The 72,089-nt window shown below is 31.9% G+C and overlaps 3 protein-coding genes and 2 pseudogenes across 3 annotated transcripts; 3 read left to right on the forward strand and 2 right to left on the reverse strand.

Annotated features, from left to right (window-relative positions):
* The first annotated feature begins 17,063 nt into the window (after positions 1 to 17,063).
* Positions 17,064 to 17,747, forward strand: LOC129322524 (uncharacterized). Its single transcript, XM_054968833.1, has 2 exons — positions 17,064 to 17,323; positions 17,358 to 17,747. The coding sequence occupies exons 1-2, from the start codon at positions 17,123 to 17,125 to the stop codon at positions 17,745 to 17,747; spliced, it is 591 nt and encodes a 196-aa protein (XP_054824808.1). The 5' UTR covers positions 17,064 to 17,122.
* An 86-nt stretch (positions 17,748 to 17,833) lies between these two features.
* LOC129322525 (pentatricopeptide repeat-containing protein At5g66520-like) lies at positions 17,834 to 19,412 on the forward strand (annotated as a pseudogene).
* A 2,720-nt stretch (positions 19,413 to 22,132) lies between these two features.
* Positions 22,133 to 25,920, reverse strand: LOC129322665 (LRR receptor-like serine/threonine-protein kinase GSO1; annotated as a pseudogene).
* A 6,640-nt stretch (positions 25,921 to 32,560) lies between these two features.
* LOC129284435 (probable inactive purple acid phosphatase 2) lies at positions 32,561 to 35,798 on the forward strand. Its single transcript, XM_054919922.1, has 2 exons — positions 32,561 to 33,412; positions 34,333 to 35,798. Exons 1-2 carry the CDS (start codon positions 32,729 to 32,731, stop codon positions 35,569 to 35,571), a joined length of 1,923 nt encoding a protein of 640 aa, XP_054775897.1. The 5' UTR covers positions 32,561 to 32,728; the 3' UTR covers positions 35,572 to 35,798.
* A 381-nt stretch (positions 35,799 to 36,179) lies between these two features.
* Positions 36,180 to 39,850, reverse strand: LOC129321203 (putative SNAP25 homologous protein SNAP30). Its single transcript, XM_054966887.1, has 6 exons — positions 39,647 to 39,850; positions 38,601 to 39,104; positions 38,146 to 38,239; positions 37,438 to 37,562; positions 37,254 to 37,351; positions 36,180 to 36,576 (listed from the first exon to the last, which is right to left on the reverse strand). Exons 2-6 carry the CDS (start codon positions 39,063 to 39,065, stop codon positions 36,477 to 36,479), a joined length of 882 nt encoding a protein of 293 aa, XP_054822862.1. The 5' UTR covers positions 39,066 to 39,104; positions 39,647 to 39,850; the 3' UTR covers positions 36,180 to 36,476.
* Positions 39,851 to 72,089: the final 32,239 nt, after the last annotated feature.

The raw sequence follows: 72,089 nt of genomic DNA on the forward strand, positions 1-72,089 counted from the left end.
CCCTTATCGAGTTCTGTTGCATCATAGCATTCATTTGCTCAAATAATTTCTTATTTTGTTCTTGTAACTAATGATATTGTTCTTGATAATGCTACTTATGCATATTTTGTTCTAATATTTGTTGTTGAAATACATTCATTTTCTCTTTCAACTTAGCAATGATACTCTTGTTTAAGCGTCTTTGACCCCTAAAATAAGTGGTTTAGATAACACCAAAACCAACCCCTCTGACATGACTAGGGACTTCTGGAGCATTTAATGCTCTGTTGAGGATGTCTTCACGGCTAAATTGTTGTGCTTCTTTAGGCCTTTCATGTGACAAAGTTTCCTATTATATATAGATCATAATAGATTATTTATAAAATGAAATCATAAAAATAAAATTTTAAACATGAACTAAATACTAATACATACACAAGTCTGCCAACTTGCCTCACACCTTCACCTTCAATTTCACCTTTTGAATTTAATCGTCCTTCGACCCATACTTCACGATATGTAAGTTGTTCACAATTTAAATTGTCTTTTTTTATCTACATATTAAAAACAATTAATTGAATTTATAAATCACTCAAACATATGTAATAGATGAATGTAATAATTATTGAATATAAAACATGTACTTTATCTTGTTCGATGAATGCGTATCCTTTTTTCCCCTTCTGAAGTGATGTTTTTGGCTTTCAGCTAGTTGATAATATCGCTTGCTTTTCACCTATTAAAATGAAAATTGAATTCATATTAATTTTATATAAGTAAAAATATATTTAATTGACAAAATCTAGAGTTATTTACCTTAAATTCTTCCATTATGTGCATTAGAACAAATTGATTCCATTCTTTTTGAGATATGATCCCATCATAAAGCTTCGGAGAGTGTTCAATGATATTTTCATTACTGTCTATTAAATACCACTTGTAAAGATCTACATAAAATTTTCTAAGAAGAACTCTGGCTTTTTAAGGACATATGTTTTATGAGTCTCATTAAGATCAAAACGAATCTGTAAGAAAGAAAATAATTTAAATCACACTAAGTGAAGAAATAAATAGTCAAAAAGATTAAATATTAATGAATTTTTTTTACCTCAACTTGTTCCCATATGAATCTTTTGTGCTCATTTGGTATTTTTCTCCAATCACTAAATGTAGTAGGCATATGGTTTTAAGCCATAGCTCCAATATAACTGACTAATTTTTCTCCATTTGGTTTTATTGGTTGACCCTTGATATTCCAACCAACTTGCAGCTTTATTCCCATGCTTCTATTTTTGATTAACTTGGCCATCACAATTTTACCACAATGAATATCTCGAAACATTTTCTCCTTTACTGCTTGAAGATTATCATCATTTGAACTAGTATGAGGCTCACCGTCACTATGGGAACTCATTTTCTTGCAAGTTGAAATCAATACATCAAAACATGCATAGTAAGAAAAATGAAAAAAAAATAAACTAAGTAACATGAGAAATCAAATTACTTTTTTGTTTTTTCTTTGTTTAATTTAAACTTGACAGGTTGACCTATAACCCATCTCTATAATCATCTCTCATGTACAAGTGCAAATTATTAATCCAAAATGTCTCCATCATGCCTTTTCTTCGACCTCCTCCTCTACTTCAGTCCTTCTTCATCCTATTTCCTTAGCTTGTTCTCTTTTGCGCTTTCAAACTCTTGAATGCTTTCTGCCTTTGCCTCAAACTTAACCTCTACTTCTCCTTTTGAATTGCTTCTATCTTTGAATTTGAATACCTTTACCTTTAATTTCATCACTCTCCCTCCCCTTTGATTCCTCAATTCTTCTTATATAGGCAGAGGAGGTTGGGATTTTCAAAATTCATGATGCTCCACCGTGTAATATCCTCCTCCTCCTAATCCCATAATTAAAACTAAATCCCAAATAGTTAGGTAATGGGATTATAATAATTAACAAAATACTAAGTTTTCAATGGTTAGCAAAATGGGGACCCCAAGTTTACAAAACTAAAATAATTTTTAAAGTTTTGCAATTAGACAAATTAGAGTTCACAAATATGTGAAAGCATGGGATCATTATATATATGAGTGCATTTGTTTAAGAATTTAAAATAAGAGAATTTCTAAAAAATTTTGAGGCGTGTGCCATGGCTCGTTGAACATGCATCGCGACGTGTTTGCCTCTATGATATGCACCACAGCTCATAGCACTAAGCACCACGGCATAATTACATGAATTTTGATAGCGAATTCTACTGTCAATTTGACAGTAATAGGGGAAACTTCTGACGTGCCCTAAATCTCTGTCCGAAGTTTGATTGACACAAACTAGGTGTCTATAGAAAGTTTTTTTTGAGCTTTAACTAATGGCATTGGTTTCAGACTCAAATTCTTTCTAAAATAAAAATTGGACACACCTTTCAAGACTTATACTTTTATAATAATTTACACAAAATCAAGTGTCCAAATCAAATACCACAGGCCAATAGCCACTGACACCAACATAACCACATACAAATCACTAAGACTAACTCGTGCAATACACTACATTACATGAAATACTCATAGATTAAATTTTCGCTGCTCAACCCCTTAATCTAAAAAACATACAAGGGAGAGTTTACCATAATTTTCATCAAGTTCTCCAAATCATCTCATAATATACTCTACTCTTACTTGCATTAGTATTTTGGCCCTATCACAATGACACATATTCATCAACTCACTCCCTAGGGCCCAAAATACACTTACAATTTACAATTAACATAATGCAAGTAAGGATCAAATGAGAATTTCTAATTGGCAATTGAAATTTTCATACACATATAAATACTCAAAAGAAAGAGGTCTACTACAATCGGATTGCAATCCTAAGCCTCTAAGTGTTCTCCTCTATCCATACCTCTTGAGCTATTCCCTGTAATATTGAAGATAATGGGGTGAGTACAACCACTCAGTAACCAAGGTCCGACTAACCCATACTAATGCATGTCAATTAGTTTAAATGCAAGTGAAAATTAATGACAATACTTTAACCTATGTAAAACATTTGAGAATAGATATTCACAATTCCACATACATAATAGCATTTACTTGAGAAACAATACTTTTTAGTATTTTTCATATAAAGAGAGTTGGTCACATAATTCATTGACAGACACTCAAAAGAAATTAAGACTCAACTCGTGATATCGTCATTAGGGACACAATATAGATAACCAGGTGCCCTTACTCACCATATGCACACACACCTCCCTTTCATCCTCTTTATTACTCTAATATAAAATCGTGGGTTATAACATAATAGGATAATCTATATTCTATGACTTCCCTAGCTTAAACACTTATGAGAGGATTATCAGGCCAAGGCACACCCAACTCATTTATGGAACACAGTTTGCCCCATTTCTCATACTATGGGGTGTCATCCACCCTACACTAGCTTCCACATTAAACCGATGGATAGCTAGTTAAGTTCGAGTTCCTCATTAAACTAATAGAACAGTCCCTCATTGAATAAGTGAGACAATATAGATATAATCAATTTGGCAAACCATCACACAAATAGGGCCTTACCACATGTATTGATATAATCAATTTGGCAAACCATCACACAAATAGGGCCTTACCACATGTATTTTATCATTCACTCTTCTTCCTTGGTGAACTCATGTCTCTCAAGATCATGCAATGCATATTTATGCAATAATTCACACTTTATACGATTCATAGAACTTCATATAATCAATTTCATTGAACTTCATCATTACACAAATCATTAGACTTCTTAAATACATTTTCATGGAACTTCAAACAAAATAAGTCATTGAACTCTAATTTCACAATCATTGTACTTCACACTTTCAAAATCATTGAGCTCCACTTTTACAATCATTGTACTTCACACTTTCAAAATCATTGAGCTCCACTTTTACAATCATTGTACTTCTCATAAACCAAGATTCATATTACTTCTCAAATCATAAATTATTGAACTCCAAAAAAAACATAATATGAAAATCCACCAATATTGTTCTCAAAAAAATTTCACATCTCAAGGCATAAAACTCACAAAATTAATCTAGTGAATTTTCTAGCAATTCAAGCCATACTTGCATTTCTTTTTAATTTACACATTTCACTGATCAATCATAAACCTATAAACTAATAAACACACAAAAGCATAAGATAGAATTTTTTCAGTTACCTCAAATCTTTGAAAGGTCAAATATTTTTACCCCTCAGTTACTCACTCCCAAAGCTTTCAAGAAGCTTGAATGGTGCCAATGGTAGTTACTCTACAAGTATTTACCATGCAAAACATCAATATCCATATTTAAACTATTTTTCACTAACACTTCATCATTTCTTAATACTTAAGATTTATTCTTGACTCATAAAAAAACCTATAAGGCTTCTTAGCTTCCTTTAACTCTCATTAATAATATTGAGCTCTTAAATGATCATTAATGAAACCACATTATTCCCAACCATTAAATTTATGAGAATTTCAAACATTTAATATCCTCCAACAACCAATTATCATAAAACCATAAATACAAAGTTTATTTAGCTCAATCTACTCCTATTAACTCTATTGAAATAAATGAGTTCGAACCCATAGCTTTTATAAACCAAAAATCACTATTATCAATCAAACCCTAACTTCTACCATCAAGAAAATGGAAGAAGAGAGAAAGATTTAAGTAAGGAAGCATACCTTTGGTGTTTATAAGCTCCAAATTACTTATATAAGTCAGTTTCTTCAAATCCTAACTCATCTCTTTCATCTCTCTCTCTCGGTTCCCTTTATTTTCTCTTCTCTTTTGCTTCAGTTTTGTGACTTAATATAGCAAAAATCTGACCATGCACCGTAGCGGATGCATAATGCACACAACACATGGCACAGAGAGACTCTTCTAAGCATGTTGTCAAGCATGCATCGTGGCTGTTGATCCACAAGCTGCGGTGCTTGACATAGAATAACTTTCTTTAGAAATTCTCCCTCTTCTATTTTTGGGTAACTCGATTCTCCTTCAGACCTGTGTTTAAAACTGAAATTAAGACCAAACACGCCCGTTAAGCCTCTCTGGCCATATACCTTACTAATACACTTAATTAGTCTATTTAAGCTTAGTTAATCTAATTTAAAATTGAGTATATTACACATCACCCATATACTTCTCCAGTCCCATACACCTTTATCTGTCGCTTCTTCTTTTTTTGTTGGATAGGTTGGCACCTAAGAGGGGATGAATTGAGTGACATTAAAAATTTCTTAAAAACTTAAAGTGTGAGAAAGATAGGAGGAATGAAAGAGGATATAGGGAACATAAGATTTATTCTAGTTTCGCCCAAAACTTGGCCTGCATCTAATCCTTAAGATCACACTTGAGATTTTCAACTAAACTCACAAGCTTCAATGGGTGCTTGTTACCACAGTATAACTTTCAAGACTTTACTTTTCTTGATTCAACAACAAACCTTACTACAACTAGTAAGTTGTTACAAATCACTTGAAAAACTCCTTTTTAAAATTTCAGTTGAATTATAAAAAATTTCATAAAAAAAACTCTTTTGAATGGTAGATAGATTACAAATAAAAGCTTATAAACTTATGAGAGCTTTTTCATAAACTTTTTCAAGAATCATAAATGAATGCTAAACTTTTATGCACAATTGAAAAATTTTTAGAATGCTCAAATAATGAATAGTTCACTTAAAGATCAGAATTCTTGTTCTAAACTTGAATCTTAATAGTTTTGAAAGTTAACAGACTATTGGAATAGTGTTTCTAGCTATTGGTAACATTTTTTACGTGCAACCAAGAGTTTCACGTGTGAAATGGAGCTATCTAAGTTCCAGACATGCATACGTGACAATTCAAGTATGAATCTCAAGGTGTCTCTATTGGAAATTGTGCCCTAAAGCCAATCATTGTATTATGCACATTATTATTTAGTGAATTTTTTTTTGTTACCATAATAATTGCATGTTCAATATGATAACTGTATCCTTAAACAAACCATAGTGATTGTCCTAAATATCCCTGGTTAGTCATCTTTGAGGGATCATAGATGAAACAAGACTAGTATGACTTTAATTAATTATAGAGATACAAATTAAAGTCATAGGCACTTGAAAGAGTATAAGGTGCTGAACCAACCCACTATGAGACAGTTACATGGTATAAGTCATAAGCTTATCTCATATGTAACTATATCACTAAGTTCTTTGACCTGAGATCATTATGAATTCCTACATGATGACCACTGAACTTTGACCTAGTCAACAGTCACCTTTGACTGAGTGATCATAAAGGCTATAATTGAGTTTAGTGATATTCATGCAGAGAAATATAAATAGTTAAGATAGAATTTTTCCCTCACATTAAGTGAGAGATATTACTGGGCTCCTTGATGTGTAAGACTGAGAAAATGTATGGCCATACTATAATGGAAAGGGTTTTTCCATTGCTACTATCAATCTTCTTAGAGATTGAGAAAGTAACGGTCAGGTAAAGGAGAATGACAATTTCATGTCTCATACTTGACCGAAATATCACGTGACAAAAGGAATGTGATATGGTTGCATGATAAGTTACATTAGACCATCGATCCCCATGTAAATTAAATAGTTGTAATGTCTTGCTAGAAGTCACTTATGACTTATGGGCTAATAGCATAATTAGCCTATTGCTAATTTTATATGAGCCTATAGGGTCACATACAAGAACAGCTCAACTCGAGCTATAATGTTCAAGTTCATTGAATCTAGAATATGTCTAGATTCAATGAATGTAATATAAGGTGAATGAATTATATATATATATATATATATGAATATTTATTTGATAAATATTTATATATTTACATGAAATATAAAATTTAAAATATAATTATATATATTTGAAATATATATATATATATATATATTCATATATGTGTATACATATATCAGAGATATATATATATATGATATATGTATATGATATATAAAATTAAATATAGAAAATAATATATATATATATATATATTCGTATATATAATATAATATGTATATGTGATATATATATATATATATATATATTATATTATGTTAGTTTTAAATTTAATTTTATATGATAGATTAAATTTAATAACTAACATGATATAAGAGAATATCAAGTTAGTTTTATAATTTAAATTTATAAGATAAATTCAAATTAGATATGATATTATGGATTAAATTTATAAGATAAATTTAATTAAATTTTAGTGGGCTTTTAAGTGAAAAACAAAAACTTTTATCTATATATTATATATAGATAGGGACATCCTTTATGAAGGATGCGAGAATTAGAAAAGTTCCAACGGCAAAAATATTTTGAGAGCGACGAAACACCCTATAGAAAGAAAAATTAACGTTCAAAGAAGAACGGACACTGAGAGCACTAGTACGCTATTCGAGTTAGAGAGCTGTTCATGTGGATACTGGTAGAGGGAGCAAATCTACATTGTCAGCTCCTGAGATCCAAACTCTAGAAGAGAACGTGTTGTCACGGATGATATTTCCGTGACCGTGTAAAGACCAAGATAATGAACGGTCCGCTGGTTAGCCTCGCACAATATGGGTAAAGGGGGCGACATTAGCATTGGGGGTGTTCTGCCTCAGTCTTCGGACTGTGTGCACAACTGGTCGGGGGCTAGTGCCGCCTCCCTGATGAGCCCATGGCAGGGCGAAACCAGTGTGATCCGTACGTGGTAAGGCTTGTCCTGAGGATTACGGGGTCCTCCAGGACGCCGCACGGGCGCTGTGTGCTGCGCCAGACTCTCAGCCCGTGACAGAGTGGTATCAGAGCAGGACGTACTTTACTGTTGTGTGCGCGTGGGGTCCCACGTTGGGACTGGTCGGCCTCGGCACCGCTCCAGAAAGGCCTCCGAGCAGGTGGGTCCAAAAGTGGGGACTCGGGCGGGAAGGTTAGCCGTTGTCGACTCCACTCCTGTTGGCTCGCGGGTGCGAGTGGGTCCAAAGAGTGCAGGACTCGGGTGGCCACTCAGCAAGTAAGCTGATGTGTTTGTGGCAGTACTGTACGTACGATCCTTGGGCGGAGTCGTTCTCCCCTAGCACGAGGGCGTGCTAGATTGGGTGTGGGAGAATGTCACGGATGATATTTCCGTGACCGTGTAAAGACCAAGATAATGAACGGTCCGCTGGTTAGCCTCGCACAATATGGGTAAAGGGGGCGACATTAGCATTGGGGTGTTCTGCCTCAGTCTTCGGACTGTGTGCACAACTGGTCGGGGGCTAGTGCCGCCTCCCTGATGAGCCCATGGCAGGGCGAAACCAGTGTGATCCGTACGTGGTAAGGCTTGTCCTGAGGATTACGGGGTCCTCCAAGACGCCGCACGGGCGCTGTGTGCTGCGCCAGACTCTCAGCCCGTGACAGTGTGCTAACTTTAAAGAATTAAAAGGTAACTCTTATATCCACTTTAACTTAAACGAATTCGTTCAGTCCATATCAGGATAGGGACTTTAAAATTTAATCTTTCACTGTGCCTCCCTATCCAACAGTCTCATGCATGTTTTAAAGGATAAGAATATGCAACCTATTATGTGTGACACTCAGGTTCTGAAGTATGAATTGGCTAGCCAAATGCCAAGCTCAATTTTGTGAGACAAATCACATGTGGAACTAACTTTATATCATGCATGAAATGGATGCTTCCAAAACCTAGACCATTTAGGAAGACAGATCACGCATGGAACAAAATAATACTCATGTGTGAAATGGCAAGTTGCAAAATTGAAATCATTTTATAAGTCATATTAGATGTGGGACCATTATGTGCCCAAGCAAGGAATGCATGATCAAAAAAATTTAAAACAAAGATGACAAATCACGCAAGAGTATAATGTTGAACCAGGCTTGAAATGGCTCAAGACTCAATTTGACCAAATGTGTTCAATAGAGTTGATGACATATCACGCATGGATACCTTCTGAATCACATGTGAAATGGCACTTTATAATATGCAATGGAACATAAGATGATAATTTAAGCATGCGTACCCAAGGGTAGCTTGCATGAAATAAAGCACAGAAGCAATGTCAAGGTATCACACGAACACTAGTGATAAATCACATATGAATCACTCCTTATTCAGGCATGAAATATTAATTGGTGTGCCTAACATGACAAATCATGCATGTAACTATATTAATTTACATGTGAATCATTAAACAGTAAGAAGCTCAACTTCTATGATCCAATACAAGCTAAAATGACATAATTTACAAGCTTGAATATACTAAGATGAGTCCTAGGATGCACAAATGAGATTTATGAGCAAAGATTTATGCATTCATTTCAAAGAAAATAATTTTTCATTAAGCTCTTAAAGTTTTCACATTAAATCTAAGAGAATTAAATAGCTTATCCTATAAATCTTCATCTTCTCTTGATTTTTCATGCTCTTGAGGTTGTCTTCATCCATGATTCTTTATATATTTGCACACTTAATAAACATCTCTTCTATTGGTTGTATAATAATCAAAACATATGCTCTAACACTTCTCTTTGCATTTTTCTATGCATAATCAATTTTGTATTGCTCTGTTTTTATATGCTTCACTTGCTTATTTTCTCTATCTCTTGGCCGTCTTTGCATCTTTCTTTGGACAAGGGCAAAAAAATTAGGGTAGAATGAAAACATGATACCAAAATATAATTTCACTCAAGAGCCTAGTATCAAAGAATGATATCAGAGCATGATTTCATTGAAACATGTACTTTCAATATCAAAGTTAAAAAAACTCATGTGGTTGAGTTTTTTCTTAATATGAAGTTGATAAATTTTTTTATCACCTACATGTACTACCTACATTTACAAAACTATTGCTTTTAATTTATAATTAGTGGTAAGAAATGTAGTATCAAAATTTGATTTCATCCAAGAACCTAGTATCAGCAAAAAGATATCAGAGTTTGATTTCATTTAAACATGTACCTTCAATCATGTGGTTTTTTTATATATATATGAATTACTAAATTTTTATTGATCTTAAAAAACCTTATCATTTTTAAATGGATTGACCTAATGCACAAAAGGATATGCATAGAGAAAAAAAATTATTTTTGCACATTGATCTAACTTATTGGCTTTTATTTTAGTTATCAAATTTTTTAATAATATAAAATACTTAAAATAAGACATTGTGAAAAATCTCATATGAAAAAAAAAACAAATAATTTCATATTACTCTTCAATTTTGATGTTTATGTAATTAAACAACCTATCAGCCTTTTAGCTAATGTGCTAAAAAGGCAAGGTTCTTTTTATTTTAATTTCTATTTGTTAGAAACATAACAAAGTATCATTTGTATCACACCAATTGAGGTAAAAAGAGAGACTTACACTAATTACTAGAGTAGAAATAAAAAATTCTATTCTGATAAAAACTTTAAATGAGAAACATGCCTATGATTTCTTTTAATAAAATGTCAAAGAAAATATAATGGTAAAAAAATGAAGTTTTAAAAAGTAAGTTAATTTCTAATAAAAAAATTTTATCACCTACATGTACTATATATATTTACAAAACAATCACTTTTAATTTATAATTAGTGGTAAAAAAATATGGTATGAAAATCTTATTTCATTCAAGAACCTGATATTAGAAAACGATATTAAAGCTTGATTTCATTGAAACATGTACCTTCAATCATGTGGTTTAGTTTTTATATTTATATATATATATATATATATATGACTTACTGAATTTTTATTGAGCTTAGAAATCCTTATCAATCTTAAATGGATTGACCTACAAAGATATACACAGAGAAAAAAAATTAATTTTGCACATTAATCCAACTTAATTATTGGCTTCTATTTTAGTTATCATATTTTTCATAATGTAAAATACTTAAAATAAGATATTGTGTAAATTTTGAATATAAAAAAAGAATAAATAATCTCATATTACTCTCCAAATTTGGTGTCTATGTAATTAAATAACCTATTAGCCTTTTAGCTAATATGCTAAAAAGGCAAGTTTATTTTTATTTTAATTTCTATTTGTTAGATTTTAAATTATATTCAGATAAAGACTTTAAACGAGAAATATCCCTATGACCTTTTTTAATAGAATATCAAAGAAAAATATAATGGTAAAATGCATGAAGTTTTAAAAAGTAAGATAAAAAATTCTTATCACTCACATGTACTATCTATATTTAGAAAAAATCAATTTTAATTTATAATTAATGGTGAGAAATGTGTTATCAAAATCCAATTTCACTCAAGAGCTTGGTATTAGAAAATGGTATTAGAGATTTATTTTATTAAAACATATACCTTCCATATATTAGAGCTTTATTTTATTAGAAAATGATTTAAAAATTTAGAGTTCAATAACTCCTTTGATTTGAAGTTCCATGAAAATATGTTTAAGAAGTTCAATGATTTGTGAAATGGTGGAGTTCAATGAGATTGGATTATGTAAAGTTCTATAAAATGTGTATAATGTGAATTTTTACATGAATATGCATTGCATGATCTTGAAAGTTGGAAGTTCATCTAGGAAGAGGAGTAGAGAATTAAATTCACGTGGTAGGGTTTCCATCCAAGTGATGGCTTGCCTGAATTGATTTTATTCATTATCCCACTTATTTAATAAGGAACTGTCCCATTAGTTCAACAAGAAACTTAAACCTAGTTAACTATTCACTGATTCAATGAAGAAGCTAGTTAGGGTGTATGACACCCTATAGTGTGAGAAATGAGGGAAACTTTGTTTTATAAATAAGTTGGATGTACCTTGGTCAGGTAATCCCTTGATAAGTGTTTAGGCTAGGGAAGTCATGGATTATAGACTATTTCATTGTGTTATAACCTACGGTTTCGTGTCAGAACAATAAGAAGGATATGAGGGAGGTGTGATTATGCATATAGTGAGCAAGGATACATGATTGTCTGTATTATGACCCTAATGAAAATATTCATAAATTGAGTTATAATTATTCCCGATTATGTGTGATTGTATTATGTGATAAACTTTCTGTGATGTGAAGATTGTTGAAAATTTTTATTTTCCAAGTAGGTACTATTATGCTTGGAAGTGTGAACATAAATTCTCAAATTTTTTACATGGTTTAAAGTATTGATATTATTTACCACTTACATTTAAACTAATTGATATGCATTAGTATGGCTTAGTCGTACATTAGTTATTGAGTAGTTGTACTCACCTCACTATCTTCAATATTACAGGAAATAGCTCGAGAAGCTCGGATAGAGGAAAGCTTCTAGAGGCTTAGGACTATGATCGTAATTTGTATGCCTCTTTATTTTTGAGTCATTATGTGTATTTGACAATTTTAATTGCCAACTAGGGATAGTTCATTTTGATTCTTACTTGCATGATGTGATTTGTGAAGTTGTAAATGTATTTTGGGCCATAAGGAGTGAGTTGATGATATATTTGATATGTGATAAGGCCAAAATACTAATGCAAGTAAGAGTAGTGCATATTATGTGATGATTATGGATTACTTATTGCAAATGTGCTTAAGCTCCTCCTTGTATTTTTTTAGATTGAGGGGTTGAGTAGTAAAAATTTGATTTATGAGTATTTCTAATGATATGGTGCATTGCACAAGTTAGTTTTAATAATTTGCATGTGATCAAATGGGTTTCAGGGGTTTTTAGCTTTTGGTAATGGATTGGACACTTAGCTTTGTGAAAAGTACTGCAAGAGTGCAAGTTTTTGAAAAGAGTGTCTAAATTTTGATTTAGTAGTCATTTGATTATGAAACTAAAGTCATTAGCTAGAACTCAAAAAGAGCTTTCCATAAACACCTAATTCACATCAATTGGACGTTGGACGGAGAATTGAGGCGCATTGAAAGTTGCTCCAAAAGCTATCAAATTGACAATAGAATCTATTGTCAAAATTCGTGCAATTGTACCACGGCACATGGCACCACAAGTCATAGCGCACATCACAAAGGTGAACACATTGTGGCACGTGTTTGACAAGCCACGGCACACACCTTAAAAATTTTTGAAATTTTCTTGTTTTCAAATTCTTAATCAAATGCACATATGTTTCAAATGATCCCATGCTTCTGCATATTTGTGAACTCTAACTTGTCTAATTGTAAGACTTTGAAAATGGTTTAGTTTTGTAAACTTGGGATCCCAACTTTTCTAACTATTGGAAATTTAGTATCATGTTAACTACTTTAATCCCATTTTCTTATTGTTTGAGAATTAATTTTAAATATGGGATTAGAAAGAGGAGGATATTACAAGTTCCTTCTTAGATTCTTCCTTAAAGAGAACCTCATCCATCACAGCATAGGTCTCATTTGTCGTAGCATCATTGGAACTTTTGTAGTTGTTGGGCCTAGTCATAGGTTGATACGGTTGTTTTCTCCAACTTAACAGTAGGGTTTCATATGCTTGGAATTTAGAAATTAAGGAGAGTTTTTGCACATTTCAAGAGTTTAAGGTCCAGAATACTATTAAGGAAATAGTTTAGGATCATCCTTATTTTAAATATGATATTTTAAATTTAAAATTTAAACCCATCAATCCGAGTGGTATTTTATATTTTTTGCCAATAAATTTTTATTCAATTATTATTTTGAAACGTTGGCAAAAAAATTATATATTATGAAAATGCTGAACTTAAAATGCTTTCAATTCTTTTTTAGTTAATCAACATTTTTTAGCAATAGGACCTAAGGATGTACACATTGTTTGAAACCCCAATTAGCTCTACCTTACTCCAGCTATTCAAGTTTATTGGGTTAGGCACAAATAGAGTTGTCAATTAAGATTAGCTAGGCCCTAAAAGGGTGAGGATTAAGAAACTTGATTATACCTCAAAGGTTCCCTTTTACAAGGTTTGACACTGGCTCTTAGGGCTAAAGGGTTGGCCCTTAAGGCCTCAACCCTATTTTTTATTTTTAAATTTAAAAGTATAAAAAATATTTATAATTACTAAAAAAAGTTATTACATATAAGATTAAGTTTAGGAAAAAAATTTAAGTCAATTCACATCAAAAGAAATATATAAAACTTAACTATCCAACTAAAATATCAAATAATAATATCAAAATTAATACTAATACAAAATTATACTTTGCTAACATTATTAGTTAAATCTTGATGAATGAATGAATGAGGGAGGGTGGAATAAGTCTAAGGTGTTCATTGCTTTTAGTTAGATATTTAATCTTTTATATTTTTTAGATTGAAATTTTAAAAAAAAATATTAAAAAAAGGGCTAACCTTTTTATTTTCAAACTTAAAAGAGTTGGCCTTTTTAAACTTGAATTGCTATTTTCTATTCCAAAGTAATAGCCCAACCTTAATTATTTTCAAGCCTAAAAGGGTCAATTCAATGGTTTCAGCTCTAATTAGTAGCTCTAAACACCAAACCCCTACATTGCCTTACCTAAACATATGCAATTTTTTTTTAAAAAAAATTGTGAATGATATTATTTTATGATATTATTTTGAGTAAAATACTCTGACTTTCCCTCTATTTTACTTTAATTACAAATATCTCCCTTTTATTTTTGAAACATATACAAACCTCCCTAATATAAATAATTACAAAACACAAACATTTTTTAAAATTTTATTTCTATCCACCTAACTGTTAGTTGGCCGTTAGGTCAGATAAGTGGTCTAAAATACTTTTCTTTAAATGTAAGTATTGTCTAAAAAATTCAAATTACCCAAAAAAAATCAATGCATATATATTTTTTACTTTTTTATTTATATTTTTAAAATTTTAATGTATTTATTTGGTCATTTAAAAATTAAATACACAAATTTCCTACAATAATACTCAAACACATTTAAAAATTATTAAATAAGAACTGAATATAATAAATTACTCAATATAATTTATTTTTATTTTTATTTAAATTAATTAAATATTGACAAATTTAATTACATATTAAAGATTGAACTAAAGTGTGGATTTTAAAAATAAAGAGGTCGTCCCTGTAATTTTAGTAAAACAGAAAGTTGTCACTTTATTTTACTCTATTATTTTTTGTTGAGAGCTATCATACACTATATTATTGTTATGATCTTTTTGAATATTTATTACTATTACAATTTTTTTAATCTCTTCCAAAATTTAAAATTTATTTTAATTTAATATTATATGAAAATAATTGACAATTGCTGATTTTATATAATTTTAAAAAAAAAGTATTTTTAGTCAATGATTTCAAAACTTGACTAAATCAAATAGTTTGACCTATTGGACCGCTGTCCGGTCATTATTTCAGCTCAGTCTAGTCAAGCTAGTCATTGCATCAAATTTGATCTCTCTTGAGAGGTGGTTGGATTGTGAACTTCCTAAAAGTCACAAACCAAAACGATTTTTAATGAAGCAATTCACTTTTTCGTCATTTCCCTCTCAATTTTAACCCTAAAATCCCACATTTTCCTAATTTTTCGTCAAGGCTTCACTCTTTAGGCGCGCACTTGATCGTGATTCTTCAACAGCAAAGAGAGTTCAAACTTCAAACCTAAGACCACAACTCCTCCTCCCTCACATCTTCTCGCCAAGCTCCAGCCTCCACTCCAAAATCCCAAGGAAGCTCCCGCCTCTGTTCATCTCGTCTTTGTATTATGTAAGTCTCCTATTCCTACTCAAATTAGTTATACTTGTTTAGTGAGGAGATTTTGGGCTGAAACTTGAGCATAGGGGATTGGATTGTCCTTTTTAGTAAATTTCTTTATTTTCTCCAATTGAAAAGTGCATAACGCCAAGGTCTCAAAGTGTAATAAAAATAGATTCTACCCCACACTCCATACCAAGAGCAATCTTTAGAGTTAGGGATATTCACAGGGTGAAACAAGACCAGGACACTCCTGTCTCATACCCAAACATAGACTCAAAAAATAAACTCATTAGATTACTTAAATGTCAGCAATCTAAATTTGTGTTTTTAATTCTTCAAATCAATATCAATAATTATGAAAAAACATCTCGCAACTTCCTTGCCTCGACCTAATATCATAGAGCAATGTACAATAAATAAAGTAAAATTAAATAGAAAATATAAACAAATAAACAATAACATATATACTAAAAGAAATATATATATATATATATATATATATAATTTTGGGATGGGACAAGATATCCTGTAGGGTGTCCTGAGTTTTGCTTCGTCTCAGCTCCTTTTCTATCCTATGGAATGAGTACAACTATGAAACTTCACTATTTAATATAATGTATTGATCAAGTTTTTCTATATTACTACACTACCCCATCTAGAAACATTGTGCCACCACAAGGGAATATAGCTTCAGTACTTTTCTTGGCCTCAATGTGTTTAGGTATTGAAAGAATAAAGATGAGTGATTTTGCAGCCTTGTCCAAAAATTCAGCTTTTCACATAACCATATTCTTACTCAAACCAAAAGCTTTTCTAAACGATAGGAATGGATCCATTATTTTGTCAAAATATGAATTGCAGTGATATTGGTATCCTGTTAATGGAGAATTGATAGATACTCTTGGCTTGTTAATTTATAATTAACTAAAAATATTTAATTTTATTTTCATATTATGTAGCAATTTTATATTATATATACAAATTATATATATACACATACGCATACTTATATATTTGATTTTTCTTTTTAGAAAATATTATTGAAAGAATTTAATATTAATAAAAATTTTAACATATATATAATTGCCAAATAACAACAACGGCAGTTAATTTGTCAATACATATTTCCTCCGTTTACTTTATTGATTATATTTTAAAAAAAATAAAATAATTCACTTTATAAATTATTAAATTAATAGTGATGTTTTATTTTAAATAAAATGTATAAACTATCTTTAAAAAATAAGAAATAAAAAAATAATATTATATAATTTATTTACTTTTTAAAAATTATATTTATAATTTTATTAAATTTTATTTATTATATTTTTATTATATTGATACTAGTAAAATTAATAAAAATAATTTATAAACAATATCGAAGAAAGTACTTGTTAAAAATCATATTAAATTCACCAAGTCTTTCGTTTGTATCCTCTCCTGGTGAAGCCTTTACGTTTGATTGAATTGAATAACTTCATAGAAAAAAGGGAGGCCGAGCCAAAGATGAGGAAGAATGAAACGGAGAAGAACAGAGACGAAGTGGAAGAGCTTCTGCGAGCAGCTCAGGACGAATTGTTATTGAAGCTTTCTCTGGACTCTCACATAGCTTCTTCATCTTCAATCTCAGCTCCATCAAGCACCACTCTGGATGTGGATCTGGAACGCCGATTCCAAGCCCTCAAATCAAGCCAATCCTCGTGGAAATTGTAAGTGAAGATCGGGTATCCAAACTGTTCTTGGCGACGATCTCTTCACTAGATTCGATGCTCTCAAGGTCAAATCAAATCCATCATTGAAGCAGGCTTCCCTGGATCCCTCTACTGGAGAAGAAGATGAAGATGAAGATGAAGATGAAGATGATCAAGTTGAGAAATTGATTCAGTGGGCCAAGGATGCCGCGCGTCTAGAACCTTCTGCTTCGTCCGACGACGACGACAGCGAACAACAAAACCAGGATCGAAGAAAAGCGGGAGTAACTTTATTTACTTTTTGTAATTGCGCCATCTCGACTTCACACGTAGTAGACTTCGGTAATTTTTTTTTTTCCTTTGGTAATTTAATACAATTAATATATTTCTACCTGTGTAATTACTTGCTGCGTGAGACGAAACTGATTAATTCAATATAAATAAAATTCCCCTCTGGATTGCGACTCGACTTCTTTGATTTGGGTCTGAAGATTAATCAAGATCAAAACCAGACACTTTCACTGCAATGGTAGGAGAAGTATGATGGAAATATAACCAAAACCTTGAGTTTCAGTATTCAAATTTTGAAACTAATCTGAAGTATGGAAAAATTGCAGGGTGCCACCCAAGCACCACCATGAAAGCAGATAAGGATGTTGAGGAATTTAGAAATTGAGAGTAATTTCATGTCAAGTGCAGCAAGAGTGTCTTTTTACTCTTGAGAAATGCAAGAACACATGATGCAAATAAGGCAAGCTCATGCCCAAGTAATCACTTGTGGACTTGAAAACAACAGCTTTGCTCTAAGCAGAGTTCTAGCCTTCTTCTCTTCAAGCCCACATCACAAAAACTCAGCTACGCCTGCAAAATTTTTGAACGCATTCACCAACCCACAATTTGCATCTACAATACCATCATCAAACCTTCCTGCTCCACAATAAACTCGCCAGTATCATATGTTTGTTCACTGAGATGCTACACAATGGCTTAATTCCTGATAATTACACCATCCCTTATGCACTAAAGGCTTGTGCAGGCCTAAAAAGTTATCCTCTAGGAAAATCAGTTCATTGGGTGTAGCTTGAAAACTTGGTCTTGTGTTTGATATTTTTGTGGGTAATTCTCTGATGGCAATGTACTGTGTGTGTGGAGATATGGGATCTGCACGACAAGTGTTTGATGAAATGCCAAGCCTAAGCTCTGTGTCTTGGACTGTGATGATATCAGGGTACGCAAAGATGGGTGATGTTGACACGGCTAGATTTTTCTTTGATGAAGCATTTGAGAAGGATAAGGGCATATGGGGAGCTATGATTTCTGGCTATGTACAGAACAATTGTTTCAAGGAAGGTCTTTATGTTTGTCGTTTGATGCAGATGACTGATATAGCACCTGATGAGTCTATATTTGTTAGCATTCTTCCTGCTTGTGCCATCTTGGAGCCTTAGATGTTGGCATTTGGATCCATAGATACTTGAATCAAACAAAGATGCCTATGAGCATTCGCTGAGCACTAGTCTATTAGACATGTATGCTAAGAATGGGCATTTGGACTTAGCCAAAAGACTTTTGAATCCATGTCACAAAGAGATACAATTTGCTATAATGCTATGATTTCTGGGATGGCAATGCATGGAGAAGGAGAAAATGCACTTACAGTGTTTTCAGATATGGAAAAAGCTAAGATCAAGCCAGATGATCTAACATTCCTTGCTGTTTTCTCTGCTTGTAGTTATGCAGGAATGGCACACGAAGGCTTGAAATTTTTGATAAAATGATTAATGCATACAACATTGATCCTAAAGCTGAGCATTATGGTTGTAGTAGACCTACTTAGCAGAGCAGGGCTGTTTGAAGAAGCTAAAGTTATGATAAGAAGAATGAGCCATTCTTCAAATAATGACCCTGAACAAGAAGCATTGGCTTGGAGAGCATTCCTGAGTGCTTGCTGCAACCATGGACAAGCCCAAATGGCTGAAGCTGCAGCTGAAAGACTCTTTCTGATAGAGAATCACAGACCAGTAGCTTCTAACTCAATGATCTCTGAATCATCTTCCGAATTTAAGGATCCGAGTTCGAATCCATATCAGAGTGAGATTAACTAATGAACCCTGAACAAGAAGCATTGGCTTGGAAGCATTCCTGAGTGCTTGCTGCAACCATGGACAAGCCAAATGGCTGAAGCTGCAGCTGAAAGACTCTTTCTGATAGAGAATCACAGACCAGTAGCTTCTAACTCAATGATCTCTGAATCATCTTCCGAATTTAAGGATCCGAGTTCGAATCCATATCAGAGTGAGATTAACCAAAAATGTTTGAGATTAATAGCAGTGGGGTGTATGTTATGCTTTCTAATTTATATTCAGCAGCTGGGAAGGAAGACTAATGACGCCAGAAGGGTGAGGATGATGATGAAGAAGAAAGGAGCACATAAAGCACCTGGTTGCAGCTCAGTTGAGATTGATGGGATTGTTAGTGAGTTTATTGCTGGTGAGAAAACACGACCACAAATGGAAGAAAGAAATACAGAGAGTTTTGAAGAAAAATGCATTTACAGTTCGATTAGTTGTTGAGAACGTTTTATAGTGGAAATTTGAAAATCAACATACCAAAATTTCTCGTGCCTTACAACTGTTATGTTGAATTTACAACCTTCACGTGTATTTGATCCCGTCATAATTTTTACTCCCTCTATTTACTATTGTAAGTTTATATTTTGTAAAGTTTTATGTTTTAATTTGCAAGGCATTTGCATAATGTTAAGAGTAGTTAATGTGTTTATCTTGAAAATATCCTTGATAAATAAAATTTACAATTACTTGACTTCTATTAATTTGGTTCATTCCCCATTAAAAGAGCCAATTGTATTTAATGAAAGAGATATATATATATCTATATATAGTATGTATGTATGTATGTATATGTACCTAAGATTTAAATGTTTTAAACCATCTTAACTAGTTGCATTAGTCCATGTGAATTATTATTATTATTATTTTTTCTCCTGTCCGAGTCTATGTGCAATTAGTTGATCCCTTATAAGAAGGGAATATGTTAATTTAGGAATGTTTGATTTGCATTGGAGACAGCATATACATATGTTCTCAAGACAAGCTTTTGCATGAAACAATTACCTTATTTATCACAGCCAAAATAATTAGTTATAATGAGGTTAGAAGCTATGAATATGTTAATATAAATTTATGACACAAAAAACTTTATTTATTTGATAATGATATTAAGAATTTCCTAATGACTTATTAATTGACTAGGGCTCATTTATTATAAAGATATAAAAAGAAACTGTTGATAAAAAAGTGTTTGTTTCGAATAAAAAAAGCATTCCCCAAATTCTCTTTAGAAAGTAACAGGAGTATCCTATTCCTATATGCCACATTTAGCCTGCAAAATTACTTGTACATTGCAACTTTTGCTTTCAATTTACAACCCGTTGCATGTGTGTGTATACTTGTCATTACATATTTACACCTTACTTGGAATGAATTCTTCTGAACAAAATCGCATCTAAAGATTTGTGAAAAAAAAAAATTATTCGCAAACATAGGCTAATAATAAATCACCATTAACATAATAATAATAAGTATATGTTTTTATTTTAACAAAAATTCATTTTTTATTGATATTTATTTGGGAATAACTTTTGGGAAAAACTTATATACTTATACTTATACTTATATATTTAAGGTGTTTATATCCAATTAAATTAAGATATATTACATGTCATAATTGATTTGATATAAATATATTAAATATATAAGGCTAAGTATATAAGTCTAATTCATAATTTTTTTCATGTCTTTAGATGTGATTTTCCCGTCCTTCTTTGGCGGGCATAATAAATTGGCAAAATTTTGCGTGGACAAGAATTCATTTCTTATCAACCCAACCCAATGCCATCTTTAGCCAACCATGCTGTCTGTAGCATCTTTTCCAATAATGGTACAAGCCGACTTTTTGCATACACTCAATATTTATGCAATCACAAGCAAAATTACCACTCATATATATGCGCATACATATATGTACACATACACATAAATACACATTCGCATATATGCATGTTGTATTGTGCACAATTGCTTGTGAAACATATAGCACATATCCATACTTGTCTTATTTTTTTCATTATGAGTTCAATATCCTTCAATTAATCCACTAACATCATAATATGGCATTTCAGGTTTTAAAATTTTCTCCAAAGTTTGTATTAATATATTATATTACAATCTCTGAACATTTGATGAAATTAACCATGATAATCAATAATTCTAACAAACAAAAAAAGACACTTACAAATAAATTATTTATTCTTGATTGATTACGTTCATTTAATTTAAACATTAAAAATCAATAAACATAAAAAAGTAGCTTTTGAAAAAAAAAAAAACATATATAACTATAAAAGATCCGCCAACAAGTTTCTCCATTTACAACTTCATACTTAAAACAATCATAACTTCTTCCACTAAAATTAACGACGCCTATTAATACAAATTAGCTTTTAAAAAAAAATCATAACATATTAGCCCTTTTCAAATAAAAATCCATTAATCTAATAACTAAGTTATTGAATTTTCCGATTAATAAAACTTTCCTTTCAAACCCTTTAGTACTGTCTCTCTCACAAGCACAAGGGGCCCGGTGATTGTTTTTCACTCCTTCTATGAGATTTGTCTAAAAAATATTGAACAATTCCACAAGTCTCGGTAAAACCAAGGTCCAATCCATCTCATGTATATCAAACTTAGTGATATGAAATGTTCATCCATATGTAAAAAGAAAAACAAAATAATTATGACACAGATTAGACCAAAATTGAATAACCTATTCTATCATTTCACTGAGATTATCAGATGATCAATTGTTTCAGTAATTACACAATCAACCTTCCTGGGGAATAAAATGAAAAGAGAATATATATGTATTTGTGTTCATCAAACAAGGAAGTCAGCATCAGAAACTTCAAGGACTTTGTGCTCACCAATGGGGTTCACACCAGGTCGGAATGCATTTCCTTCAATGTACCTGTGAAGAAGAACATTACTCAGTTCAAAGAATAACAGATTATGGATCATCGTGTGAGAGAATCTTAGGGAACACTTGCACAACACTTCAAAAGATTAGAAAACCCGTTTTCAAAAATGCTTGTGAGCTGTGAATGTCTATCCAAACCAAGTTTTGGATCCGGTGAAAAGCCTAAATCCACTCATTCAATGAGTAACGTAAGTATAGCCATTGAATTTCATTGATACTTGTAAATTATCGAATACATTGATAAGAACACTCCTCACGTATGATATCCCCTTCAAAAATTTAAGATTTGATGTTTCTTGAGTATCATATAACAATCTCTAAAAATCATTTAATTAAATCGATCGGTTGCTATCATGCCATATGTCACACTTATTGAGTGAGTATATTTGTGCCACTCATTAGATCCAAATCCATCCATAACTGATTGATTGGTTTAATCTATCACTTTTTTTTAGAGATAGAGACTCACATTTTCTTTCAAGAATGGGTGCTTGTTGTAGAAGGCATCAGGAATTCTCCCAGAAAACTGGTTGTGGTCCAAGTACCTGAAGAAAATCAAGAATTAAGGGGGGAATGTTAACATTCACAAATTTTTCTTAACTGTTATATATGAATTTTTCTTAGTTAATTTAGGAAAAGGTGAAGATAATAAAAATATATCTACTGTTCACAACATCAAGAAGAAATATGAACAGAGGTAACAGCCCAACGGAGCTCATAGAAGTGCAAGGCCGTAGTTTATTAGTTCCTTTAAAATCTCAGAAATAACTGATATTACTTGGCACATCCATGCCCAAAAATGTTTATAAACCAAAGAACTACTTCCGCGTAATACAAGAAGATAAACGTTTAGACAGGTAAAGCAAACAATAAATAATTGGGTAGTCATCAGACTCTTGATTAACTGCTATCCTACTGAAAAACAGTCCAGGATAGTTATAAAAGGAATTATGAAGTCAGAAAACAAACTTACAAGTAAGTTAATTTTGGGATATGAGCAAGGCTTGATGGTATAACTCCTGACATTTTGTTGTGGACAGGAACCTGCTCAACAGCCAATCAAAACATTTTAGGGAAATTTCCAAGGAATGCATCAAAACAAATAATGGCAAGCATTAACTTATAGGAGCAAGAAAGCAAAACCTTCAAAATGCAAGGGAAAGGAGGTGAGAAAAGGGAGGAAAAAGAGTGAACTATGAGAGAAAAGAAGCAAGACAATACTCACAGGATTTCAAGGTTGGTCAAGTTAGCAAGTTGTGCGGGTACTCCTCCAGTTGAAAAATTATTGTTTAGGTATCTATGTACAAAGCAAAAGTTGAAGAAATTTAAACAGGGCATCTTACTAAAGACAAGGAAACATTTGAATGAAAGTAATTCATGAGCTAGAAGTAACTTACAGATTCCGGAGTGCTGGAAAGCAACCTTCAATTCGGATGAGTTCCCTTATGGTACCCACCAAATGATTGTTCCCAACATCCCTGTCAGCACAATATCAATACCAAGAGGAACATTAAGTTCGAGATTTTTTTTTTTTTTAATAATTACAATGCAGCAAGAGATCTGTTTCAACTTTGAATATTACATGTGCCGAAGATTTTGCAGAGTGCCCAATTCAGGGGGAATTCTTCCAGTAAGACGATTTTCATGAAGATAAAGGTAGCGAAGCTCCGGAAGATTAGCTAGTTCCCGGGGGATTTCTCCCTTGAAATTATTAAAGCTCAGGTATCTGCAAAAAGGCACATTCTTATTTGTTTAAGGAAAAACAACAACAACAAAACAAAGTAATCAATAAGATCAAGTTACTCACAGATGTGTCAGACTCTTAAGCTCACCAATTTTCTGGAGGAATTGCATCCTGTAGCTTGTTCCACCTCAAATTTCTGGAAGGAAATAAGGTGGTCAGTCAAGAGTCAAAGCTCTTACAAAATTGAACCCAAAATGATTCAAATATTAATTATTGCTTGCTCAAAGCAGCAGTTAAAAAATATACTCTCTATAAAACAACAATGAAAAAAAGCTCTTACACATAAGCCATTGCGATTCCACTTTATTAGCAGAAATGAGAATTTATATAAAATGAAGTGAGACATTCTTGTGAATAATGTAACAGTTGAAATATCAGAACAACATGAAGAGACAATCAAAATAAAGGAAGGATCAGCTTATAATACAATATTTTAAGCCGCTTCAGTCGTCCAATTTGAGGAGGAATAGGTCCTGTCAACTTGTTATTGTGAAGATCCCTGCCATTATATGTGCAATCCATAAGATCGCAGAGGGCATTGGCAAAAATAGAGGCATTTATGCTACTTATTTTGCAAATAAAATGAACAATAGGAGACAACGGATCATTTCAGCAACTGAATCCTATTTTTCGGTTTTTGTCACTTACAACCAATACAGAAATAAATCACAGTTTAATATCCAAAGTAAACATAGTTAACATGAATCTTCCATGGGTGCATCCATTATCAGTCCATCTCTACATTAAATCATTCACCGTTACACATGCATGATTGATATCTACCTGAAACGTTACTCAAACTTCATGCATAAGGTTAATCACAGATATTTTAATACGCCATTACAACACAAATCTTATTTTCCATCATTTAACATTTACCGTTCATGGACCCATTAAAAAGTCTGGTATGGGGAACTACCAGAACAACTATAGCTTTCCACTTCAATTGGCATATCCGCTAATGAACTCAATAATAAGTGAGATCATATCACCTATTTCGGAAAGATTTTGAGAGTTGAGATCCAAAAAAGTGAAAGTTACTTACAGCCGTGTAAGATCCAACAAGCTGGTAACAGCAGTAGGAAAAGGACCAACAATGGACACAGCATAGACCTCGCTGCAAATAAAGAACGTAATTCCTATTATCGGAAGCCATTTTCTTGATTCATTCACAAACTACAAATTCAATCGAACCCTCTCAAGAAACTTGAAATTCATCCCAAAGAAAATGCTTACAGTTCCGTAACTACTCGGTAATCACCGACAGTGGAGCAGGTGACACCAGACCAAGGAGGCAGATCGCCATCTCCACAGGGATCATCTCCAACCCAAGCATATACAACTCTCCAACCGAGAGACGCCTTGATCTCATTCAAAGCTTTAACTGAAAATTGCAAAAACCACAAGCCCCTCAAATACCAATCCTTTACGCATTAAACAAAAGCCCCATGAGCCGAATCAGAGAAAGCAACAGGGAACAAAGATCCATAGTGTTTACCATCACGCTTAAGGGTTTTACAGTGTGCAAGGCAGAGCATCGATAGAGTAAAAATGAGGATCAGAGAAAGCAGAGATATGGGTATCCTTGTCATTTTGAGGGCGACCCAGAGATCGCTGTCTCTCAATCACTCTCAAATACTTGCAAATCGGCGGTCCTCGTAGATCTGAAGAGTTATCCCTAAGATATATCTCTTCTGCGTAACTCTCAGGTCTTAGAAGAAGAGAGACCTATTTGTCTGTGAGATTGGGATTTGGTAATTTGGCATTTTGAGTGAGGAAAAACACTGGAAATTATTGCTGATTGATTAATACAGTGGAGCTCCAGCGAACGCGGCATCAATGTTGAAAATCTCCTCCTCACCTCACTCCGTCGGCACTGAAATTTTATATACATTTTTTTAATTTTTTTAAAAAAATTCTAATTTTTTTTTTCCTTTTAGTGACAAAACTAAATGATTTTCTCCATAAAAAATAAAAATCTAAAATACATTCCCCTCATGTTTTCTTGATGTAACTTGAAAAATAAACTCACATTGTAAAAATTTATCTCTATGAATAAATAATTTTTAAAAATACATGATTAAATAATTAAATTATAAATTATGATTATAATTTAATTAAAATATTTTTAAATATAAATTATTAAAAATTAAAATTTAACCTATCTACATTAATAGATATATTCAATATAGAAATTTTAAATAGGCACTTATTTTTTTAATAGTTTATTTCTTTTTTTTAATATAGCTTTTTCTTTTTTTTTTTAGTTTTTTTTCATTGAACTTGATCCTATTATTTAATTATCAAATTCTACGTAGTCTATATATCTATCTTACTTAACAAGTTTATAAGCAGATTGACATGATCTTATAAGTTAAAATGTAACAAATGATAAACTCAAAAGTCAATTCACGAATTTGATCAAATTTTATCTAATTCTAATTTATAAATGAGTTAACACGATTTGTTGTAAATTAAAAATGTAGAAATGATAAACTCATACAGCTAACTCAAGAATTGACAATCACCAGCATATTATTAACTTTTTTTTTTAGATTTCATGTAATACAACATAGACATCCACCTAATAAGCCACCTTTATGTTTTATTCTTTTATAAAATCATCAATATCAATATATAATATTTCATAGTTCATAAATATTGTAGTCCATTTAAAAAACCCAATCATGAGACAACATATATACTACTTGATATCTAAGTGGAATATAAATCAATAATAAGTATCTTCAGTAGGAAAGCAAAGTACTAATAAATATAGCATAGAAATAATTATATAATACTCAGGTCCAAATTTTATTTTAGATGTATTTAGCATTTCTTTCTAACAGGCCCCTTTTTTTTCTCGCCTTTATTCGTTTGGTTTAAACACACCGCTATTAATTTGGATGAAATCGTCAAGATCGTGCTCCAGTTTACGTAGTTCTAATATTTTAGACAAATTTTTAGACTGTCGTGGTGCACCACATCACCCAAGGTCTATATAATAAAATTTATCAATTCAATTAAATAAAGTTTTATTTATAATTATTTTTAATGATTTTCTTTTTATAACATAATATTCATTAATTTAATTTCTTACATTTTCTCTTTTCATTATCACTAATGTCAGTATTAATTTACATTTAATATCATTTAAATATTATATTTTTATTGAATGGATCATAAATGACGTGGTATACTAAGTCCATCTAAGTATTTCTCAATATTTTATTTCCAAGCTTAACTAGTTTGTATATTGTAGTTTGTTTTAAGTTAAAAAAAAAAATAACATGGCTTTTTAGAAAAGAACAAAAAACATACTAAGTAAATTAGAAGTTAAGGAAAAGAAATTCTTGCCAATAAAAAAATTAATATGACTGTATTTCAGATAATATACTAAAGGAATCTCACGAAGCATAAGAAAAAGGAAATTTCTCTCATGCAAACCATTTTAAGGTAGACCGGATATTAGCAAATTCCTCAAGATCATGGGTGGAAGAAAGGATTAGAAGATCTCTCATGGTGGCAAGGAATTTATATGATCATAAGTGAAGTTGAATTTATAAATATGAGAGATTCTCCCTCCTAATAAGTTAGTCTTTTAATATGAGTTCTTTTTTTAGAATTATGCACATAACATTGATGCTTTCAATGAGTGTCTAATATCATAGAAATGGTTATCTATAAAGGGTTCTGACTGGTAAGAGACCGATTATAGTGCCATGGGATGGAATTGTCAAGGACACCAGCTTTTGAATGGGATGATAATGTCATGAATCTCATATTAAGAAGCCTCACAAGTAGAGTAAAGTTTATAAGTATGAATGACTTTCTTCCTAACAAGCTAGTCTTTTAATATATGCTATTCGTTTATGCTTGTGCTCACAACACTATCTCATTTTGAGATAAGTCAGAAAAACTTAGCTAGAGTCGTGATGGAAACTAAAATATCAAGAAAGGCCTTCAACTGTGTCCTGGTTTTCAGCCTTCAACTGAATCATTTCAATTGAAAGCCTTTTGGAATATCATTTGGAAACTGAAATTGCCAATGAAATATTTGTTTGTTTGTCTAGAAATTTCAGGGAATATCTCAATATCTTACACAAGTTTGCCGCAGAGCAACATTAACCACTCCAAATTGTTGGATTGTAAGCCTCATGGCATGAATGATAAATCCAAAGGATATAAAATTGCTTGATTTATCAATTCACTCTTTGGACCATTTGAATGAGAAAATCCAAATATCTTAGAATTTATTAATTAGTCTCAGTGCTTAGTCATCTGTAACAACGAGAAGCCGCATGAAATTAGATGGAAGAAAATCTAAAACAATACCAATCCTTCCAAATTCTTACGTACAATGTTACATTGGATCATCAATTTCTCTCTATGTTCTCTTGACTCATCACCTCATCATCAAATTGTCTACCATAAAGGAAGGTCCATCAAGCTATTATCTCCTGTTAATGTTAGGCCTTATTTGATATAATGGAATGATTTTTGATAAAATGAAAATAGGAATGAAGTTTAAAAATATGTTTGGTATGTTAATGGAATGATGGAATTATTTTTACTTGATATGTAATTAATAATAAAAAATACCATAATGTCCATGCTCTTATCAATTAAAAAAAAACACACACACTAGCAATACCACATCTCGTCATCTTGCAAAATCTGCACCAACCTAAGGACCACCATAGTAGAACCAACATCATCCTTGAACCCATTGCTGACAAGAACAGAACCCAACATCACTGTCATGTCCGTCAGGACGAGGGTGCTTCATCTTTCTTTGAACACTACCACAACCACATCTAAAGCTCTGTCAAACCAACAATGGTAAGGGAATGAAAATCCCAAATCAAAAACTAGTCTCCTTGTTGCTTGTCATTGTTGGGTTTTGTCTCACCTCACCACTACTAGTAGATTAGAAGACACCCTGTTATTACTTGTCATTGTTGGGTTCATTCAAATCACAAGTTTGTTGTTGCTGGGTTTGATGGAAGGAGAAGACACCTAACCATCTCTAGTAGATCTAGTGTGTATTTAATTTTCAATTTGTTAAAAGTTCATTTGTTAAAAATTCATTTGATAAAAGTTAGTTGTTGTGATAAAATTTTATATTTAGATATATCTTTTTAAAAGTCGGTTTAATATACTAAAAGTTGTTTGGATTGTGATAGTAAAATGTATTTTTGAATGTACAATTACTAAAAAGAACATTAATTTATGATATTTTTAATTTTTATTATATAAATGTAATATATTTGAAATATTTAAAAATGTAATAAAGATTTTCAATAATATAAAGTTTGATCTATAATGCTAAAAACTTGATCTCTCGTTATTTGTATTTTTTTAATTTGTAACTTTAAAAAATGTGATAAAGATTTATAATTTTTATTATACATTAATGCTAAAAATTAACATGATTAATTATTCAATTTATAATGCTAAAAACTTGATACCTAATTATTATTATTGAAATGATAATTATATTTTTAATAAATTAACTATTTTTTAAATAAAAGAATAAGAGATTAAACTTGAAATAGTATGGTAAAATAACATCACATTTTTCAAATTCATTTTTTAAAGGCTCTATTATTTTAAGTTAGTCAAAAGCACATTTAACTATATTTAAAAAGAATATTTTAAATGGACTTCTTAAAAAAATTAAAAATTAAATAATATCTAACTTTTGAAAAGTAAAAAAATAATTTTTAAATATTAAAAACTACAAAGCCAAATGAACCGCTAGTTGATTAACAAAAGAGATGTCACCGATATTGGGAGAAGGGGAGATAATGAATAGAGACTTATGAAAGTGATGGGGTCAATGGCATGGAAGAGAGGGAGATTAAGATGAGAGTGAGAGGGAGAGGACATGCAAAAATCAATTGAAGGGTGATTTTGTCTAAAAAAATATCAAGCAAAGAAGATTTGGTTAAGTGTGTGTGTGTGTGTGTGTGTGTGAGCCATTTCCTTGGAATGAGGACCATTCTTGTGGCCTGGGAGAATTGAAGCTCTCATTGGAAATGGGACTGACAAGTGCCAAGCATACATGTTTGGGGATATGGGTCATGTGTGCACTAAAAACGTGCTGTGGATGGGATGTGAAAAATCTTGATCATAAATTTTTATCTAATGACTGATAAAAGATAGATTTATAAAAAAGTTCCTTCTTTGCAAACACATAATCATGTTATATCCAAAATAAAAATTTATAAAAAAAATAATATTTTTAATAAATTTATTAATAACTAATTTGGACAGTATAAATTTTATTTAAATAGTTTAATTTAATATTTATTTTTTATTTTTATAAATTAACTATTCAAATGTGTTCTGGATAGTTTAGATTTAATTTTAATTCATATTTAAAATTTTTAACTTGTATTTTTTAAAAAAAATATTTTTTGAAAAGTGCTAGAAATATTATCTTTATTTTTAATAATCATATTTATCAAAATAAAAAAATTATAAGGATTATGAAAAAAAATTAATATTAGCTATAAACTGTTCAAATTTTAAAATATATTGATAGTGAATTTATAAAAATAATATTAAACTAAACCATTCAGAGAAAATCTGTATTATTTAAATTAATTATTAACAGATTTATTAAAAATATTATATTTTTTTATAAATTTTTATTTTAGATTAAACTTGATTGTGTGTTTACAAATGAAAAATATTTTTATATATTTATTTATTACTAGTCGTTAGGTAAGAATTTATGGTCGGAGTTTTTCACTTCTCATCTGCTGCATGGTTTCTCGCCACACATGATCCATATCCTGCAAGTTGGACCGAACCCATTCTCATTCTGCACCCTATCTCATATTTTATGGCTTTAAAATTTGTAATAATGTTTTCTGTCTTGGTTTTAGTCACGGGGGCATGGCAACTTTTTTTTTAATCTTAATCTATGATTTGATCTTTCATTTAAAAATTAAATAAATAGGGATAAGGGACTAATATAAAGTGTAAACTAACAAAAAAAAAAAAGTCAAATGTAAGTGAAACGTTTTTCAAGATTGAATAGTGTAAAAATGGATATTCCAAAATATAAATATCATTTGAAACCAATTCACATATTTGGCCCACAAAGATATCAAGTAACTTGCTGTATTGATTGGGAGGAAATATCAAAGTTTATGAATAAAAAAATAATAAATCGTGTAAGACAACTATGGATTATCATTTAAATACGGTAGTACTTAAATTTAACTTGAGATTTCCTGATTACTCAAAAGTTATCTCGCGTATGTACTTATGTATGCATGGTATACAAAAATAAATAGTGTTATATTATTTTTTTTTAGCATAAGAAAGACATTACTTCAAAGTAAATCAATATTTTTAATTTCTATTGTTTACCATTCTCCAATCTTATCATCTCATTTCTGTTCCTTGATCCAATTCTTTTAAAATCAACTCTGCATTAACTCTTCTGTTTTTTTTTTAATCTCTTTACGACCTTGCTATTATTTGATAGTAAAGTCAAACTTCGATTTGAGTTGGTGAGAAAACAATATTTCCAAAGATTCCTGCTCAGATTTGGAAAATCAACTCTAAATTTTTATGTTCATGTTCTACACAAAGCGAGGATAGATCTTTACCTTTCACACAATTCCTATGCTTTTGAGTTTTGAGGAAGAGAGTGGGATAATCTCAAAGCCAATGGTTTAAACTAGTCAGAGGCAAAGCCAAGAGGGAATGTAGATGGCTCTTACAAGAATGAAATTGGGAAGCATTGTACGTGATAGTAATGCTAATTAGCTAAGGGAACTTTAAAGTGAATATTGGCAATTTTTCACCCCCCCCCCCCATTACAGAGGTAGCTGCTATATCTTACACGATCTTTACGTGTGTTGGAACAAAGGCTTTCGAAAAGTTAAAGCATTTACCAATATGCCAAAGCAATTATTCTTTAGATTTTATGCATATGAGAGTCAATTTTTGTGTACACTATTTGGCTAGTAATGCTCTTGATAAGGTTGGTGATTTCCAAACTTTTGATCAACCGTCACTTTTCTACAAAAAAGTGCTGGATAATGAAAAGCTATTGAGATTATTTCAGCTTTCGTTACAATCTCCATTTGAGTAATGGTTGATCTTTCATTCCAAAATTGTTGTGTGTTTAAAGCTTATAAAGATGTTTTCTTTTGTTTTTTTTTTCTTTTACTATTTTTCGGTCACAAAGGTTAAACTAATTTTTACTTTAAAGCCTTTTTAGATTGATGTACCTTAATTTTTTTTTTAATATATTCGACCCATTTTATAGAAAAAAAAAGGGAAGAAAGTAGAAAATCTACAGCAAAAGAACAAACCTACTTAAAACAAAAAAAGGGTTAACACAAATAGCATAAGCATATATGAATGAAGAAAATGATTCGCAGAATTGGAAGAATATGCCTTGAGCCTCTTGTACGAAAGCTCCTATCCTATCTTATAATCTATTATCTCTATTTGCAAAACCCACGGTTTCATTCCCAAATAAATACATATCCATGTCTTCTCTTCTCAGCTCTGTATAATCGCGACCAGGTCATATAGTATCTGTTCTCTTCCTTCCCTTCAATTAATGTGATCACTTAGCAATACTGTGAAAGCATGGTGCCTCTCATACTACTTGTGTTCTTCACCTTCTTGGACCCTTCTTTGCAATCCCAGGTCTCTATCTCTCTCAACTCTACCACCCTTTTCAAATCCGGCGACTCCGTCCTTATCAAATGGTCCGGCGTCGACTCTCCCTCCGATATTGACTGGCTTGGCATATACTCGCCTCCTGACTCTCCCAACGATCAATTCATCGGCTACATCTTCCTCTCTAAATCACCCACATGGAAATCCGGGTCGGGTTCCATTTCCCTCCCTCTCGTCAACCTCCGATCCAGCTACTCCTTCCGGATCTTCCGTTGGACCCGCTCTGAGGTCGACCCGTCTCGCCTTGATGAAGACCACAACCCCTTGCCCGGCACGGCGCACCTCCTGGCCTCCTCCGAGGTGGTCAAGTTCCTCTCGGGTCGTGGGCCAGTGCAGATTCATTTGGCCTTCACGGACAATGACGACGAGATGCGGGTCGTGTACATCACGGAGGATGCGAGGGAGACGTATGTGAGGTACGGGGAGAGAGAGAGGAAGTTGGATAGTGTAGCGCTGGCGCGTGTGAGGAGATATGAGAGGGAGCACATGTGCGACGCGCCGGCGAACGGAAGCATTGGTTGGCGTGATCCAGGGTACATTCATGACGGAGTTATGACGAATTTGAAGAAAGGGGTGAGATATTATTACAAGGTAAACTATCCACTATGAGGCATTTGTTGAATTGAATCTATCGATTTCTAAGGTTTTTGACCTTGTATTCCCTGTATTCACCTCTTGGTTGTTCTGTTTCTGTTTAAGTTTGTGGTTGTTGAGCATGATACTGTAAATGTTTGCTATTTTGAGTTGTACTTTATCTTGACTGCCTATTACAATTTGCCTGACTTCATACGCCTCAACAAGCCTCATTCCCTTTTTTTTTTTTTTGATAGTTTCCTTAACTTTTTGACTTTTCCTTTTCAGGGAATTCCTCAAATGTTCTACTGTATGCTAAATTGGTCATGTCTTATTGATTAGTAGAGTTTCAGTTCCAACTTTGATAGAGTGATTGATTGACACATGATTGTGGTGCTTCGGTAGTGGCTTCAGATCCTTTTTGTTTTAACCAAAAAAATATGCATTGAGCTTTAATTCCTCTTTCTATTCTTTTTGATCCGTTAACTTTTTTCTTGGTTGTCAGTGCAATTGATACTTCTAGTTGGTTACTTTGTGAAAACTTGGTTGTGGCTTTCTTCCATGGAACTGCAAAACTGCTGCATTTGAGCTTTATTTATTGTTACACTTATGAATTTTTTTCCTTTGGACTCGTTTATAAAATAATTTTACTTAAACATCTGGAATACATGTATGTTTTTTGGTCTCTTCTGTTAGTTTCTCTTTTTTCAGGTATTTCCAAAAAGAACCCCGAGTTATCCATTTCTGGTTCTCCAGTATATTTACTTCTTTGATGCACGAACGAGAATAGCTTGCCTTGTGTTTCTTTCACTTTTTAAAACGAAACATATGAATTCTTGCTCAGAATTAGTTCAATCATATAAAGCAGTAGGGCATTAACTCAATGTATCTGCCTTTATCATCTACTCTTTAGCTTATCATCTTTTTTTTTTTCCCAGGTTGGAAATGATTATGGAGGTTGGAGTGAAACACACAGCTTTGTGTCAAGGAATGGTGATTCAGATGAAACAATAGCTTTTCTCTTTGGTGACATGGGAACTGCCACTCCTTACAATACATTTCTGCGAACACAAGAGGAAAGCATATTGACAATGAAATGGATCCTCCGTGATATTGAAGCTCTTGGTGACAAGCCAGCATTCATCTCCCACATTGGAGACATCAGCTATGCCAGAGGATACTCGTGGTTGTGGGACCATTTTTTCACTCAAATTGAAGCTGTTGCAGCCAAAGTCGCATACCATGTTTGCATTGGTAATCATGAATATAACTGGCCCTTACAGCCATGGAAACCTGATTGGGCTAGTTATGGAAGAGATGGGGGTGGTGAGTGTGGTGTACCCTACAGTTTAAGGTTCAATATGCCTGGAAACTCTGAGGAACTCACTGGAACTGAAGCCCCAGCAACTCGGAACCTTTATTACTCATTTGATGTGGGAGCAGTACATTTTGTGTACTTCTCAACCGAGACCAATTTCCTTCCTGGAAGCAGTCAGTATAACTTTTTGAAGCATGATTTGGAATCAGTTGATAGGGATAAGACTCCTTTTGTGATAGTCCAAGGGCACCGACCCATGTACACAACAAGTAACGAATTAAGAGATGCTGGATTGAGAGCAAGGATGCTGGAGCACTTGGAACCTTTGTTGGTGAAAAACAACGTGACCCTAGCCTTATGGGGTCATGTTCACAGATATGAGAGATTTTGTCCTCTAAACAACTTCACTTGTAGTAACTGTGTGGGTCAAAAAGGGGAGGACTCAGAAGCCTATACAGTTCATATAGTAATTGGCATGGCAGGGCAAGATTGGCAACCCATTTGGGAACCCAGACCTGACCACCCAAAGGACCCAATCTATCCCCAACCAGAACGGTCTTTGTACCGTGGGGGCGAGTTTGGGTACACCAGATTGGTTGCTACGAAAAAGAAGCTTGTGCTTTCTTATGTTGGGAATCATGATGGTGAGGTGCATGATATGGTGGAAATTCTAGCATCTGGTGAAGTTGTCAGTGGTGATGCCAAAGATAGAGCTGGGTGGACATTTTCATGGTATGTTAAGGGAGGAAGTGTATTGATACTTGGTACCCTTATAGGCTACTTTCTTGGTCGCATGTCACATGGCAGGAAGAAATCTGAGGGTAGAGAATGGGCTCTTGTGAAGACTGAGGAACCATAAAACCATATAATGTTACATTCTGATGAAATGAGAAATTCTAAAGTAGACCCACCCTACAAAAATTAATGGGGCATATAAGTTGGTTTGGTGTTGTAAGATGGTGCTCTCATGGTGCTTGTTTAAGGGAAAAATTCCTCTGTATATTAAGCAAATTTTCTGACAGAACATAAGCCATTTGTGGCATTCCTTTGAGGGATTTATTTATATTGCTCCCTTTGTAACTTGCATACTCTGTTTCATACTGTTGTCAGACGCGAGTTTCGGAGGCTTCATATGAGATGATACTGATGTGACCAAAATGCACCAAATAAACGACGTCGGTGTAAAAATGTTTTTTATTAAGAGCAGGTTCCTAATTCGCTATTACTTTACTTGAAATAGCCTTTAGCCTTCTGTTTTTCATTCAGTACCTTAAGTTCACTGGTTTCTTGATGAATATACTTAAATATCCTTTTTTTTTATTTAACTTCCTTTTTTAATCAATGAATACCAAAGGTAGAAGAATGAAAACCATTGTGCAGGCTAATTTTTTTTTTAAACAAAAAAGCTCAACAAATGAGCTTTTTCACTTTGCTTAAAAGGTAGCAAGATTAATGAGTCCAGTGAGATAATGAAATGTAAGAAACAAATCATGTTATTTGTGAATTTGGAACAGAGCAATTTGCTATAAGATATTTTGTACATAAGTAGATAGATGCACATCTTAATTGAGAGGACGGCTCGCATGACTCCAAAAAAGAGAGGGTGAAAATACGTTCAGTTGTACCCAAAAAAAATCTGGAGGGGGGCAGCAAATTTAATATCAAAGACAAATTACAATCAATAGCAAGGAAAAAAAAAAAATCAAAAAACACCATTACAAGAGAAAATGGAAAAGGAGATTTCAATAGCTTCTTCAAAATATGCTAACTTGCTAGCAGTTTGCGAGCACGCTGGTTAGCACCTTTGACTCGAGAATTCAGTTCATCCACATCATCACTAAGATGATCAAGAGCTTTATTTTGCCTGCAATAAAACCATATAAAGCATCAATCAAGCACTTTATGAAGATATATGGCTTATATAATATATATTACATAGTATGTAATTATTTGTATATGACATTTTAATATAATTTCCTCTATGTACATATGATCAAACCCATTCGAAAAGCAAACGCCTAAACTCAGCCTGAATTATAATTGGAGTTACTTTTTGTCCAAACCCAATCATTGGACTTAAAGTAGGGAGTCCAAGCCCAAATTAAACATCGTCAGGCCTGAGTAGTCTAAAACCAAGAGCAAAATGCTGACCCACATTATTCATTTTTATAATGAAAAAAGTATTAATTTTTTTTTAAATTTTTTAACACAATTACCTGAAATCTACTACTATTAGGTTAAATTTTAATATTGTCAAATCTAGTTAAGGGTGGATATTCCAAGGTAACTTTTTTCATTTATGAGAATTAAATTATTGACCTTATTTAAGGAGAATCAAGTCCCTTCTATTCAACCAACCACTAAACAAGTACAATACCCATAGCTTTGAGCATGCATTGAGGAACATTTTGTTTGAAAAACTAATCCATTAACTGAAAAAACATAATTAATTTTGCTTCATATATTTCTAACACAACTCAATTCTTGACAACAAACACTATCAAATATCAAGGAATTGCAAACACCAAACACAGTTTTTACCTGTCAAGTTCAGATCCCATTTCAAATGCTATACCCTTTAAATCGCCCAAGATATTACTCAGATCATCGAGAGCTTCATCTTGTTTGTTCTTCTCTAACTGTTCAAAAGATCATTTCATGAGACATCCTAAAACAAGACTGATGCTTTCCAAATCACAACCAATATGTCATGAGGAACGCATACCTCAATTTTCTGATAGGCATTTGTTGGTTCTGAAGGTGTTTTAGAAGCTGCCTTTCCTTTATCAGTTAGGCCTAACTTTTCCCTCTCTTCCTTTTGCTTCTTATCATCGGTCTTGGACGGCTTGTCTGTTCAGACATCAAACATTAAATTTAGTAAAATACCCTGGTCTGTTATGGACATCACATGACCTTGTCATTTCAAATACGTCATTCACATCAATACCTAAACATATGATTCATTATAGGACATGATAAAATATTCAATGCATACGGTGACACACAGAAAGATCAATATATCTATAATAAATGTCATTGTTTTTTGTTGTTTTATAGGATTTTTGATGTGTGGACTGCTGTATAGCATCAGGAGCTATTCTGGTTTACTTGTCAATACATATATAAACAAAATAAATGTCACTATTTATGTATTGATTTCTGGGACTATGTGGATTTGCCTCCTTTACAATTCACAAGGAGCTATATTTTATTTTGTTTGTTAACAATTTACTGTTGCCCAGGATTCCATGATTTTAACCCCTGCACAATGCACATAGAGCTAGTAAAGCTCACCAGGTAAAAGATCTATTATTAGTAAATTTAATTAAAATACCATAGTTATGTCATATCTTTATGTCAGAGAACTCATGGCTAAGATTTTGGAACAACGAAGTATACCAAAGAAATTAGACACGAAAGCTTAGAAGAAAACCTGGTGTAATTACAGGGCCTTTAATCTCCTTGTTCTTCTTTGGCCTCCAGGGCATAGAGAACATGCCTCCAAGATTGTTTAACAGTTTTTCACCCTAATGATCAGAATGTAAGTTTAAATAATTCTAAAAGACATTGAAAACAAAGCCAGGAAATAAAAGTAGCAACACTATACAAAGTACTGAAGTTGAGAAGTTCTATAACCATAATGTTGATTAACACATCAAAATCCTTCACTTACACTTCAACCTTCTCACAGTTTGCTATGCCATCATCACTTTAACTGTATAGTGTTTTAGCACTAACAAAATTCTCATGTAAATGATTCTTTGAAATAAACACTTAATGAAATTGTTCATAATTTCACCAGGCAGGAAACCCTAGATTTAATGAGTTTCTGAAACCTAATCCACCTAAATTTTTATTGTCACCAACAGAAAAGGAAACAAAAAGTACCCGACTCAAATCCTTCTCAGTATCAACAATCATATTGTGGGTCCTGGTGATTTGATCACCCTGCTCATGCAACATCTCAAGGGTCCTTGTAGCATCCCCTTTTATGTCCTCAGCTATCCTCAGACAATTGTTAACATCCTTTGTCGTCTCTTCGGACTTGTATACAGCATAGTTTTCCAGCTCTTGGACACTCTGGTTCTCGAGGCCCCCAGAGTCCTGGAAATTATTCTTGTACCTGTTTTTAGCAGCAGCCGAGGAAGATGATGAAGTGGCAGAAGCCTTTCTTCCTCTTCCCCAATCGTCATCGTCGTCATCATCATCGAAGTAATTTCCTTTTGATTTTGGTGCTGGTAGGACAGGTTCTGAGGTTGTTCTTCTTTCTGGCGTAAGGGTTGTCTCAGGAGTGGAAGATACTGAGACTGCAGAATTTTCCTCCTTCGGGGCTACTTTCCGAAACCCAAACATTTTCACAAACAGTAACAGAACCAAATCTTCTCTAAAAACCTGAAAATGGACAGACAACCACGATGCAATTAACAAGAAAATGCCATGATTCAGGCACAACAGTTAAAACCTATGCTTAAAATAACACACACAAAAAATTCTTGATGCGAGATTCATTTGATTCCTGATATAGCACGAAATGCAATCATTGGATATCAATTTATAATAAAAGAAATTCTGGAATATTCATAATGTGCTGATGCATAATGAAACAAAGAAATTTTTCCAACACTGAATATCTTCATCCCCAAGATAACGGTGAAGATCCATGAAACACAACCTCTAGCCCATAATAATCAGAAACAACTTGGTAGCAAGAGAAATGGAGAAAAATTAAAAATAGTGTGTATAAAACGAGTTTATATGCAACGAAATCGAAATGCACGAGTGTATCGAATCAGACCAAGTTAAGAACAGAGTAACAAAACCCATTATTCAGAAACGTCTCAGAACGATCAAAACCATAGAACAAGATGCAATTGAAAGAACCTTAAGTGCAAACTAACTAAAAAAAAAAAAGCAGAGAGAGAAGTTTTGGGTACCTGAAATCTGGAGGAAAGAAGAATAAAAGCAAGTAGAAATTGGCTTATATCGAACACAAACCCAGAACCAATGATGGGTTTGCGTACGAGAGGAAGGAGACAGATTAAGCAACAAGATAAAAATGAAGAAATTCAAGAATAGAAGGGGATTAAGCTGTGTGCATCTTTCATAAAAAAGAAAAGAAATTGACGGAGATGGAAGAAGCCGCGGAAAATTTTCCAAACCATAGCTGTTGCTTGTGATAAATTAAGACCGTTTGGAACACTTTGTCTCTTCTTTGGAAATAAAAATTATTTTCTCTTGTTTCTCTTTCATTATTTATGGATTACTAATTTGATACTTACAATAATCAACTGAAATGTGGCTCCTCATTTTTAAATTATTTTTTTATCTCAAATTTGGATTAGCCAACACTATCAAACTAGAAAATGTCCCTTGTGATTTACAGGATTAAAAGGAAAAATTCATTTATTTCTTCTTGTTTTTTTTTTGACTTTGAATATTATGTAAATATGTATCATTATGAAAAGTTTTTGCTTAATAGAATGTGACTTTCATTTGGGGCAAAATCGACTTCAGATTCTAAAATGTCAAATGTTTAACCAAAAATAACAAAACATTTGAGTATTTAACAAATAATATTTTAAATTACATGATGAAATATCAAATATTAGCCTTTCTTTTTAGATAAAGAAGTTTAATCATTCCCTCTTTCATGCCATTAAAATCATTTATAAGAGATTCTATATCAAACTCTTTAATAATTCTTTTTTTAATATAGATAAGTGGCATAGACTAGTCTCTCATAACATAGAAAATCAAGGTTCAAATTTTAGTGAAAAGGTATTTATATTTAGTGTTTAATCATGCCTTAAACATAGTTATCTCTAATAAAAGGATGCATATACACACACAAAAAAGTGTCCATCATATATCTTATTGCGATGCACGATCTTAATAGTGTTTATAACCGGAAAAACCTTTGTAACAAATCAACAAAACAAATAACTTTTAGCCTTATATTTAAGTTGGGTTGGGTTAAATGTTATCTAACATGAGCATGGTCACTCATAGAAGGTAAAGCAAAGTTGCTGTTAGAAAATTCTAGAAAATAGAACTGACTGGCACATTATTGTATTAATATTTCAAATAATTAATTAAACAAAATATTTAAGTAGACATATCACCATGAATTTATAACATAATAATTAATCCTTAAATCTACTCAAGCCAAGTTCAACTACTCTAATGATATACAAATGATAGAAAAGGCTATGAGATTTATATGAATGGGACCAATTACCTAATGCACTATTAATAATGGGTTAATGAGAATTTTAAACTGTAAACTATTACATGAATAGCATTTTGGACCTAAAACTTTTAAATTGTATGAAAACTTCCCTCATAACATGAGTGTGCGATTTTGCCCCACAGCTACAAAAAATAATGACCGTTATCTCCAATTTAACAACAAAGTTTTAGGTGCTCTAAATTTAAAAGTTGATAGGAGTTTTTACATATTTCAAGAATTGAAGGTTCAGAACACTATTTACGTAATAGTTTAGGGTCTAGAATGCTCATTAACCCATTAATAAATCAATGAAGATCATAAAATATAAACTTGAAAGTGAGATCAAACATTCATTCATTGTATTTACATATTTTTATACAACATATACTTGAGACAAATAAAATATAAACTTAGTTTCTTCTTTGCTAAAATATGGACATACTTTTACTTTCACAAAAACATTAAATTTCACCTTTATGACTAATGAATTTTTAAGTCAAAGACTTTGCCTAAATGTTTATAAAAGTTTTTTTTAAATAAATGTTGCATTTTTCTAAAAAGGCATTTTTTAATAATAAATTATTATTTTTAATAATTTTTTAACTTTCCTTATTGCACAAGGAATAACCTTTAACCACCATAGAGATTATCTACCTCAAAGTACTGTAAGGAAATAACAGACCTCTTTAAGTAAAGCTACTACATGCACAAGGGTTGGAATTCAAATCCTCAAGTCCTAACAATTTGTTCAAGTAATGAGAACCCTTATTACTTATGTCAATTTTGGTTTATATAACTTTTTACTTTTATACATAATTAAAAATATAAACACCTTATTTTGTGGGGAGAATTACATTGAAATATCACATAAGAGAATTAAAATATAATTTGACAACATTGTCTAACCTTAGTTTAATTGTTAATGGACCTTAGAGTAATTAAATCTCATGTAGAATCTTATGTAATTCTTCCTATTTTGTTTCTAAACACGTTATCGGTTGAAAAAAAATTAAAATATAAATTGAAAAATATAAAAATATAAAATATGTTGATATGATATTATTAAAATACAATATTAAAAATTTGGCAAAAAAATACAATATAAAAAAATTTTAGATGTCAATAATCATGGTCAAGCATGTTTTAATCTTTCTTAACGAAATTTTTTTAAAAAAAATGAGCAAAACAAAAAAAATGTTGCAAAAAAAAAGTTGAGAAAAAACCATTAAATTAAAAAAAAAACTATTGATGTGCCCACAACCTATTAATTCTACCGTTCTATAAACAGTAAATTTCTTTATACTTTACTCTTTATATATATATATAGGGAAAATTAGTAAAAAGGACTAGGTTAAAATAAAAATTAGTCCTAGAGACCAAATTTCACTAAAGGACCAAGCTAATTTTTTTATTCATTTTACAAATTCAAGTCAGACCAAAATGCCCCTGCCATAACAAAGGAAATTGAAATCAAATACTACTCTGTGCTTGGTTTCTTCGAGCGAGTTGAACAGGAGAAGACGGTAAGGGACATTTTTGAGGGACCATCAATGGGGTGTGAGTTATAAGCAAGTTATGAGTAATGAGTTCTAAGAAAGACAACCCCATCTCTTCACATGATGCCTTAATCGGATGAGTTTCAAGGTTCTCAAGAGGTTCAATGGTGGAGTAAATGGTGGCATAAGTGTAATACACTAGTGGCAAAAATGAGCCTCACTATTTCTTTGCTTGCCTAGTTGGAGGGGCATGTTACATGAATGATTTCCATTGGCTACCCAATCTAGTGCATAATGTCTTTATGGTCATCGACTTCTATATGATTAAAAGAATATGTTTTCAAATAGGACTATATAGCTTGCAATTTCAACCTGTGTGGGAGGATGCCTTATCCAATGGGTTGGTTAGGTATGCTTGTATTTGACTTTAAACTTAAAACTCCCCTCACCTAAGCCTTTGTTCTGCTGTAAGTATGATCTACTAAATTTTTGTAATGAGTTCATGACCTCTTTCTTTTGAATTTTTTTGCCATCTTCTAATGCTATCATCACTTATACATAAGAAGTTAATCATCTTGACTTTAGAAATGGTGTTAGCACCAATGTATCACTTACTAGTGAAAGAAAGAAGCTAATGTCCTAAGCATAAAGTTAAAACTAGATTGTATTCTAAAACTAGATTGCAGAAGATACTTTTGATCCATTGAGAATTTGACCAATTGAGTGTAAATACTTTTTTGGGAGCTTACCAATTCTTCATCTTCCCTAACGAAAGTGCAAAATTCTATTTTAAATGACCTATCTCTTGAAGAGCACAATCATCATTACTAGAAGGAGAAGCTAATATTTTGTTGCATCCACAACAACTTTATGAAGACCAAGGCTTTGCTTGAAGCACCTCAGCAACATAGTAAATCCCTTTAAGAGGAGGCCTCTTGACTCAAGGAGAGCTTCAATGAGTAGAATCCCAACAAACCTCTTGTGAGATGTATGCTTATCTTGGTGAGATCAATACAAGGATGATAGAGGTTGAAGAAGGCTTAAGATTGCAGTAGAGCAAGTAGGCACTATAAGGACGCTCAATCAAGAGATAGAACTGAAGCAACTTGCATAAAAGATAGCTCTGAAGAAGTCTAAACTTGAATTAGAGAGATAGTGTTCAATATCATAATATTTGTACAAGGAGGGAAAAAAAACCTTAATTGATATATTTATTAGAAATTGAAAAATGCTAGCTGATGTATAAAAATAACGGTTTACATGGAGATGTAGAACTTGGCCTCAGTATTTGCCATTAAATATATATAGATTAAGTTGTGTTTTGCTTTTTTTGTAGTGTCAATCAATTTCTCTTCCTTAAGAAGCGATTCTTTGTAATAGCAACAACTATACTAGGAGTTCATCTTTTCTTGGTTTGTACTTTGCATAATGAAATACCAAAACTAGCAGTTCCAGGAGTTCATTTGTTCATAATAATATGTAAAATTGAAAATTCAGTTGTCTTTCATGTAAAATTGTTGAATCCTCGCATTTCATTGCCATAATTTTATCTAATATGTTGTGGGTTACATGTAAACAAAATACATAAGGAGAACCTATTACAAGTGTCCCTGTAATTACACGAAAAGCACAAGTTATTGCATGTTATCAAGAAGGGAAAAAATTCGCTTACCTTGGCTAAGAAACAATTTAAATGTAATCCTTAGCAGATTATGTGTAAACCCATTAGACAAAAAAGGAAGGCCTTATCAGTAGCCAAAAATTACATGAAAATGACTACAGATTACATGTAAATCAATAATAGGGAAAAATTGTGAGCATTACTGAGTAACAGTTTACATGTAATCTCTACTAATTTACATGTACAGCCGTCACATAGAAAGGAAACCCTTGTCAGTTACTAAGAATTACATGAAAATAACTACGAATTATATGTAAATCAATAATGGTATAACATAAGCAAAACCCTAACACCCCAAGCTTAAAGGTTTACACACTAAGCCATAACCCTCACACCCAATCTAAAATTACATGAAAATGCTAAAAGATTTAAATGAAATCAATGTTGCTATTGCACAACCTACAACAAGCCAGAAGGCTTGCACCCTAAGCTGGATGCCCTGTACCTTAAGCTAGAAGGCTTGCATTATAGCTACAATCCTTGCACCCAAACAAGAATTATGTGAAAATGCCAAAAGATTTACATGTAAATAAATGTTGCCATCACACAACCTACAACAAGACAGAACGCTTGCACCCTAAGTCGAATGCTATGCACCCCCAGCCAGAAGGCTTGCACCCTGAGCCAGATGCCTTGTACTCCATACTAAATGCCCTATACTCTTAGCCAAAAGGCTTGTACCATAGCCATAACCCTTACACCCAGTCTAAAATTACATGAAAATGCCAAAAAATTTACATGTAAATTAATGTTTCCATCGCACAATCTACAACAAGCTAGAACTTTTGCACCTTAAGTTAGATGCCCTGTATCCTAAGCCAGAAGGCTTGCACCCAAAACTAGATGCCCTGTACCCCAAGCCAAGAGGCTTGTACCCTAGCCATAACCCTTACACCCAGACAAGAATTACATGAAAATGCTAAAAGATTTACATGTAAATTAATGTTGCCATCATACAACCTATAACAAGCTAGAACATTTACACCTTAAGTCAAATGCCTTACACCCCAAGCTAAAAAGCTTGCACCCTAGCCACAACCCTTGCACCCAAATAAGAATTACATGAAAATTCCAAAATCTTTACATGTAAATTAAACTTGCCATCTCACCACACATAACACTTGCACCCAAAGCTAGAAGGCTTGCACCCCAAGCTAGACAAACTTATTACTTTATTCATTTAATAATCCTCTATCTGATCAAAATGCCCCGAAAACATTATGGAAAAAAGGCAATAAATGAAGGAAGAGGATGTAGAGATTTTTGAATGTTAGAATACCAATGTCTCAAGCACGCTCGAGCACAGTGGTCCGATAGCCATCTTCAGCCTAGCATGGTGGATGAAGTTATTGTCGACTAAGTATTGCTTTTCCATTCTGAGGATACTAAATAATGTTTCATTTATAAACTTAATGCTTAGCTCAACCTTGTTTACACAACATTGATGGATGCTCTATTGGTGTATTTGAAAGAAGGGGAGCATTTGTTCAATGCAACTGTGGTTCCATTGACTTTTTGTTCATCCTACAACATCCATATAGCTTTAAGTATTCCTAAGGTGCTATCTCTAACCTGCAAAATAGGGCTTCCTCTAAAGGTTGATTCCTTAAAAATTATAAGAGATATTTATTAAAGAAATTGTAAAAGCACAAATAAAGAGTGGTTTTGGGATGGTATGATGGTGTTGTCACCTATTTCTTATTGCAACCTCTACTACCTCACTGCCAAACATGACCCCCAGCATACGCACCAAACTTTAAAAGCACATGACACTAGTTCCTCACTCCATTAGTTTCAACGTATTTCTCTCATAAGTAAAGCTTATGGTTCTTGTTTTTTATTATCTTGTAGACTAATATGATTAGTGTGCAAGAGAGTGAGATATATTGCTTGTTCTATATGGGTGGGAACATTATGATAGCTTATAAGGGATTCCTGTATGATGGTAGGATAGCACGTAGAAGAATGGTTGGAGAAGGAATCACAATTTTTGAGTTAAGGGGCATCATATCTTCATGCCTAGATATTAAATTGGAAGGATGTATCATTAAGTTCACACTTACAAACTTGAACAAATAGACTCTAGTAGATATAGAAAGTGATAAGGTTGTGAGGTAAGTGCCAAAGTATAATCATCAATTTGCACACCTGTACATACTAGAAGTAGCATGTGAATTTAGACATGAAGAACACCTATAATTAATAGCAATTTCACGAGGGTGAGCTACAATGATTAGTAGAAGGTGTTTTTGGTTTTTTAAGAAATGACACTTACATAACTATTGATGGTAGTGCAGGCTAGAATTGTGCCTTAGGAAATCAAAGGTACTATTACAAACAATTATTGGATCTTCCTCAAAAATTTTAGTATAAGAGTTCCCGTTAGTACCTCAAAGTTCCCTTATACTCATTTTTAATCTTGGCTCAAAGAAGTGGAAGGACTTATTAATAGGTCCAAATTAAAGGTTTGAACATGATAACTAAGAGAAGTACTCTACAAGTATAGTATAGCCCACAATTTTGTATATGAGTTTAAGAAGAATGCTACTGGCAAAGTTATAACTAATTATAAGGTCAATGGTTGTCCTTTAAAAATCACTGTCTATAGGGTAGGGCAAGAAAGGTCAAATTTTGTAAGAGTGATAATTTTTATTAGAGAACACAACCACTCTACTCAAGAAAACTTGATTGTTGGTAGGTCATTTCAATTAAGCTTGGCATCCAATGTAATAAGAGATGGGTTGAGGGGTTGTGCTGGCAAGTCTCCCAATGAGATTAGATGCAAGTTGTGTAGGAAATATGGTGTGTCTTTAAACTATAATCAAGCATGGATAAGAAAAGAGAAAGCTTTAGCAGACATGAAAGGACAACCTAACCAATCATACATGCTGATCCTTAGTACTGTCAAAGATTAGTAGAGGTAGATCCAAAAATATTGGAAAAATGGGAGATGGGCATTAACTATAAGTTTTGCAAGTTCTTCATTAGTTATGGGTGTTGTATAGAGGGTTTCGTTTGAGGATGTTAGCCTATCCTATACATTGATGGAACTTTTCTTAGTAGACCTTACTGTGGAACGATGTTATCAGCATCGACTCATGATGCTAATAACAACCTATACCCTATTGCTTTTGCCGTTGTATTGGGTGAGACAAATGAGGAATGGATTTAATTCATGTGTCTCCTAAAGGAGATATTGGGATCCCTTGTAGTTGTTGTATTTTCTGATAGACACAACACAATCATCTATACAGTTCAATCTATGTTTGGGAATGAGAGGCATGTGTTCTGCTATAAGCATATAAAAGAAAACTTCAGTTTAAAATATTTAAAGGTGCATAGAGGTTGAAACGAGAATACTAGAATTAGGAAGGATGATGCATTGAAGATGTTGAATGGGATTGCATATGCTAGAGTTAAGGAGGATTTCTAAAGAGCCATGAAAAACCTGCAAGCTTATAGTCCTCCACTAGCAAGGTGGGTTGAAGAACAAGAAGACATCGATAGGTGGGTAATGTCATGATTCCCCCATAAGAGATGGGACAATATAATGTCAAGTCTAGTCGATTCATATAATGCATGGCTCGTGATTGAGAGGAAATACCAAGTCTTTACATTGATAAAGGAGTATCAAGAAAAGCTTTCTAATAAGTTGTTTTCTATGCATGATGCAGTAACTTCATGGTCCAATAGAGTAGGACCAAACACCGAAGCTAAGTTCAAGGCAAGTGCAACTAAATTCAAGTCAATACATATTATACAGTGCTCTAATCATGAGTTTGAGGTAATATTTAGAAATATCCATGTTGCTGTCAATCTTTTGTTGAGGAAATGTGCTTGCAAGGCATGGGAAATGACTGACTTACCTTGCCTACATGCATGCGTATGCATTAGAAAGGTGAATCATAATGTATACACCTATGTTGATGAATGTTATTTGGAGGCAACTCAACAGAAAAAATATCAGAAAACTATGATTTCAATCAACAAGCACGACATGCCAAGGTTGGACAACTTGAATTATGATTATTATCCGACTAACACATTCTTATGGCCCTCAAACACGTGTTGTAATGTTAGGAGACCCTGCACCAGGAGACAAAAGTCTCAATTTATGCATGAGTAGACATATAGGTATTTAAGGTGCCATCAAGAAGGGTATACTAGGCGAAGGTGCAGGAACCCAAATTCGAGCTGACCTTACCTTTAACATATATACCTATTCACTTGCACCTTTAATATACCCAAACATTTGATAGACCTTTTATTATATTATGAAATGTACCTATAGCCATCCCCCTAGATGTTTTTTGTATAGGGTTTTACCACAATCATGATGTTGTTCTTATCCCTTAAGATGTATTTTTGTAATCTGGAGTGTGTCACAGTCTTTTTGTATCAGTTGTTTTATTCTCGGTATTTTGCCAGAGCAACTGCAATAGTACTAATGTTGTTTTCATGAAATTTGTAGTTCTTATATTCTCCCTATGCATGTACTTGTTTTTCTTAGAAAATGCTACTGTCATTGACAAAAAATTACTGAATCCTTATCATCTGTTACTATAATTGTTACATGTAATCCCTTCTATCCTAGATGTAAACCAAACACATAGAGAAGGAACCCCTATGAGTGGTCGAGTTTTACATGGAAACTTATGAGGTTTACGTGTAAATCAAATCCTGGGGTTCATACATCATGAGTGATTTACATGTAATCCCCTCTGTCTTACATGTAAACCAAAGACACAGAGAGAGTGCCCCTATAAGGGTTGAGTTTTACATGGAAATGTTTGAGGTTTACATGTAAATTAAAAGTTAGAGTTTATGCATTATGAGTGATTTACATGTAATTCCCTTTGTCTTACATATAAACTAGAGTCACAGAGAGGGCACCTCTATGTGTGGCCGAGTTTTACATCAAAACATCTGAGATTTTCATGTAAATTAGGAGGTAGATAAACTTACACCCAAGCTAAAAGGCTTGTACCCATGCCACACTTTACATGAAAATGTTACAGGATTCCATGTAAACCATACTATAAGACACCACACACTCTTTGCATCCAATCCATTACCCTTACTCACAAAGCCACATGCCTTACACCATAAGCCAAAAGGCTTGCACTCATGCAAGAAAAACATGAAAATGTGAATTGATTATGTGTAAATATTTGGTAGCTGCCTCTCCTATTTATTTCCCTAGTAGTTTACACCTATTCACCATCACATCCAATTTAGACATTAACTTTATAGATTACATTTAATTTAACAAATCATGAAGACTAATAATCAAAGTAGGTGAAGAATTCCAATGAAATATATGTAAAAGTACATGAATTGTCATCATAAAGACTTGCTTCTCTCTTGTTTTCACACCTAACACCAAAATCTAAAATCTATAGCTAAAGCATCCTAGTTGCCTTTGATTTCAATTTTTCTCCTAAAGCCTAGCCAAGAGTGTGTTCTTAGCTACTTCCATCAACTCTAAATGCTTCTGCATCTGTGCATACAATGCATCCGTGGATTGAAGCTCATCCTCTACCTTTTTAATCCTTTACTCCAACCTACCTTTCTGTCATGTGAGTGACTCATAACGCTCCTTTGTTACTTCAAGTGCAGCTATCATGTCTTGATACATCTTGTTTAGCTTCTCTATCCATGCTATGGTATGTTAGATGTTGTTCTTATCCTTCTTAGTCACGTATTATGGTGTCAAGTTGAAAGGTCCATTCAGCTTCTCTTGGGAAGCACACGCATAACATTATGAGATTAAAGGGTAATCCTGACCTGAACATGAAATGGGTATTACCTTGTGTAAGTCGTTGATCTCCATCTTATGCACTGTGTAGATAAGGGAGATGAGTGAGGCAGACAATTTCTTGCTGTTAAGTCCATATAGATGACTGTGACGTAAATAAATAAATAAAATGTCCCATCATACTAAGCAAATAATGGGCGGGGGGCTCTGTAGAATTTAAAAATGAACTACAGTGTCAAAAAGTGCATTGCAATATTTTGGACAATTTACATATAAATCTAAGGCATTTTCATGTAAACTGAATATAACGACCACATGCCACTAAGGGTGTCCCTCATTTACATGTAAACCTAATGTGTTTTCATGTAAACTGAACATACTGAGCTCATGCCACCAGGGGGTGTCCTTAGTTTACATGCAAACTAAAGGCATTTTCATGTAAACCAAATAAGTCCATCGCATTCCATTGATGGTGATAGGAAATTAGTCGCTTATCCTCAAAATTATACTAAAGCTAACCCTAATGCAATATAGGGCCAACCCTAGGTCATCTCCCAAGGAATGGTTTTAAGTCTAATTGAAAGTTATCTAGTGAAATAAATCAACCAAAGTTTGTAGGAATTTAGTTATCTAGCTAATTATCTAAACTAATTACCTAATATGCAAGTAATTAAAATGCTAGTGAAAGTGAGTGAAATGAACTTCCCTTTTTACAATAATGGAACCCTAGAGATTAGTTGATTTTGGACTCATTATCTTCTCATGATTAGGCTAAGTTTAGCTTCCCTTTCCTCTTGACTAAAGCTGTCATGACTTAAGAAAATTATCCTAAGCCAATTAACCTAATTAGCTAACCTCCCTAGGTCTTAGATTAAAGTCCCTAGTTTAATTAACCAATTGGTGAAGACATTAGCCAAGTGATTCACTCAAAATCCTCTCTCAACAGCCATGGTCAAACACATAAATTGAGCAACCACAAGATTATGTCAAGCTACTCAACAACACAAGCATTAACACCACAAGATTATGCAATATTAACACAAGAAATTCACTAATTGAAAAACACAAGATTATGTGCCAAACAAAGAGTGGCAAAATTCAGTCATGGCTGTCCAAGGAAGAAATTAAATGAAACAATCCTCTCTCTTTACATCAACATCAAATTCAAATTAGAATTTATAAGCTAAGATGATTAAACCCTAGATTAAGGAATCTAACCATCTAGTAAAAAGAGAAGAGGATAGGAAACAAAAGAACTTAGCCAATTTGAAGCTCAAGACTCATCCTCCATCTTCATCTCTCTAGGATTCCACAAAGAAACTTAGCCAATCTTCATCTTCAAGAACCCTAGTGATTGCTTGTGAAGGCCAAACTCCATAGCTCTTGAATGATGAAAATGAGCTTCAATCCTTGTGAAAATGGAAGGGATGGAACGAAAATGAAGAAAGGAGAAGAATGGTATGAGTTTTGTGGAGGTTTGGTGGCTGAAAATGGAGGTTAGGGTGCTGGAAAATGAAGAACAAAAGAGAGAAAATGAAGAACACTATGAACAAGAGAGAGAGAATGTGGAAGATGAATGAGATATGTGTTGGATCCCATTTGGGACTTAAAATGGCGTGCTCCTTGGTGTCTCCCATCAGCTGAAGCTTAATTAAAATAAGAAAAAAGAAATTAAAATGTAAATGGGAGCCTTGTCACACTTGCAAGGTGGCAACTTCCTATTGGTTTGTAGATGATTCCAATGTGTGCCTAATTTCCCATGTGTCATCCACATCATTTTAGCTGATCTAATCCCTCAAAATAATCATAATTCACGTGCAAACCATCAGCCATTGTCCTCAAGGAGTGTTGACCTCAATTGCCCAATTGATGCACAAGTCACATGCCACCTATGTCACATAAATCACATAATTCAATTAAATAGCATATGATATAATAAAATCTAATTCATGTCCAGAATTAAATTCATAATTAGAAGGGAGAATTTATTAAATTAATCAAGTTTCAGGCTGCACAAAATTATATAAAAATTTTCACACAAAGGCAAACCAAAAACTAGGACAAACTAAGACACTTAAGAAAGTGTTGACTTTTTTATTTAATTACTCCCAAACTAAAATGAATTTTAAAAATATAATTTCACCATTCATCAACTGGACATAAAATGCACTTTGTCAATTTTTCTTGTACATTTTCTCAAAAGTTCATTTTTTGGACCAAAATGCCCCTAGTGCACTGATCTTAGAAACTTAGGCAAAGTTCCAAATCTAATGCAATGTGTGCACTTGAAGGTGATAAATCATTAATAAAATGGTCCTAATTGACAAATAAAAGTGGGTAACAAATGTGTTCTATCAGATGGTGTCTGTTGTTTACATGTAAATGACATCTAATTACATGTAACTAATATATTTTACCTAGAAAAAACTAGGGTCGAAACTCACTAGTAGTGATAGCACTCCCTGCCATTAATGAAAAATTTAATTTTCTTCTATTTTGCATCAATTATGCAACTGTATTTCAGCAAAAAAGTAACCATGCATTGCGATGAACGCACAATGCACCACAGCGCATGGCACGAAAAAATCCTACTCTAGGCATATTAGCACATAAACATCATGGTAGCCTATCCACTAGCCACAATGCGTGACACAGAATCTTGCCCTTTTGATTTTCTTCCTTTTTTCACAACCGAGTGACTCAACTTTACTTTGAACCTATGTTTTAGGCTGAAATTATAACCAAACACACTCGTTAAACCTATCTAAACATAGTCTTCACAAATAAATGTAATTACTCTAATCAAGCTTAATTGATCAGGTTTAAAATTTAAGGATGGTACACTCGATGGGACATAGGCTCAACTCTCAATAGCTCCAACCTTCTCCATCTCCCCTCTTCACCTCCATAGTAACTAGTGTTTTTAGCATGCTTCCATCAGTATATTCAAATGATGCCTTACTTGAATTTGGGAAAAATAGTATGATGGAAAAGACAAAAAAGATGGGTAACAAATGAATAAATGGGTGTGCTCAAGATATTTTTTATTCTTTGAACAATTAATTTACAATCCCTATCTTTTCTTTTCAAACAAGTCAATAGGTACGATAAGGCTAGGCATAGACATTAGGATATGAGTAGAAATAGGTTCATTTTTTTTATCTTTTTTAAGCATATAATATAATATAATAACTAATGTATATATGTAATAGACAAAGGCATAGGTTTTATAGTAGCTTCAACTCATATATATATATTAATAATGTTATTTTATCTGTTTTGTATTCTTTATATAACATAATTAATATATAATTTTTGTTTATGTCATTAAAGTATGAGATATCAAATTTTGGATATAGATGAATGTATTGAAAATTAATGTATTTTTATTTAAATTATATTATTTTATTATGACTAGTTCATTTTCAGTTTGATCCCCGAGTCAACTTTAGTTAAACCCTTAACCCTTAACCCTTGACCTTGACCGTTTTAATGATTGGTCTGGTTTTTAGTACCTTGAGAGAGGCTCGTCACACTTGTAAGATTTGCAAGAATCTAAATCTTACTTGAAAATATTGATCATCATGTTAATATTTTGGTACACATACTGCTACACCTAAGTTTGTAAAGAAGTCACCCCAATAACTCCTACAAATATTCATATGTTTTGTTTGTTTATGAACTTCAACATAAATAGAGCTGCAAGATGCAAACTTTTCACAGAGATCATAGATCACGCTATGATATATCCAATTAAAAAAAACAAGGTTCCTGCTGACACACAATTTAAATAGACAAGCATAGTCCATCTCCATAATGTAGTTGAAATTTAGAAAGAAAGGCATTAGGTCTATGGCTTTACTCATAGCCATAATTTCAAACAAAAAGGTAGAAGAGGTAACAACACCTTCAAACCAACCTACTAAAAGAGAGCTAGTATAGTCACGGACAATAATTCCAATTCCTCCTTTCCCATTAGATTACCTGAAAGCCCCATCACAATTAAACTTGACAGATCCCAAAGGTAGTTTGTTCCAACACTTAAATTCAACAAATGGATCAGGATTGGAACTAGCTATTAACCTCTAGAATTTCATGTTATTTCATCACATTTTTCTTAGATTTTAATCCATTTTGGCTCAATTGTATATGTTTTTATTACTCAAATTAGGAAAATGTGTATTTTGTTTTGGGTTTGTATTCTTGGCTTTAATTTGATATTTTTGGCCTGATTTCATGTTATTTTGGTTGAAGTTTTGATTTAAAGCATTTATGAAGCTTTGTGGATGTTTTTGGAAGGCTTTTGGATGAAGAAATCAAGCACAAAATGAATGATTTTCGTTAGCTGCAAAAACAGTGCAAAACTGCCAAAGTCGTGACTTTTGTTCACGACTTTTGTTGCTATCAAAAAAATGCTGCATTTCATTTATCAGAAATTGGTTGTCTAAGACATATATATGCTAAAAGCTTACCCTAGAATGCATTCTTCAAACTTTAAACAACCATTTGGAGCTTTGTATGCTAGGGTTTGGGCATTGGAAGAGTTAGGTCCAAGAGAATAGAGTTTTGAAAACATTTAGAGCTCGTTTTCTTCAGTTTTTCTGTTCCTCTTCCATTTCCTCCCTTATATTCTGATATGGGTCCAAATATTTTATGTATTTGTATCTTTTGGATGATTATAAGTAGCTAAACACTTTGTTTTAGGGTTATTTGGAACCCTTGTATGGATTAACACTATGTTCTTGCTCTCTTTTTGTAATTAATGATATATATGTGTTTATTTTACTCTTTCCTTAATGCTTTTAAGTGATTGGCCACCATTTAGAAGTTGGATTCACTTAATTGATGCTTGAGAGGGCTAGGTTGAGTGTAGAAATTGGGTAAAATTGTGCAAGAACTTAAATTTGCATGTTGAATAGATGATTTTGCTAGTAAGATAGAGATATACTTGCTAGCCTTGCATAGCCACATTAGGGTTGGTGTTTAAAATTGAGTTTTATTAATTGAAACAAGAAATTGGGCAACATTTGTTCATGACTTGAGAGATAGGTTAGCACTTATTTTCATTAAAAGCATTTAAGAGAGGAAGTGATTTTGGAGATATAAGGGGGATAAATAATCTTAGATCTCAATTTGTGTTTGAAGTTTGTGAATTAATTCCTTTTCTTTATTTTCTAATATTAATTTAGTTTGCAAAATCATGTTCACCTAATTATGTTTGGCTCAACTTGATTAAACTCACTTAGTCTTTTATTTGATCATTGTTTTTAAACAATTCCTCAAGGGAACGATACTTTACTTTTATTATATTATTTACTATGACCCGTACATTTATGTGAGCAACACTAGCATTAATTAATCTTCTACTCTTTCAAAACTCAAAGTATCCTGCATTTGTTGGATCATGTACTTTGATGATTACAAAATTAAGAAAAGAGATATTTGTTATGTGTGTAGATATAAAGAATCATAGATGAAAACAAAACCTAAAGAGTATAAAGAATCAAGAGAAGATAAAGAAGGTTAGGACAAATAATTTAAATTATCTTAGATTCAATGTAAAAACTTAGAGAGCTTAATCACTTTTCTTAATCACAAAATGAATGCATCACATGTCTCTTTTATATATATTAAGACTCATCTAAATATGCTAAAGCTTGCAAACAATGTCCTTCTTGTGTGTTAATTTTAATAGAAGATGTTTGCATGGTGAGAGGAAGAATCACGCGTGCTTCTGTAGGTCACTCATGAGTTTTTGCATGTTAGGCATACTGACAGCTAAATCACACGAGTGTGAAAAAATGCTTCATGCATGATTAAGCACTTGCGTTATGTGTTGCCTAAAGATTTGTCTCTGGCAAAACCACATGTGAAAGGCTTTATTGTCCATAAAATTTTTGCCATTTGTACTTCATTACATTGTGTTAAAGTGAAAAACCACACGTGAGATTGATGGTAGCCATACTTGGTTTGTCACTTGTTGCATAATCACACTTTATTTTGTTCAGTCTTAAATCTTCTTAAGCCAAGCTAAAATTGTTCACTTATATGATCATTGATTCATAAATCTATATTTCTTGATCATGCACAAATCTTGCTTGAGTTATGTAAAGTTCCATGTGTGAAAATGCACTAGACAAGTTTGTGCTTCAATACTTACACTTTCACGCGTGATAGCATTCCGTTCCACGTGAGTTTTGATCACATTGAATGACTTTGGCTTTTTGCTAGCCATTTATCGTGTGAGAAAGTAAAGGTTTCATGTGTAATTTGTCATACAGAACTAATGATAGTTTCTTATGTGTAAAACCATGTGTGAGAGTAAATGGTGCACTCGCAAGTTTTAGCACTCTGTTAGTATATTCATAAGTGCCAAACCACCTAAGAAAGCAATATAGTACCATGTGAGTTTTAGCACACAAAATTGAATAAATATTCATAAGTTCTACAACATGTAAGAGAGCAATATGGTACCACACAAGTTTTAGCACACAAAACTAAATGAATATTCATAAGTGCTAAACCACACAAGAGAGTAATATGGTACCACTTGAGTTTTGGTATGAAGAATTGGATGGTTATTCAGAAGTGCAAAATCACAAGTGAGAGGGCAAGGAGTTCATGCATGACTCATCACATTCAGTTTTTTGAAACTTCTTCAATGCAAAATCATGTGTGATTATACCAGTTACTCACAAGAAAATACACTAACAAATATAATCACTATTTTAATGGTCTGTCAACTTTCAAAAATTATATAAGTAATTCTTTTCAAACTACAACTAGAACTAATGATCCCTGAGCAAATAAATTATCATTTGTGCATTTAAAGAGTTTTTAAATTGTGCTTTTACATCTTGCATTCATTTATTATTCTTGAAAAGAATTGTAAAAAGCTCTCATAAGTTTATAAGTTTTTAATTGTATTCTTATCTACTCTTGAAGAGAGTTTTCTGCAAAAGCTTATTTTATTTTCTCAAAAATCTTGAAAAGAAATTTTTCCAGTGTTTGTAACAACTTGCTAGATTATAGCAAGGTTTGTTAAGTGAATTAAGACAAATTTAGTTTTGAGAGTTGTACTATGGTGGCAAACACTCAATTAAACTTGTGATTTTAGTTGAAAATCTCAAGTGTGATCTTGAAGACTAGATGTAGGCCAAGTTTATGACCAAACTAGTATAAATCTCATGTATTTTACTATCTTCCTTCATACTTCTATTCTTTCCTCTTTTTAAGTTTTAAAAAGTTTTTAGTGTCACCTAATTCACCCCCTCTTAAGTGCTAGCCTATCCTAACAAAATAAACCTAAAATGTTAACTTTTTAACACCGTTACTGTCCACAGAGGCTTGTCCTAAGGTTTATTTTCCTAAAAATTTAACCCTGACTGTTATAGTACTCATGTGGACAGTGATGGTGTTAAAAAAAGCTAACGGTCAAGGTTTATTTTACTATGAATTTAAAAGTTTAGGGTTTAGTTTGTATATTTTAAGAGTTTAGGGTCCAAGGCAATTTTCTAGTAATAGTTCAAGGTCTTATTTGCTCATCAACCCTTAATGAAAATATATTTTGATTGACAAATCAAGAGACTTATACACAAGTAAAGCCATCATTTCTTGCCCTCAGGATATTAGATCTCTCTTTTTTATTTTTTGGTTAGCCTTCTTTGGTTGCATCCCATTCCCCTTATCCTTTCTTTTTCAATGAATCAAACACAAAATTCAAGGGTTCTTAGATCCATCAATGGTTGCATATAATTATTGGGGAAAAAATAAATTCACAATCTCTTATATTATAACAAGTATACTCTAGATTTATCTTGTTGAGGTGGCTACCTAAAGTCCAAGCTCTTGAATTCCTTATCATAATTTCTTATAATAATGGAGTGTTGTCAACAAACTTAGTTAACTGCATAACAATAGTTTCAATTTTCTATCACTAAACTATTACTAATCATAAACTCAAAATCAAACTTGAATCTAGAAGATTGTTCCTTTACTCAGTAAATAATGTTATTACCACCATTAACATGATTTACACATAGCAAAAACCTATCACCTTATACTTATTATATGACATTTCATAATTAAATGAGAGTTAAGAATACCCTACTACATATCTACTATCCAAGACCATGAAATCAAAGATCAACCTATGTAAGATAATATCCACACATTTTGACAAATACCCTATACACAAAGAACAAAACATAGCCTTACTACTTCATATTAACCTTAGTGTGTTGGCTAATTTAAACAATAGAGAGTAATGAGATGATTGCAAACTATTCACCTTCATCTCTTAGACAAAATTTTGAGCACAATGAATAAAGCCTTTCCTTTTTAGTTACTTTATTCTTTTAACTAACAAATGCTAACCATGAAGATCCAATGCAAAGCTTTATCGCCCTTTTTTATCTTTTCAATAGAACCTTGACTTGATTTTTGTTATCATCTTTTACTAATTTTTGTTATCCCTCCTTCTCTTTTTGTTCCTCTCCATCATCTTGTTTATATATTTTTCCTTTTCCACCTCATCATTCTTCTCTTCCTCCTTCTCTCCCTCTTCCTCTTCATCATCTTGTTTTATATCTTCTTCCTTTTCCACTTCATCATTCTTAGCTCCTCTTCCTCCTTCTCTCCCTGTTCCTCTTCATCACCTTCTTTTGTCTCCTATGAACTTTCTCATCACCTCATTTTTTTTCTTCCTCCTTGTCTTCTTCTTTAGAATCTTCCTCATTATTTTCTTCTTTTGTGTCCATGTCTTCCTTATTATCTTCCTCATTTGTTTATTTGTCCTTACCTCCTCTTTTGGCCTCCTCTTCTTCCTTAGCTCCCCAATCCTCATCCTTTTCTTCTATAGCAACCCTCTTCACTTGAAGCTTTAGTAACTCCTCAACAACATAAATATGCATTTTCTTATTTTTTTTTAACTAAAGAAAGTGTTCATTCTCACATATATTTCATACTAACCTGGTCATGAAATGTTGTAATTAATTATGGCAGCTTATAGAACTGATTTCCTAACTAGTGGCTGGAGCATAAAGGACCTATGGTAGCTCTTCTTCTCTATATCCACTCTTTCAATCACTTTTTACTAATTCTAATGCTTAAGAGTATCATTTAAGGATGGCCTATCTCTATTCAAAGGGAAATTTTAAAGAAAACTATCTAAAAAATAGAGTTTATACTAATCCAAATGACTAATTATCATCTAAATAGTGATAAAAATAATAAAAGAAATTATTAGCAACTATACCAATAAGAAAAACACATAGCCTCTAACATTTTTAGATCCTTGGAGCTTTCCTTTCTTAATAAGCTGCTTATACTCTTCAATCTCCATTATTAGCTCATTGAAAATAAATATAGCCCAATTAAACTTCCTCATATAGTATTTGTGAAACTCATCACTTTCAACAGCTTGCCACTAGTACCAAAACTAGTGGTAGCACATAACAAGGTACCAAATCTGTATAATACAAATAAAAACTCAAAACAATCATCATGTTCTCTAAACATGATCTTCTTCATTTCATTGTAAGACAATGGTGAATATTATCTCTTCAATTTGTTAATGACCTCCCTATCAATTTCTATTTTCACTTGTACCATTTCATTAAGTAACCCAATCAAGAGTTGAACATCTAAATGAGTCATTTTAATAGTATTCCCTCTTATCATAATCTTTTTGTGGGTGAGTCATAAGCACAAATTATCTCTCCAATAAGCTATTAAGGGATTCTCTTGCAACCTATATTTAGCAATCTCCTAAAACCAATTTTTTTATCCCTTAACTTGTTATTCTCCTTCATAAATTTAATAACATCCTTGAACTTGCTTGGTGAACATCTTGTATGGAATGGTACAATATGCTTCCCATGGCCACTTTCAACTCTTCCTTCTAGGGACTTTTTGTAACCTCTCTGAGGTTAAATCACACATTAACTCCAATCTCATAATTATCTGAGGTGTTAAAAAGAATTTCATAAAAATTATTTTACAGGAATCCTAATTTTCCATTTCAAATCCTAAACATAAAATTTAAGAACTCCAAATCAAAGTTTTAAAAACAAAGCGAAAGCTTGAAAATCAATTGAGACCCAAATAATGAGTTTTAAAACTCAAAAACCATTTCTGTGCAGAAAATGATACGTGCGCCGCGGCTTATAGCTCGTGCGCCACAACACATCTTCTCTGTGCCATATGCCGCGACGTGAGGTACCATGCACCGTGGAGCATTGTATGAAATTTGACAGATTAGTGCTGTCATTTGATAGCACAAGGAGCAGACTTTCGACGCATCCCAAATCTCTGCCCGACGTCCGATTGAGGTGGTTTCAGTATCTACTCGGAGCTTTCTCCTAACTCTAGCTAATGGCATAGGTTTCACATTCAAACTCATTTCCTATAAAAAGTTGGACACCAAAACCCATTTCTACCACATTTTCACAAAATCTCCAAATGGAGTATCCCAACTCAACCATACGTGCCAATAGCTTACACAAACTATCCGACCACACTCAATGGACTCTTATGGACTCGTGCAACTTACCACACGTAATCAAACACACTTATTTCACAAAATCACCACTCAACCCCAAATTTTACAAAACATAGAGGGGGAGAAAAAGTTACACAAAATCAACCATTTCATTCATATTTCTCAAAAATACATATGTTCCTACTTGCACAAGTATTTTGGCCCTATCCACAGATTCACAATAAAAACTCACTAACCCAGGGCATAAAATACACTAGTTAAATACAGAATCATACTAGTAGTGCACCAAACATGACAATTAATCCTAGTTAGCAAAGGCATTAACAAATACACACGTAAATAGAAAAAAAGAGGCATATAGAGGATTTACTCCATCAATCCTAAGCTTCAGTATGTTTTTCCCGACTTAGATCCAATGAGCTAGGTCTTAAAAATAGTCAGAATTGAGAGGTGAGTACAACCACTCAGTAACCAAGTTTCACTTAACCCTTACAATTACATATTAATTGTAAATAGATGCAATTAGGCACAAATACACATATATTACATAGTATTAGCCCACAGTTCACAAAACTAACAACCATGTGACCGGGCTTGCCATAAAACACTATATCATGTTATCTTAAAAAAACATAGCTCAAGGTTGTAAAAATAACAACCAGACGCCCTTAACACATGCCGGACCACAAAACTAACAATCATATGGCCGAACTTATATGCATGATCATATGCTAATCTTATATCCTCCTGTTACCTCTGACACAAAACTGGTGGCTATCACGTGGCTACGTCCTTCATGGACTAACCCAGCCTTTCACTTATAAGGAGCTACCAGGTCGGGGTTAACTCACTCACTTATATAATTCGATTTCCCCCAATACTAATAACCATAAGCTATCGTACCCCTAATCTAGCCTCCTCATAAATTGGTGGAAACTAGTTAGGTTCGAGTCTCTCGTAGAACAAGTGAGATAGTCCCGAATCAACCATAGGACAAGGGCTACCTCCCGATTCCAACGGTCGGTGCCAAGGCTAGTTCCCAATTCCAACGGTCACTGTCAATACCACATGGATTTCAACCAATCTACTTCTCTCTCTAGGCAAACTCTCGCCAAATGATCATTCTATGCATATTTCACACATAATATGCATTTTAACAATCATTTTTCAACACAATGAACTCACATAACACATATACTCATAATTAACTCATATTTCATCACAATTCTCCACCTATACTAATAAATCACAAGTAATTTTATAAAACATCAAGGGTAGTAGAATCAAGGTTTTCTCTTCTCCAAAACCATTTCACAAACAAGTATTTGTCAATATGCATCATCAATTTAACTCACAAATCACATTTTATAATACAATTAACATTCAACTATAAAAATCAAGTTTCCCCCAATTACCTCAAACCTTTAAGAAATCAAAGATTTACCTCTCACTATATCAACTTTCCTAAGCTTCAATGAATTCGAATGGTGCCAGAAAAAAACCTCTCTATAACCATATCACAAGGATATAATCATTACTTAACTCTTGAACATAAAACTCCACAAACACTATTTTAACCGACTCATAATCACTATCCATTCATACCCAATGAGCTCATTAGATTTTATTAATGCACATTATCATTAATAACACCTTAAACCATCATTAATGTATATTAACCTCTCCTAACTACCTCATAAATACTAATTTTTGGACATTCATTGCTCCCATGGACCAACCACTTGCAAAATCATCAATTGTGGTGTTCCAATACATTAAATCACTCCCATTAATCTCATTTTAACTAATGAAATCGAACCCATACTCTTATAGACCAAAAATCCATCTCCCAACTCAAACCCTACCATAAATAATCATAAATGTAGGAGAGAAAGGAAGAAGAAGGCACCATGATCGTACCTTGAGTATTTAGGAGCTTTAATCTTTTAACAATGGGACCAAATGTCATTCCCCAATAGAGCCAAAACTAAGCTCTTCATTTTCCTTCTCTTTCTCTCTTATATTTTCACTCAATAACGAATCAGATATATTTGATTTTTGACCTTGCACCGCGTCGCACGCTGCCTTCCACCATGACACATGGCACAGAGGAACTCATTATATTTGAATTGTCATCGTGCGCCACAGTGGACCAACCACGCGCCACGGCATGTGGCACAAAGCACAACTGTTCACTTTTTTGTCCTTTCCTTGCCCAGGTGGCCCGCCATCGATCTGGACCCACTTTTAAGGCTGAAATCACATTAATTATGCCAAGTTAAGCCCCTTTAGTCACACATCTCATTAACTCACTAACTACCCTAACTAAGTTAATAAATCAAGGTTAAAATTTTTCGAATGTTACACTTTTATTTTAATTTATCATTTTCTTCTCCATTTAAGCTCTTCCATGCTTATCGAATAATATCCATTGCATCTTAAATGGTCATGTACTTTCCTTTTGTATCTCATAGAATTCTTTCTTGAATTGCTTAAATCCAATGATGTGTTCCCTCTTCTGTCCTTCTTTCTCAACCATTTTTAATCCTAGTAATTTTATTCAATCATACACTTGATTAAACACTAAATGCTCTTCAGATTTCCATATGGTTACTTATCAATGTTATAAAGGGACTTGTTTGAGTACAAGTTTTCATTATTCTACCCTGCACTTGTCAATAAAATAAGGGGACTTAATTCATGAATGGAAGTTGTTATTATAGTTCAACCACTTGTTAATCTTTAAAATCTTTTTTAAATATCAGGTAAGGCTGCAAATCAATTATTTAAAAACACATAAATGACATAACTCATCATAAATATTGAAATAAAAAAAGAAATTCAATTACCTACAAAGCTTCAGCTAAGATGGAGTTAAAAGATAATGAATACCTAAAGAAAACCATCTTATCATTTACTGAGCACCCTTCATGACCTTTAACAATGCTAACTAAAACTTTCTTTAACAATTAAGAATGACCCTTACAATTGAGTGCTCAACCTTTGCAATCACCAATACTGTTGTGATTAGAAAGACCTTTACAATGTACTACACAAATAAGGAGAGTCAATTTTGAGTTGGGAAGTTAGAGCTAAAAAATGCTTTGACCGTGAGAGTAGAAGGGGTTTATGAAGATGGGGTTCAACTTGACTTAGAAATAGGATGAATCATAAGGTTTCCCTCTCACACAAGTTTCTTTATTATTTTAAAATTTAGGGTTAATTAGGTCTTTATAAATAAAAACTTATTTTCAAATAAGTACCATGAGGTGCAATACAATATTAGAATCTTAAGATCCTCAGTCGATATAAAATTTCTCACGAATCCTCAACTATATTTTCCCTTACAATATCAAGTAGTGTATAGACTTAGATATCTAAAATGTTGCCCAAGATTTATAAAGAATCAAGCTGGCTTATTTGGCTTCAGCTTTGGATGACTTAATCATACTAGAAGGGACGAAATCATTGACTTGTTCAACAAAATTGCTTACACTTGTAATTCTAGAACTTGCCTTCACATTTCATTTCTCAACATAATCTCTTAGCATCTTAGAAAATACATGTATTGTTTCACTTGAATATATGAATCCATATGCTTATTATATCATGTTGATATTCAAGCAGAGTAAAACTTTGTGTTGGATGCTCTATAAGAAAAGGCAATACAATCAAAAGAAAAGATGAATTGAGTGTTGATCAAATTTTTGAAATTTTCATATTCTAAAGCAATTTTCATATTCGAAGTAAGCAAAATGAAATTTGAAATACTTTTTTTAAAGAATGGTTTGTGTAGTATGTAGTAAAAGGGTCAAGCATAGTTTTGGAACACAAAACTGAGCATGAACTAAATGTGATCGAAATGTAAAGAGTTAAAGAAAGAGAGAATTAAACTATAATTTATTCTAATTCAACTCTATCTGCTTGAGCATACATCTTGTCCCCAAAGCAAACAATTTGACATTTCTCTATTGTTCTACACAAGTTTGAATCAAGCACTTACAAGAGAAATTTCCCTCCTAATTTATAAGGGATACCTCACCCTCACTACTACAATGAAATATTTGAAGAATGATTCACTCACTAAAACTCTCTCAAGAATAGGATGATTTCAGTGAAGTTCTATATCAAATGACAAAGATAATGACATATTTTGGTTCATGTAGTGTGCTTTGTGTATGATTAAAGTATGAAGAAATTTAAATATCATAGCTCAGCAATTTTAGAATGTTCAAAGTTCTTAAAACACGCTTGAACTATTATATTTATAGCTCATTAGTAAAATAACCATTAGCAACAAGAACTAGTTCACTATAAAAAAATATTAAAATAGAAATGAAAATTAGAGACGATCTAATTATCATCTCTAATAGAGACTAATTATATTTTTAGAGATGAATTTAATTTAAAAAATATTTTAAAATATAGAGACATATTTAGAGATGACTTATATACATCTCTAAAAAAAAAATCACAAAATCTATCTTGACTGTTGTCATCATTCATTAAAATTTTAATTTTAAAAAAAATTAAAATGTTAGAGACAAGTTTAGAGATAAATAAATTTTATCCGTAAACTAGCTATCTCCAAATCCATCTCTAATGTTAATTTTACATTTTTTTTTTAAATTTAGAGACTGAATTTGAGACTTTTTTTATGAATTTAGAGATAAAAATTTAACCATCTCTAATTCCCTCTCTATATTTCTTTAAAATTTCATAATTTTATTTTTATTAATTTAGAGATAGAATTAGAGATGACTGAAATGAATGGATTAGATGTGAAATTATTTTTGTTTCTCAATGCATCTCTAATTCAAAATAAAGACAGATTTATAGATGGTGTCATACTTTTAATTTTTAAATTTTTGAATTATTGATTGTTTTAATACATGTTTGAAATATATTAAAATGAAAATTAAATTTAAAATATGTAGGAAACAATTTCATCATTGTTTAGTGAGTTTCCCATTCAATCAACAAAATTGATGTTTGTATTTAAAAACATTTATCTTCAAAATTTACAGAGTGTTTGAAAATATTTTTCATGTTATCTAAATCTTTCACTCTTTCTCTAAACTTAACCATTATCATTTTTCTAAATTCTTATTTAATATTTATTAATTTATTCTATAACCATAATTAATTGACTGTTTTGTCTCTTTTGTATTATTCATATTTTTCATTAATACGTTTTTAATTTTTAATAAATTTTTACAAAATTGTCTTGAAAGAAATTACTAACAATATTTTATAAAAACACATTAAAATAAGAAAAAAATTAAAACTCCAAACATCTATGAAATTAAATATTAATAATAATTAATAAAAATACATTTGAAATGACTATAAATAATATTTATACGACTAGAATTAATTATTTTCATGTAAAATATATTTTTATGATAATTATATATATATATGAATAATTTTTATTTTCAACATAACAAGGAGAAAATAAAAATTATTTTTGAAGTATATAAGAAAATAAATTCTTTTATTGATATATAGTATAACTTAAAATTATATAAATAAAATAATATATATCTAATTTATCATAAATATAATTATGTATTAATATATATATATATATATATATAATTTATAAGATTTTCAATTTTGAATATGTTCCATATTAAATAATTTTTAAAAGAAAATTAAATACAAAAAGTCATATAAACATATTTAAATTAAAAATTTAATTTTATTTTAAAAGTTATTAGTATTCATTTAAAAATTAAAAAAATATTCAAAATGATAATTAAAAAATTATATGGTCATAATTATTTTTTTATTAATATAATTTTAAAAATAATTAAAAAATTATAGATAAAATTTATTTGTAAGAATGGGAAGCATTTGACCATTTTGGGAGAAGATAAAAAATTTAATTATTTATTTATTAATTTTTTAGAATAATATGGAGAAGATAAAAGTAAAAAATATTTAATATTAACTAAAATAATACAGATTTTTAAATAAATTATATACTTAATTATTTTCATTTAAAAATAATATTTTTATATTAAAAAAATTTTCATTTTAAGTTCATTTTCCTAACAAAAATAATATTTTATCAAAAATATAACATAAATAGTCATATAAATAATTTTATCATATTAATAATTGAAAATAAAATATAATATATGTATATATTTTTAAGAATAATCATCTTATATATGTGTATGTAGTTGAGTAACATATATTTAATTTTATATATAATAATTGTAGGTGTATTTCAATTCAACTAGTAATGAAGAAGGACTTAAAGCTTGGAAGATAGAAGATCAAGAGATCAAATCTTGGCCTTAACATATTTTGTAACAAATACGTGATATCGCAGGTGGCAGTAGTTGACATGGCATGAGGTGGTGACATGATACGTGATGTGGCATTGGTTGACCTACACATAAGCAGGTCAGTTGGCACATGTAGATATACACATGGCTAATGAGGTATCAAGTGATGTGGTACTAACATGGCAGTGGAGACTTAAAAAATTTAGTTTTCATTTTTAAAGACAAATTTAAAGATATTTTACTCCGTTTCTATCATTTTATATAATTTTTAGAGAATTTTATAGCAATGGATTTTTTGAGAAAATTAGAGACAATTTTTTAATTAGAGATGTCAGTGACAGTTTAAAAAATTTATCTTTAATTATTTAGCAACGCTCCTTTTTAAGATATTGCTATATTTGTCTCTAAATTCATCTTTACTTGTTTAAAGATGAATTTTTCATTAGTTAGAGATAAATTATTGTGCATCTCTAAATAATATTTTTTTTGTATAGTTGTTAGAAGAACTTACGAATGTAAAAAGATGTTTTGGGAAAAAAAAAAAGTACTGCTTTATGTGAGAGACAATATAAATAAATGTTAGGATGTTGGATAGTGGCAACTTGTGAATAGCACGTTAATTGGTGGATGTTCAAGGGTTTTGAGCTTGGTTAGCATCGTAGAAGGCTTTGGGAAGGTTAGCATGTCAATTAATATGCTAGAGGAGAAAGGAAAGTGAAGCAATTAAGGTTGTAGCATCCTCCTCCCAAAAGAAGCCTTTTAAACTTGTTTTGAATCTTAGGATTTTTTATTAAATTCACATGGATATTTGTTAATCAATTAACAATTGATTGTTCCTAAATCACATATGATGATGCATAAATTTACAAGAGTATATATTCAATCCCAATTAACTTTCTATAAATTCACAAGTGATTTTTCTAAAATTAACAAATAGTTATCATTAAATTCATAAATAAATTTATAAGACTATTTATCAAATAACAATGGACTTTCCATTAATTCACAAGTAAGTTTCCTCAAATTTACAGCTAATTTTCTTAAATTCACAAGAAACCTTCTATTGGCTATTTCAATAATTATTATTTTTTAAACACAAATAAGGATCATTAGTCCATCCATAAAATTTAAATAATTTGATGTCTTCACTTGTTATTGATGCATTCACAAGATCTATAATTGTCAATTTCCAAAGTATATGAATCATCCTCTTTAACATTACAAATTATTAAATACTTTATTTTGATGACAACAAAATTTGAGAAAATGTTTTAATTGTATATATTATAACATTAATTACGACAAAACCAAATCAAGAGAACAAAGGGGCAAATATAAGAGAACATTAAGTTATATAGGTTTAATTTTATATTCTTTTAGTTCTTAAAGTTAAAAACTAGTTAAATCGGAGAGCTTGAATTTGCATATTATGCTAAAACAATTTTGAGAGAAGGGTCTGAGGCTCACACGCTCATTGTCTTGAAAACTTAAAAAATATCTTTGTATATTTCATGTTCTCATCCTCATCCTCTTGAGTTCTAGCTAGAAGGTGTGTGAAGCAGAATGAGTGTACTAGATTGTTTTGAGTGTTGCATCTCAAACTCACACATTTTAGAGGTTTCCTCACGAGTTTTAAATTTCCAAAATGACTTGGTCTCTGAAATTCTCAAACCCACGAGTTTTAGATTGAAACACGCAAGTTTTAGAGCTCTAAAGAAGAGACTATTTTTGCCTTACTCAAACATACAAGCTTAAGAGGTTAAACACGTGAATTTTAGAGCAGTAGAGAGAAGCTTAGTTCTACTCATGAGTTTCAATAATGATAAATGATAGTTACAGAGTGACAGTGTTAATCAAGGTTCTGGACTTCTCATCCTCACAAGGTTAACTTCTCATCCCCACGAGTATATGTTCACCTGTGTAAACTTGAATTCTTGTGCCTTGCCTATCATCACGAGTACTAGAGTGACTCAAGTAAGATTCACTTGTAAACTTAAGATTACCTAAGTTTGAGCCTTGAACATTTAAGCTAATCCTTTTCACTCTAAGCATTCAAAACTTGTCTAACCAATGCTCACCAGTTCTGGATGTCACCCACATGTTTTTCTAAATGCTTGAGAAGTCATTAACTTCTTGCATCTATTCCTCAAGTGATCCAAATGGCCTCCATGCTTGTTTCAATCTTCCAAAAAAGCTTATGCCTTTGCCATTTTAAAACATGTAAGTTTCAATGAGCCTCCACAAGTGTATCGAACCAAGCTTTCCTAAAGCCTTTCTGCCTTACTTATACATGAAAGGATGGACCTAAAACAACAAGTTTTAGTGTTCTGACATGCTTTTAACAAGTTTCATAGAGGAAGTTCCTTTTCTTAGTTTCCACTTCTATACAAACAATGCAATGGCTCCAAACGGCTAATTAAGGTCTCTAACAGCTATAATCATCATCACACTATAAATAGAACCTCATTTAAGTTAATTTGATAATGAGTTAACACTTGTATTCATTGTTTTTACTTGCTGCATTTACTGATTTTGAAAAAGCTCTTTGTTTAACCATTAATAAGCTTTCATTGAATTCTTATATGCTCTTTTATGAGTTTTAAGATTTGGTTGCTTTTTCTTTATTTTAAAATCTCAAAGAAAGGTTTCCCTTGAGGTTTTGTTGCAAATAAAAGTATTTTAAAAGATTTTAAGTTAAGCTCAAGACAAGAGTTTCTTGATTGTTATACTAAGATTACAAGTATCCAACGTAAACTTACATATTATTTAGTAAAAACTTTTAAATATAATCTTAAAAACGGGACATAAATTAAGTGATTATATTGAACCAGTACAAATCTATTGTATTAAGCTTTTCTCTTCTATATTATTTTATTTAAAAAGCTCTCCATTTAACTTTGTTTAGGTAAAACTTATTTACTGTTTTATTGGTAAAAGATTTTTGAAAAATTTAAGGACACCAGATTCATCCCTTCTCATATACTTCAAAAAAAGAAAAATCCAATCGACACATGTCACATGTGGATTATTTTATACATTATTTATTATATAATAAACCATTGGACTAAGCCCAATATGAACTCATGGACTGAGCCCACGACCACCAACTATTACTATACCTCACCTCCTGAAAATGGGCTATATTACTCAGCGCAGACCCATTTTCTTATCATTGCAAAGTATACTATAGAATTCAATTAAGCATAAGTGGCTGGCCCCCCCAAAAAGTGTAAAATCGATGTTAAAATCTACTACAAAAACTTTTCAGCTGAGTATTTCTTTTAATAGATATATAATATTTTATCCAACAAATAAAATTTATTACTATACCTCACCTCCTGAAAATGGGCTATATTACTCAGAGCAGACCCATTTTCTTATCATTGCAAAGTATACTATAGAATTCAATTAAGCATAAGTGGCTGGCCCCCCAAAAAAGTGTAAAATCGATGTTAAAATCTACTACAAAAACTTTTCAGCTGAGTATTTCTTTTAATAGATATATAATATTTTATCCAATAATTAAAATTTATTTAGATGAAAATGTCTTAAATACAACAAATAAATTAAGTTCGCTCAGGGAGAAGTTAACATTTTGAACAATTAAGCTCTTGTAAAAAATTTCCACAATTACTCTACATCTATTAATCGAAGTCTCAAATTCAAATTTTATGGATGGAAAAAGTTGGGTTCAGAAAGTTTTCCCCCAATTTTATTCAATTCAGCTTAAATTCACAATAACTATATTTGGGTTAAATATAAAATGTAACTCAAATATATTACAAGGCTAACTTATAATATTAAATATCAGATGTCTGTCAAGAAAAAAAAAATCTTACTTGTGAATTATTTCCCCTTTTAAAAATATAAAGTATTTTTAACTGAATCTCACTCCTCAATAAAATAGTTACCTATTTTTAAATTAACCCTATTTTTTCATATTTACCTCTATTAAACACCCTACAATAAATATAAAATTATTATCAATAAGGATACTTTTTAAAAAAGGACAATAATTATACTTCAAAATACTAAAAATACTTCACATTTTTTAACATTCAACTTTTTAAAAAATATTTTATATTTTTAAATGGAGGAAATAAATAGCTAATATCTTCATGCTACCAGCTTCAATATATATGAGGTGAATTATTTGATATCGAATTTTTTGTCTCTCACTCTAACTTCTTTTTCATTGTCTTTTCGTAAAACGTGGATCACTTTTTGAACCAAACATGAAAAATCTCATTTAAGTAACACGTCGATAACGGGTCACCACTTGAACAACTTTTGTATTGATTCCACGTGATCCATATTTTATATAATAAAAATATATATTGTCAGATAAGTGTAAATATAAATTAATTTTGTTATTAACGATGATAGAAATGATATAGGAAGACAAGATGAGAAATTAAAGAAATATTTTATTTTAAAAATAAGGTCATTACAAATGATGATATACAAATTTTATTTAAATTATATTTTTAATCCTCTAACTTTATATAAAATTTTACTTTAATTATTTAATTTTATACAAATATTTTTTTAGTCTTCTAACTCTAATACCATCAGTTAAAAATGATTACTTTCTATGTTAATCATTATTATTTTAAAAAATTAAACTTAATATATTAATATTTAAGAATGTTTTGTTATATTTAAAGATTCAATGTAATGATCTTTTGAAGATAAAACTAATAGTATAAGGGTTAAAAGATTAAAAAAATAATTTATAAAATTAAATAATTAAAATAAAATTTTGTGTAAAGTTAAAAGGTTAAAGGTGTTCTTTAGTTAATTTTATTTGATTAAATTGCTATAATTTTATTGAACATGGCATGAGTGGCATGGTACGGTACATTGGGTCTGCATGCAAGAATTTTTGTGTGTTGTATAAGCTTTGCTTGGTTCAAAATATAAAGCATTGGGTAACTTTTATAATTATTTCTTTAACTATACCCTACTTCATTTATTATTCTTTTTGAAAAAAATGATGTATTGAAATTTTAATTATCATTATCAAAATACTTATATAGTGTATTTAATGAAAGTATAAATCAAAATATGTAATTTTTTTAAAAAAAATAAAGTCTTAACTAATATTTTTTTAAAACTATGAATTAATTACTAATATTTTATATTTTGATCCATAAAGTAGATAAAGAGTTGGCCTCCATAATGGACCAATGCACGCCCACACACAATTGATTACTTTGAATCTCATTTATGGCTTCCTCTCTTCTATCATTTTCAATGGACCTCAACTCTTAGGCCCATTCCACCAAACTTCTCACGCCCAAATATGTACTTTCTCTTGTCATAGTTGAGGATTAAATATCATATTTACATATAAAATATCAGAGTTTTTTTTAAAATTAACTATACATTTGCAATCTAGAGGGTTTAATTT

This window comes from Prosopis cineraria, unplaced genomic scaffold, assembly GCF_029017545.1.
Source record: "Prosopis cineraria cultivar Desert tree isolate PC_DT_omini unplaced genomic scaffold, ASM2901754v1 PC10, whole genome shotgun sequence".
NCBI classification, from domain to species: Eukaryota; Viridiplantae; Streptophyta; class Magnoliopsida; order Fabales; family Fabaceae; genus Prosopis; species Prosopis cineraria.

Bases quoted from the DNA above. Each gene is read 5' to 3' on its own strand.
- LOC129322524 (XM_054968833.1), top strand. From the start codon at position 17,123: ATGAGGAAGAATGAAACGGAGAAGAACAGAGACGAAGTGGAAGAGCTT. The intron at 17,324-17,357 runs TTGTAAGTGAAG...CAAACTGTTCTT, and splicing joins CAAGCCAATCCTCGTGGAAA to GGCGACGATCTCTTCACTAG.
- LOC129284435 (XM_054919922.1), top strand. From the start codon at position 32,729: ATGGTGCCTCTCATACTACTTGTGTTCTTCACCTTCTTGGACCCTTCT. The intron at 33,413-34,332 runs GTAAACTATCCA...TTTTTTTCCCAG, and splicing joins GGGTGAGATATTATTACAAG to GTTGGAAATGATTATGGAGG.
- LOC129321203 (XM_054966887.1), bottom strand. From the start codon at position 39,065: ATGTTTGGGTTTCGGAAAGTAGCCCCGAAGGAGGAAAATTCTGCAGTC. The intron at 38,240-38,600 runs GTACTTTTTGTT...TCTGATCATTAG, and splicing joins CTGAGAAGGATTTGAGTCGG to GGTGAAAAACTGTTAAACAA. The intron at 37,352-37,437 runs GTATGCGTTCCT...TCTTTTGAACAG, and splicing joins ATGCCTATCAGAAAATTGAG to TTAGAGAAGAACAAACAAGA.